Source organism: Phocoena sinus, chromosome 1 (assembly GCF_008692025.1).
Source record: "Phocoena sinus isolate mPhoSin1 chromosome 1, mPhoSin1.pri, whole genome shotgun sequence".
Taxonomy (NCBI): Eukaryota; Metazoa; Chordata; class Mammalia; order Artiodactyla; family Phocoenidae; genus Phocoena; species Phocoena sinus.
Window position 1 is genome coordinate 25,864,203 of NC_045763.1, and position 72,089 is coordinate 25,936,291.

General features: G+C 42.7%; 1 protein-coding gene across 1 annotated transcript; it reads left to right on the forward strand.

Annotated features, from left to right (window-relative positions):
* Positions 1–17,771: 17,771 nt before the first annotated feature.
* Positions 17,772–36,523, forward strand: ZBTB8B (zinc finger and BTB domain containing 8B). Its single transcript, XM_032619989.1, is given in 5 exon segments — positions 17,772–17,797; positions 22,315–23,326; positions 32,158–32,336; positions 35,573–35,845; positions 35,847–36,523. Coding segments are annotated over 4 exon segments (1,470 nt in total). The 5' UTR covers positions 17,772–17,797; positions 22,315–22,353; the 3' UTR covers positions 35,892–36,523.
* Positions 36,524–72,089: the final 35,566 nt, after the last annotated feature.

The window sequence follows — 72,089 nt, forward strand, 5'->3', positions numbered from 1 at the left end:
GCAATCATCCCATAGCTGTGAACATAATGGCCTGGGCCTATTCCAGCAGGTCTGTCCTTGTGCCTCTGTCCCCAATTTTTGTTCCCAAGCCTCTCATCTTGTTTCCTTCAGTAGCCACTTCCCGGGATTCAGTGTCGATCCTGATTTCAGGCCATCTCTCCTTCGAGGCAAAGTGGAAAACCATATGCCCCGCTCCACGTTCTGCCACCAGGACGATTTCCTTCTTCTGCTCTCCTTCAGGGTCATCTTGAGCGGGGTGCTCAAGCCACAGCAGTCTCCATTTCTGGCTGGTACCTGCACATTGTACAGAGCCATGCGTAAAGCAGTTCTACATTTTTTCCTTCCCAATCACCTGGGTCGAACTAGTCGTAACAGTGTTGCAGGAATGGACACACTGGGAGTGAGGACGACCTGCTTATTGCCTCTTCAGGGCTGTTTGGGCCAGGTTTTACATGGACCATTTCCCCTTGAGAACTGCGGGCATAGGGGTCAGAAAACATCCAGTCCGTGATGGGAAGCTCAGATTACAAGGTCATCTGGAGCCCTTTGGTCAGGTGTACAATCTATCAGAGCCCATTAAAACTCCAGGAGTTAGTTCACAAGAGAAAAATACTCTCTTATGAATAAAGCATGGCTTTACCCCTAAACATTAAGGGCCTGTCTACAGAGATCCCTCTATCAGTGTTTGCAATAGGCTTCATAGAGCATTCTAATTTACCTGGCACTCTGAGCCGTGGATCTGTTTGGTCATCAGGGCCAAAAGGCTGAGCTACTTGCACTGCGGCCTGGACAGCTCGAGAAGCCTCTCTTGCCTCTCTTTGTCTGTGCCTTACTCAAAGCGGGTAACTGGCAGACAGGTAGGACTAGTGGACCAATCATACTGTATTGTTTCCTTCCAAATCCAAAGAGATCCACCAAGCATTGGGACTCCTTCTATGAGGAAGGAATTCTAAAGTGCAGCAGCCCTGTCCTTTGCTTTGGAGCTAATGTCCTGACGTGTTTCAGGCCGTATGACTCTAGAATTTTAATGAAGTGTCATGATGCTATATTTTCACTGAATTCATCTTGTACCCTTTGGTACCTGCTATTTTCTACTTTTTGTGTTCTGTCCATATGGGGCCTCCAGTGTGACTGCCTGTGGGATGAAGTGACAGATACTTGGATTGGCTCTTGACCTCTATTCCACCATCCTTCTATTTGAGGCATTGTAAAGCTAAAAACATTTCCCAGACTCCCTTGCAGCTAATGTTCTAGATGAGATTTAGGAAAACAGAAGTGAGGCAGAAGATATCTTTCTGCAGGAGTGGCTACTGGCAAGCAAGATCTGCTTGAAATACCTGGAGTGGTTTCTGTTTCCTACATTGAACTGTCTGATCTAGATGGTGGCAGAATCAAGATTCCTGCAGGCTAAATTAGGGCATGGAGCAGAGGGGTTGGCTTTTCTCTGGAGCAAGATTATAAAGCTAATTGCTTCTTATATTCTCTGTCACAGTGGAAAATATACATTTTTTTTCTAATCAAGTTTTGGGGGTTGTGCTGATACACTCCCCCCCCAAAAGCCACATCTGGAACAGCATTTGCAATTACAGCCACTGTTCGATTAAGTTTACATATGATTCTGTGTTCTTCATGACCATCTGTCTTTTCACTGTCTGAAGAATGGATAATGATGGTACAAATTTCACCATGTCTGCGTATTTACCGTTGTTAATGGTGGCATTAATCTTCGCAATGCTCTCAGGATTTTTAATTTTAATTTACATATTGGTGGGAATAATGAACTTCAGCGACATCTACTTCATTTTTCTTGCAGTAAAAGCTTTTAACCTGTGGTCTGGGAGCCAATGTAGCATTCTGTCAGTGGTTTAAGATATCTATTCCAATTATACAAATGAGCACAAAAACTAGTACATGGATTTGGGACCTAGATCTCTCCGTGAGGGGACTTTGGTCAAAACTCCATTTACGGCCTGACCGCCTATACTTCATATTGTCTCTTGGTACTTAGTCTCTCATCCGTATCTTTGTCATCTTCTCTGTGCATCCAGGGCTAGAAGCCTGCAACTCCATTTCCCAGGCTCCATTGCTAGCTGGGTCCCAGTTAGGTTCTGCCAATGGGAGGCCCTTGGTTATGTTTGAAGGTGGGAGGAAGGGAGAAACTCTTTCTGTTTCAGGAGGTGCCTTGTCTTTGGCAGCAGTGGGTCCTCTGGCATTGTCAGTAGTGAGTGTGGGGTTGCAGGCATCAGCCCAAGGGTGGCAGCAGCTTCCTGGGCTCTGGGGAATGCCACCCTTTACCCCCAGCTCCCAGCATTTCCACTGTCTTTGTGACCAATCCCTGAATTAAATTCCTCTCTTCTTGAAATACGTAGGGTGGTCTCTGTTTTCCTAACTGGGTACTGATTCACACATTTCCATAAGCCCACACTCTTTTGCAGCACAGAGACATTGTGGGTGCCTAGGAATAAGTGTGGCCAGTGTCTGAGCATAAGTTCTTTGGACAAGGGGAAAGACTCACAGTATGGTCTTAGGGTATTTTTGTCGTATCTTTCCTTAAGGATCCTTAACTTTCTTTTTTCTCAGTGGTCAGTGCACTTGTAAATTAATTTGGGTATGGGGATTGGATGAAAGATCAAGTTTGTCTATTATGTCAATAGAAGCCTTTGTTCACTAGACACAGAAGTTTTTTTTTTTTTTTTTTCTGTTAGTGTTATAAAAACTAAATGGGAACTTAGTAGGCTGTTTATGATTAGTTGTCACCACAGACTTCTGGGGATCAAACCACTCTGATTTCATGCCCACTCTGCTCCTTATTGGTAACCCTTCCCACTTTGTATTTGGTGGGTAAGGGTTACCACCTGCGCTCTACCACGCTAGAATCCTCCTATCGTCCTTGAGATGAGAGTCTGTTTCAATTGTAGACCCATCTACCACCATTCCTGGCTTACAGAGGGTGGTTAGGAGAGTGCTTTTTAATGATTTTGGCATTCCCCTCATCAGTTGTCCTTTAGCTTTGGTAAAGGAGGTGAATTTTGGGCCTTTTCACGGAATATAATATTGGCTCGGTCAGCAAGATGCATATATAAATTCAGTAAATCATCCGGCCTCTGGAGGTCTTTGAATTTCTTCCTCTGGTTTATGCCGAGAGTTTTCTACTGTCATACAAATTAATGATGGGTCAGTATTGTATCCACGTTTGCATAAACCACCACTTCAAACTGCTAGAATAACAGGCGCAAGCTGGATGCACATTGAATGCAGACTCTCCAGTAAGTACACTCAGATCAATACACTCATTTCGATCTGAAATTATATTCAGGCTTTCCTTAAGTACCCTCCAAATCCACCTCCATAAATAGTCTCCTGCTTTTTCATTGTATAAAATAGCAAATTGCTGCAATTTTTTCTTTTGGTGGACCTCTTCTTCCCTATTTTTTTTTCCTCCCGCCCCCTCCCTTCTTTCCTCCCTCCTTTCCCCCCTTTCTGTCCCTGCCCCCACCCCCTCCGGGCCTCACCGCCCGGAGCCGTCAGCTCTCCCCACTCCCGCCCAGCGCCCACGACCCCGGCCCGGCCACCCCATGCTTCCTACCGACTCTTCCTCTTCCTTATTTTTTTTGTCTGTTTTTCATCCTATAAGACGTGTTACGTTTGGACTTTGGTTCTGGCCAGAGGGCAAGAAGAGACTTAAGTTTTTTCCAGCAATGAGTGTTCAGTCTTATCAATTAAGGGAGGATAAAAGCCTTCAGGCAAGGGAAGAGAGAACGCTTCCTTGTGGCTCAGTAGATAACCCTCTACACTCCTGCTAAGAAATTTAGTCCAGTCTCACAACTTGGATTAAATGTATTAGAAGAACCTCTCTTTTTTTTTTTTTTAAGATTTTTTGATGCAGACCATTTTTCAAGTTTCTGTTGAATTTGTTACAATATTGCTTCTGTTTTATGTTTTGGTTTTTGGCCCCGAGGCACATGGGATCTTAGCTCCCCTACCAGGGATCGAACCCATTGGAAGGCAAAGTCTTAACCGCTGGACTGCCTGGGAAGTCCCTAGAAGAACCTCTCTCTTTTTTTTTTCAAACAATGTTTTTATAATTTAATTAATTAATTTATTTATTTTTGGCTGCGTTGGGTCTTCGTTGCGGTGCGTGGGCTCCTCATTGCGGTGGCTTCTCGTTGTGGAGCACAGGCTCTAGGCGCGCGGGCTTCAGTAGTTGCAGCTCGTGGGCTCAGTAATTGTGGCTCACGGGCTCTAGAGTTCAGGCTCAGTAGTTGTGGCGCACGGGTTTAGTTGCTCCGCGGCATGTGGGATCTTCCCAGACCGGGGCTCGAACCCGTGTCCCCTGCATTAGCAGGCAGATTCTTAACCACTGTGCCACCAGGGAAGCCTGAAGCCTCTCTTAATTGACCTACACTTAACTGACTTGCTTGCTTAACTTATACTCTCTGTGACCAGTTGTTTTCTCCATGCTTTTAAACAAAATTGAAGTAAAATTCACATAACGGGGCTTCCCTGGTGGCACAGTGGTTGAGAGTCCGCCTGCCGATTCAGGGGACACGGGTTCGTGCCCCGGTCCAGGAGGATCCCACATGCCGCGGAGCGGCTGGGCCCGTGAGCCATGGCCGCTGAGCCTGCGCGTCCGGAGCCTGTGCTCCGCAGCAGGAGAGGCCACAACAGTAAGAGGCCCGCGTAGCGCAAAAAAAAAAAAAAGAAAAAAAATCCACATAACGTACAATTCACCATTTAAAAATATACTATTCAGGGAGTTCCCTGGAGGTCCAGTGGATGGGACTCGGCGCTTTCATTGCCGTGGCCTGGGTTCAATCCCTGGTTGGGGAACTAAGATCCTGCAAGCCCTGCGGCACAGGCAAAAAATAAAAAATTCAGCGGCATTTATTGTTTTCACAATGTTGTACAACTACCACCTCTCTCTAGTTTCAAATTTTTCATTCCCCCAGAAAAACACCTCATATCCTTATTTTCCCCTCCCCTCATTATCTGGTAATTACTAATCTTCTTTCTGTCTCTATGTGTTTGCCTATTTTGGATATATCATATAAAAGGGACTCAAACAAAATATGACCTTTTGTGTCTGGCTTCTTTCACTTGGCATGTTTCTGAGGTTCATGCAACTTGTGACATATATTAGTACTTTGTTCCTTCTTCTGCCTGAATAATATTCCATTGTGTGTATGTACCACATTTTGCTTATCCATGTATCTGCTGATGGATGTTTGTGTTGTTTCTACCTTTCAGCTATTATGAATAATGCTGCTAAAAATATTTGTGTACAAGTTTCTCTGTAGACAAATGTTTTCATTTCTCTGGGTATATTCCTAAGAGTGGAATTTCTGGGTCATATAGTAATCCTATCTATAACTTTTTGAGGAACTCATCAAACTCTTTTCAAATGGTACAGTAGCTATACCATTCTCACCAGCAATGTACAAGTGTTCTATTTCTCCATATACCTGTTATCCTTGTTATTACATTATCTGTCTTTTTCATTAAAGACATATTAGTGGATGCAAAGTGGTATCTCATTGTGGTTTTCCTTTTAATAATAGATCTTTATTGGAGTATAATTGCTTCACAATACTGTGTTAGTTTCTGTTGTACAACAAAGTGCATACATATATCCCTATAACCCCTCCCTCTTGAGCCTGCCTCCCACCCTCCCTATCCCATGTCTCTAGGTCATAGGTCATCGCAAAGCACCAAGCTGATCTCCCTGTGCTATGCTGCTGCTTCCCATCTCATTGTGGTTTTGATTTTGCATTTCCTTAATGACCAATGATGTTGAGCATCTTTTCATGTGTGTGCTGGACATACATGTATATCTTCTTTGAAGAAATATGTATTTAAGTCCTTTGCCCATTTTAAAATTGGGTTGTTTGTCTTTTCGTTGTTGAGTTGTTAAGAGTTCTTTATATATTCTGAAAGCTTATCAGATATGTGATTTGTAAATATTTTCTCCCATTCTGTAGGTTGCTTTCACATTCTTTTTTTTTTTTTTTTTGGCCATGCCGTGCGTCTTGTAGGATCTTAATTCCCTGACCAGGGATTGAACCCAGGCCAAGACAGTGAAGTGCCGAGTCCTAACCATTGGACCACCAGGGAACTCCCCACTTTCACATTCTTAATAAAACAAAAATTTTTAATTTTTTGAAGTGCAAACTATTTTTTCTTTTGTTGTTTCGGCATTTGGTGTCAAATCTAAGAATCCATTGTCAAATTTGAGATCACGAAGATTTTTCCCTATGTCCTTTTCTAAGGGTTTTATAATTTTAGATCTTATATTTAGGTCATTGATCCACTTTAGTTAGTGTTTGTATACAGAGTGAGGTAGGGATCCAACATCATTCTTCTGCACATGGTTGTCGAGTTGTTCCAATTACCAACTATTTGTTGAAAAGACTATTCTTTTCCTATTGGTCTTGGTCCCCTTGCTGAAAGGCAATTGGTCATAGATGTTTGGGTTTATCTCTGGACTCTCAGTTCTATTCCATTGGTCTATATGTCTATCCTTATGCCAGTACCACACTGTTTTGATTATTGTAGCTTTGTAGTAAGTTTTGAAATCACAAAGTCTGTGTTCTCCAACTTTGTTTTTCTTTGTCGATATTGTTTTGACTATTCAGAACCCCTTGAAGTTCTGCATGAATTTGAGAATCAGCTTTTCTATTTCTGTAAAAAAGGTCATTGGAATTTTAGTAGGGATTGTGTTGAATCTGTAGACTGCTGTGGGGAGTATTGTTATCATAATAATATTAAATCTTCTAATCTGTAAACATGGAATGTCTTTTGATTTATTTAGGTCTTCTTTTTAAAAAACATACAGCCACAATATGATTTTTAAAAATTTTTTTATTAGAGTAGAGTTGATTTACAATGTTGTGTTACTTTCTGCTATACTAGGTCTTCTTTAATTTCAGCAATATTTTATAGTTTTCAGGGTACAAGTTTTTCATCTTCTTGATTACATTTATTCTTAGGTATTTTATTCTTTTGAACGCTATTGTAAATGGAATTGTTTTCTTGATTTCCTTTCAGATTGTTCATTGCTGGTATATAGAATCAAAACTGATTTTTGTGGGGTGTCCATGCTTTCTTTAAACGTACTTACCGATGCCCACAGCATGTGGGATGCTTGTAGCTTGTAGGCTACGCTCTAGTATCCCCTGTCAATGCTGATCCCACCAGCTGAGATGTACTTACCAATATTCATTTCCCACTTTCTTTCTTACTAACACCATCCTGAGATAGCAATGTTCCCAGCTAAGAAATTATATTCTCCAGCCTCTCCTGGAGACAGGAGTGGGCATGTGACTATATTCTGGCTAACAAAATCTAAGTAGGAATTATTGGGTAGGGCTTCGAGGAAAACTCCTTTACAAGATGGGCTAGCTCAGTTAGTATATATCTTTTGCCCTTTTACATTCCCCTTCTTCCTTCCTGGAGGTTGGCTTTAATGACTGGAGCTCCAGCAGTTATCCTATGGCCTCCGAGGGAATCTTAAATATGAAAGCTGTGTGCTAGATGACAGACAGAAGAACAGAAGGAACCTGAGCCCCTGATGATTTTATGGAACTACACAGCCCTGGCTGCCTACCTCTGGACTTTTTTCATTAGAAAAATTAAATCCAGAATTTAAGTTATAGATTTTTCAGATCTCTATTACATAACAATTCCTACTTTAATCAGAATTTCATATCTGTTGTTTCAGGAAACAGAACCTAGAGAAGGTGGAATCAGGGAGGAGGTAGGGTCTGGGGCAGTGAAGAAACAGATTCTTGCAGGCTGGAAAATGTGATTTTTTTTTTTTTTTTTTTTGGCAGCGTCATGCGTTTGTGGGATCTTAGTTTCCCCATCAGGAATTGAACCCCGGGCCGTCAGCAGTGAAAGCGTGGAGTCCTAACCACTGGACTGTCAGGGAATTCCCAAGGTGAACTTTTTAATACAGAAGTGAAATATATATATGTATAACTGAGTCATTTTGCTGTACAGAAGAAATTAACACAACATTGTAAATCAACTATACTTCAATAAAATTTTTTAAAAAATAAAGTGACAGAAGTGAAATATTTATTCCCAATGTTGCCTGTCTTATCTTGGAAAGCAGATCATAAACCAACTGAGGCAGTAGCTTTAGGGGCAGTGGTAGGAAAATTCAGATTGTTGGTGTGTTTCTTTGATGGAAAGAGGAACTCACAGTAGAGCCAGCCAGTTTGCAAGAAGAGATGATTGGAGCATAGCTTAACTAAGGAAGGAACTTTGCCTAAAAAGCCTGAAATCTAAATTGACTAGAACCCCATAATTTGGTCCCTTGCACAGCTGAAAAAGCCATCTGCTTCTGTATCCCAAATTGGACAGGCCATTGGTGGTGCCAGCAAAGTGCTTACCTTGGAAGGAGATAAGACTGTGGCTTTAAGGCCTTTTTAAAGCATCTTTCACCTGCCAGCCCTCGCGAATGAGCTCATCTATTTTTTCTATGACAGTGGCCATTAAGTTAAGAGAGGGGCTGATGGGCAGAGCTCAGAGGTCAGCAATAACAAGCCAACGACTCTAGAGGAGAGTTTTGGCTGTAGTTGTTTGTTTACATATGGAAGCAAATTTACCGGAAGCAAAGAGACTAGAAGCTATTAAGTTTTTGAGGGATTGTATTTGAGGCCATTCCTGGGTCCTGGAATCTACATCACCAGGAAGTGGGCTGTGCTGGTCTATCAGTTAGGATCCAATCTGGAGACAGAAAGCATATCAGTTATTTTAAAAGAGAGCATTTCATATAAATAATTTTTAAGCAGATGTTAGAGAACCAAAAAGGCAAAAAGAAACTAAAGTATCATAAAAAGAGTAACTTCAAGAAGCAGTTACCGGGACTTCCCCGCTGGCACAGTGGTTAAGAATCAGCCTGCCAATGCAGGGGACAAGGGTTCGAGCCCTGGTCCAGGAAGATCCCACATGCAGCGGAGCAACTAAGCCCGTGCGCCACAACTACTGAGCGTGCGCTCTAGAGGCTGCGAGCCACAACTACTGAGCCTGTGCGCCACAACTACTGAAGCCCGCCCACCTAGAGCCTGTGCTCTGCAACAAGAGAAGCCACTGCAATGAGAAACCTGCGCACCGCAACGAAGAGTAGCCCCCGCTCGCCGCAACTAGAGAGAGCCCAGCCCGCACGCAGCAACGAAGACCCAACGTAGCCAAAAACAAATAAAATAGATAAACAAATTAAAAAAAAAAAAAAAGAAGGAGTTACCACCCATACCGTTGTGGCATTACAGGGAAGAGTGTGGAATCATTTCAATTTAGAAGCTGGAACTAGGGTGGCCAGATTTTGCAAAGAAAAACACCGAACACCAGTTAAATCTGAATTTCAAATAAACAATGAGTTATTTTATATGTAAATACGTCCCAAATATCACAGGGGACATACATATACTAAAAGTTATTCGTAGTTTATCAGAAATTCAAATTTCTCTGGTGGTCGGTGTTTTCTTTGTGAAGTCTGGCAACCATGGCTGGAACCTAGACCTCTGAGAAGAGGAGCTGCTTGCAATCTCTGGTATCTCTGAGAGGGGCACAATGAAATAGATTCTTGAATGTTAGAAAAGTACAAACCCAAATCAACCGCCGCTACTGGAACAAACTGCAGTTTTCAGAGTGAAAAATCATTGCTGAGGTGATGCTGGAGGGAATAAGAAGTAGACAGGAAGAAGGATACACCCTCACCCTGTTCCAGAACTGCAGTCTACCTCTGGGATCTTCTATTGGCAGCTGGCAAAAAAGAACTGTGTTTTCCAGGAGTCTCAGCTCTGGCCTCATGAAGCAGAGCTTTGAGGGTGGGTTTGAAGCCGAGAGACTTCAAAAATAAAAGCTGGGCAGCTGCCAAGAAGGACATTTTCTCCAGTGCCCACCTCAGATGTGGACACAGAAAACAATGGACTAAGAAGATCCTTCCAGAGAAGAGATCCATGTGCTGGCTGGCTGATGAGCTCATCAAGAATTTACAATATTGACTGTGCAGGGAATCCTCACTATTCCTGCCCCAGAGCTTTCAATAAATACCTTGGACAATTGCCATGACTTCTGGGGGTTCACAGTCTCTTCTTTTTGAATGATAGTTGTTGTTTTTTTAAATTGCAGGTTTCCTGTTTCTTCTCTGTCATTGTATATTGAGAGTGTTGAATGACAGGCAGATCATGTTTTCTGCATCTGGACTTGATAGAGAAGACTGCACATCACACAGAGACTTGCAGTGAGATGCAATAACTGGATGGGACTTTAGGTAGTCTGTCAGGGAGGAGATGAGCATATTTGATGTTTGGGAAGAAGAATGAGTGTAGATGTTGGTATCTAAAGAGGTGGACTGTGCAGAGATGGAGTCATTACCATCCTACATAAGTTCTTCCAGAGAAGAGAAAAAGTGGGAACATTCTCCAAGGCATTTTATGAAGTTGACATTACCATGAAACCAAAACTGAGGATAGGACAAGAATAAAAATTAAAGATCCATCTCAATCATAAATATGAATGCAAAAAATCCTAAACAAGATATTAGCAAGTCAAGGGACTTCCCTGGTGGTCCAGTGGCTAAGACTCCATGCTCCCAATGCAGGGGTTCCAGGTTTCATCCCTGGTCCGGGAACTAGGTCCCACATGCCACAACTGAGAGTTTGCATGCTGCAACTAAAGATTCCGCATGCCGCAGTGAAGATCCCACATGCGGCAGCGAAGATCTTGCATGCCGCAACTAAGACCCGGAGCAGCCAAGTAAGTAAGTAAGTAAGTAAATAAGTAAATAAAGAAATAAATATTTTTTAAGAAAAGATTTAAAAAAAGGATACTAGCAAGTCAAGTCCAGCAATTTATGAAAAAGGAAATAAATCATGACCAAGTTAATTTTATGCTAGGAATGCAAGATGCATTTGGCAATTTAAAAAATCAATTAATATAATTCATTTAATTTGCAAATTAAATGAGAAAAATCATACATTCACCTCAATAAAGGTAGAAGAAGTGTAAAGTTCAACATCTATTCATGATTTAAAAAAACAGACTGGGGGCTTCCCTGGTAGCGCAGTGGTTGAGAGTCCACCTGCCAATGCAGGGGACACGGGTTCGTGCCCCGGTCCGGGAAGATCCCACATGCCGCGGAACGGCTGGGCCCGTGAGCCATGGCCGCTGAGCCTGCGCGTCTGGAGCCTGTGCTCCGCAACAGGAGAGGCCACAACAGTGAGAGGCCCGCGTACCGCAAAAAACAAAACAAAACAAAAAACAAACCTTCTCATAGATAAGGATTCTCTGTTATTTTTCTGCTAGTAAGTACTATTAATGTGTTTACCAAGAGCATGAATTATTAGCATGTTTACAAGATTTGACCAGAGACATTTCTTTCCCCCTAGATCCCAGGAGAAAGAGGTAATGGGTTGCAGGCCCTATTTCCTTCCCATTAGGGAACTTCCTTAATCCCATACAGGATATTTACAATAAATGTACTTTGTATATTAAAATTCTCCAGGAAATTCCCTGGTGGTCCAGTGGTTAGGATTCCATGCTTTAACTGCTCAGGGCCCAGGTTCAATCTCTGGTCAGAGAACTAAGATCCCACAAGCCCACGGTGCGGCCAAAAAAACCCCCCAAACAAAAAAATCTCTGTAATAAAAAGTAACTAGCCTTTTTCCATCTTCCCCAAACAGAAATCAAATATAGTTAATGTATACAGTCTGGTAGTTGGGTATGTCCATATGGACTCCATGGTCTTAAACATGCAGCCATGATTGTCATTCTTTATTCAGTCTCTGAAGAATATATATTGTCCTATTGTGACTCTGTTCAGTGATTTCATTGTACCCAAGCTCTGGGCATCAGTCTATTGGTCCCTATACATCTCTATCCACAATACATATGGCACCAATTTGGGAAACTGAACACCTTGAAGTTGAACATCCATAGAGAAGGCAAGCAACTTAAAGGGACCTGGGGAAGAAGCCTGCTGGGTATCATCATAGAATGCCACCTTCTTAGAAACCTCTTTTTCACAGCCTATGGATTGGGCCACCTAGGGTAGGAAAAGTGTTGTTTTTAGCCAGCTGATAATTCCTAACCAGCATCACCTGAGGAATACTCACAGGTCAGAAAAGGAGGCATCACACATTTCTATCCTACTCTGTTTTCATGCAAAGCATTGACATGCGTTAAAAGGGAGTCTGCTTCTCACCCTACTTGGCACCCATTTGAGTAAAGCACAAGGTCCCTGGCGCTGTGCATGTATTAGTGGGAGGACTGTTGTGGTTTGGTGAGGACCGAACCTGGGTCAATGTCTACAATGTCTGATCTTGGGACATTGGGTCAAGTACTTGCCCCACTGTGTACTTGCAACTGGCTGGCATCGTGACACTGGCCCTCCATCCAGATGGAGCAAGTGCTTCCACAGGGCACCATCAGGCCAGAATATGTCCTGATGTCAGGGGTAGGGGATTTGTTTTTTTCCTTTTTGACAGAGCAAAAGTTACCTTGTGGGTCTTCACAGTTTGTCCATAACCACTAGAGGTTTTCATGAAGCTATCCTTTGCGGCACTCCAGAAAGAGTGCTTCTTGACAGAAGCAGACTTGTAACATCAGACAGTATTCAATAACTTGTTAGCTACCAGAAAGTAGGGGCTATACCCTGATACTTAAATCAACTGCTCTGGTGTGGCAGAAGCTAATAATCAGCAGCTCGAAATATCCTATTATATTTTTAATCAAAATGATTTAAATGGCAAGGGAAACAAATGGTGCCTGTGGCATCAGTTTTTCATGTTTCTTTGGGAAGATAGAGTTGATTTTCTGTAGGAAATAGTTTCTTGGGAGTTTTTCTCTATTTTGCTTTGTAGCTCCCAGGTTTTATAATCAGTGTCACAGTGCTGTGCCATCCATGGTGTTTGGTGTGCTGGATATTGTTGGTCGGCACTCAGCATCCTTTCTTACCTCCCTCCAGTGTCCCTGTGCTGCAGAAACTGGAAAGCTAAAATGCCATGCCAAGATTTGGAAGGCGGAAGTGAGGTGGGGGGCCATCTTCCTGCTGCTTGTTGCTGATGGCAAACATGGCAGTGGAGGTGTGAGGAGTTTCTGCAACCGGGTTCCAGGGTACCAGTCACTAGCCTTGTGGGTTGAGAGGCTGTTTTGGAGGCAGTGGTGGTACCTGGATTGCAGTGATCCCTGAATCCAGTGATCCCTAGATTGCAGTCACAGAGGTGTGTTGTTAAACTCAACAGGTACAGTGGTGGCCTCCTGACTTCTCTCATTCCTGATTTCAGCAAAGGTAGCAGCTACCCTAGTGGGATAGTTTGGAGTCATTCCTGCAGAGTCCACTTTTCTAGCCTTCTCAAGAATTGGTATCACCTAATTTCTTATATGAATCTTTTTGTGTTTAAACTAGCCAGGACGGTTTCTTCTTCCTACAACTGAACACTGAATGATATACTGAGGTTCAGGGTATTTAATTCTGAAGGTTTTATTGGTCTGGAGATAATGAGCTCCACAACAGACTATATCAGATCCAGGGATCATAAGAATATCTCCTATACCTCATTGCCAGAAATATCCCCTTTTCAGGCCACCCTAAAAAGCCCCTTTAAAAAAAGCTTTTTCTGGGCTTCCCTGGTGGCGCAGTGGTTGAGAGTCCGCCTGCCGATGCAGGGGACACGGGTTCGTGCCCCAGTCCGGGAAGATCCCACATGCCGCGGAGCGGCTGGGCCCGTGAGCCATGGCCGCTGAGCCTGAGCGTCCGGAGCCTGTGCTCCGCAACGGGAGAGGCCACAACAGTGAGAGGCCCGTTTACCGCAAAAAAAAAAAAAAAGCTTTTTCTGAAGCATAGTTGATTTACAATGTTTCAGGTATACAGCAATGTGATTCATATATATATATATATTCCCTTTCCGGTTCTTTTCTTTTATAGGCTATTACAAGATATTGAATATAGTTGCCTGTGCTATACAATAGGTCCTTGTTGTTTATCCATTGTATATATAATAGTTTGCATCTGCTAATCCCAAACTCCCATCCCTTCCCTCCCCCACCTCCCCTCCTCTTGGCAACCAGAAGTCTGTTCTTTATGTCTGTGAGTCTGGTTTTTTTTCCGTAGATAAGTTCATTTGTGTCATATTTTAGATTTCACATATAAATGATATCATATGGTATTTGTCTTTTTCCTTCTGACTTACTTCATTTAGTATGATAATCTCTAGGATCATCCATGTTGCTGCAAATGGCATTACTTCATTCTCTTTTATATATGTACCACTTCTTTATCCATTCATCTGTCAATGGACATTTAGTTTGTTTCCATGTCTTGGCTATTGTGAATAGTGCTGCTGTGAACATAGGGGTGCATGTATCTTTTTGAATTATAGTTTTGTCTGGATATATGCCCAGGAGTGGGATCATTGGATCATATGGCAATTCTATTTTTAGTTTTTTTGAGGAAGCTCCATATGGTTTTCCATAGTAGCTGCACCAATTTACATTCCCTCCAAGAATGTAGGAGGGTTCCCTTTTCTCCACACCCTCTCCAGCATTTATTTGTAGATTTTTTAATGATGACTATTCTGACTGGTGTGAGGTGATACCTCATTGCAGTTCTGATTTGCATTTCTCTAATAATTAGAGGTGTTGAGTATCTTTTCATGTGCCTGTTGGCCATCTGTATGTCTTCTTTGGAGAAATATCTATTTAGATCATCTACCCTTTTTTTTTTTTTTGCGGTACACGGGCCTCTCACTGTTGTGGCCTCTCCCGTTGCGGAGCACAGGCTCCGGACGCGCAGGCTCAGCGGCCATGGCTCACGGGTCTAGATGCTCCGCGGCATGTGGGATCTTCCCGGACCGGGGCACGAACCCGTGTGTCCTGCATCGGCAGGCGGACTCTCAACCACTGCACCACCAGGGAAGCCCCCATCTGCCCATTTTTTGACTGGGTTGTTTGTTTTTTTTGTTGTTGAGTTGTATGAGCTGTTTGTATATTTTGGATTAAGCCCTTGTCGGTCACGTAATTTTCAAATATTTTCTCTTAGTTCGTAGGTTGCCTTTTCATTTTGTTTATCATTTCCTTTGCTGTACAAAAGCTTGTAACTTTGATTAGGTCCCATTTAAAAATTTTTACTTTTATTTCTATTAGTAGTATGTATCTGTTAATTCCAAATTCCTAATTTATCCCTCCCCCACTTTCCCCTTTGGTAACTGTAAGTTTGTTTTCTATGTCTGTAAGTCTCTTCCTGTTTTGTAAATAAGTTCATCTGTGTCATTTTTTTAGATTCCACATATAAGTGATGTCATATGATATTTGTCTTTCTCTGTCTGACTTACTTCACTTACTGTGTTAATCTCTAGGTCCATCCATGTTGCTGCAAATGTCATTATTTCGTTCTTTATTATGGCTGAGTAATATTTCATTGTATATATACCACATCTTCTTTATACATTCAACTGCCAATGAACATTTAGGTTGCTTCCATGTCTTAAAAGCCCCTTTATTTTAGTAGCCTGGACTATTATTAAGTTATCTAGCACAGGGCATATGTGTCACAGCCATAAAATTTGATACCTTAAATTTGGATACTGGATGCAGGAAATATAGAATTACTAACACAGGGTGAGTTTCATATATGGTTGTAATTAAGGTTAAGGCACCAATTACATGACTTCCCAGGTTAGAAGATATGAGAGGCTGAGCTTGGAGATGCCTCCCTTCTGATGACTTCTCCACTGCCATGAGGACCAAGCATCCTTGGGTCCTGAGCTGGTCATTGGGAACTGGGTGACAAGGAGAGGCACCCTGAGAGTAAAGATGTAACTGCTGCTGTCCTTCTCTGGGTGTCTGCTTTTGCAAGGGATAAATAAACTGCTTTTCTCTGATAGATTGTACAATGATGTTTGGCTGACATTTTACCTCCTAAATTATCTTTATCTAAATTATCTAAGTTATTTTTAGAGTGAGGTACAGTTTAGTCGTTGACAAGCTCTAAAGTATATTCTAAACCGGCCCTCTCCATCTCTACCACCTCTACCCTAACCCCACCAATTAGCATCTTTTACTGTGACCACTACTATTAGATCATATCTCTCCCTTGCTTAAGTTCCTTCAAAGGTATCTCATCCCATATAAAACGGACCAAAAAATCCAACCCCCTTAACTTGGCCTACAAATCCCTAGGTGATCTGGCCTCTGCTTCTCTATCCATTCACATTTCCTGTCACCTACATAATTCATGGGGCCCCGTACAAACTGAAAATATAGTGGTCCTTGTTCAAAAATCATTAAGAATTGCAAAAGGGCAATTAAGGCAGCAGAACATTAAACCAAGCATGGGGCCTTTCTGAGAGTGGGGCTCTGTAGGATCACACAGGTTGCACGCCCATTAAGCTGGTCTGCCTGTCACTCCAGGGGTCACTCCAGGGGTCATCCTCTTGTTTCTGTTTTAGAGCCTTTCCTAACTCTTCCTCTGCCTGGAATGCACTTCTGTTTCACCTTAGCCTGGCTCACTTCTTCTAGTTAGGGTCTCAGCTGGAATGTTACCAACCGAGAGAGGCCATCCATGACCTTCAACCTAACCTAGCCACCGAATCATTCTTTGTTGCTTTACCACCTGTCTTAACTCTTTGGAATGTACTTTACCTATTTCCTTTTTTAAGTTGTCTATTTATTTATTGGTCATCTGTCCCTGATATTGGTTGAATTGTGTCCCCTTTCACTGCCCTAATTCCTATGTTGAAATCCTAACGACCCAGTACTGCAGCATGTGACCTTATTTGGAAATACGGCTGTTACAGATGTCATTAGTTAAGATGAGGTGGTTCTGGGGTACAGTGAACTCCTAATCCAATGTGGCTGGTGTCCTTATAAAAAGGGGAAGTCTGAACACAGAAGTGTATGAGCATGAAGATGGGCATCTACAAGCCAAGGAAAGAGGCCTGAAACAGATTCTTCCTTCAAAAGGAACCAACCCTGCCTACATCTGGATTTTGGATTTCTAGCCTCCAGATTAGTGAGCCAATAAATTTCTGTTGTTTAAGCCAGTTTGTGGTACTCTGTTATAGCAGCCCTAGCAAACAAATACACCCTTCATTAGAACTAAACTCTCTGAGAGCAGTAACCTGGTTTGTCTATTTCACAACCGTCCCAGAACGTGCCTGTACTGTTACTTGGAACATGTCAGTACTGCTGTTTATCAGTTTCACTTGTATATATAAACCTGAAATCCTTTCAAGGGAAGAGAGTATTGCGGGTGTTGAAGAAAATCCTGTTGAGTACGTTAAACCATTTCACTCGTTTCCAGAATTTTTGCGGAGACCGCTGGCGGTTGTAAAATGTGTGCGGACTGACAGGTCATAACTCTTACTCTCCAGGCTGTATTAATATGCACGACGTGCTTTTAGCTCTTCGGACGAAGAGACCATTACTTCGCAGGTCCCTCAAGTGGGACTCAGAAGACCGAACCGAGCTCCAGCCTTTTACAAGCGCTGATCCTTGCCCCTTTTGGCATCTTGGTACTTGTAGTTTTGTCCACTGTATCTTTGCCCGAAAAATGAACGCTGAGACCACAACTCCCATCACCCCGCGAGAACTGGAGCCTTCAGAGCGCATCCTCTGGAGGGGGCACCAGAGCCATTGACCAACCTTCTGGCCCAAGGGCCCGCCTTCCTCAGCCCAGGAGCACCCATGATTAGTCGGCTGCCCAGCCTCTCACCGGAGGGGGCGACAGGTGAATGAAAGGGGGGCGTGCCGGTGCGCGTAGCTCGGCGGCGGCGGGGCTGCAACCCGCTGGAAGGTGAGAGCTGAGGAGAGGGTTTACGCTGCCGCTTTCATTGGCTTGGGGAGGATTCGGGGCGCGGGGAGGGGCCCGAGGTGGGCAGCGGGCAGGGATGTTCCGCCTCGGTCGGCCTCTCTCGGACCGTCCTGCCCTGGCGAATCCCCGGACCCAGCCGGGCGAACCCTCACTCGATGACCGACCCCCTCCCTCCCCTCCTTCCCTGACATTGGGTTGCCCCCTACCCCGGGCGTCGTCCAGCGGGTGGTATGGGCACGCGCTCATTCTGATGGCGCCAGGTCGCTGGGGCAGTGACCGTCGCAGCGATGGTCACTTTGTCCGGGAGAGGCCACGGGAGGGGCAAGGCCTCGGTTCTCACCCTCGGGGGCCAAAGACCATGTACAGTAACGGGTTCTGGTGATTTCTGCAGGGTCGTCTGGCTCCGGATGGGGAAGGATCCCCTTGTCTTGCGATCAGTTTAGCTGGTGAATCAACGATACAGTTGACCCAGAATTACTTTCTGTGAAAGTGGAAACTCTTCTTCCGAGTAGTTCCCCAGCACTCCGTGCGTTGGGGAAAGGAGTGAGTGAGTTGTCCAGCCCTTCTCGCGGTTTCCTGGAGGGTTTGGGAAATCAATTTGGCAAAGTGGTTAAGGATGTCAACTCTGGGATTGAAACGAATCTCTGTCCCAATCCTAGCTTCAGCGTGTTATCTGTAAATCTGAAACTCAATTTCCTTCTCTGAAAAAGAGGATCTAATGATTTTATCTACTGCGCTGGGTTATTGTGGGATTAAAATTAATTAATGCTTGTGAAGTATTTCTTACAATGCTTCAGGAGGAGTAGCACTCAGTACGCGCTAACAATTGCGGAGCAGGTTTCCATGATTCTCCTGTTGGTGATACTGGAGGAGTGTTGTCAGAAAGAGTGGGTGGAGTTCAAAGCTGCTTCTGGCACTGGAGTGAAGACAGTCTTGCGATCCCCTCGGGGGTATGTCGGAGTTGGTTGCAGGTACTAGTGTTGGCTTCTGCCCTCTCCTGGAGGACATGAGCTGTACTTGGTTCATTTTTCTATTCCTAGCATCTTCCTTGTGTCAGGCATTGCTTGTAGCCAGTAACTGTTGAATTGGAACCGTGGGAAGGTTGGGAGTGTCACTGCCAGAATGTGGGTAAATGTGCTTCTGGGAGCAGTGTGCCCTAAGAGCTTCCTTTCCAGGAGAAGTGATGATCCTCAGCATGTGCCAGGGATGCAGAGCACTGAAGGCAAGTGGGCTTGATGTGAATAAATACTTCCACGTTGTATGCCAAATGCAGGATCGGAGAAAGTTTTGAAGAAAGTATGTGGATAGAGTTTTGCAAAGTCAGGGGGTATTTATACGACCAGGTAGAATCTAGAATGTTTGCAGAGAGGAAGCCAGAGGAAATGGGTTTTGGGTATTATTGCTGGAAAGGAGCATCTTACAGTGAAAAAATGCAAGTACCTGGGAGGAGGCCCTGTAGATAAGACCATTCTACAAGTTAAGAAGTATTGGGCCTACTTAGGTATTTATCTCCCTGATTTACCAACTCCTTATCCCTCTGCACCTTCTCCTTTTTCTTCTTTGCTAAAAAGGAAAGGAAAAAAAAAGCGATATATACACACAGTAAAAGATCCTAACAGTATAGAAAGTTTATAAATGAAAAATGAAGGTCCTTCCACACACCTCTTACCCCTAGTCCCTCTCCTCAAGGATATCTGCTGTTAACTCTTGCTCATAAAACCTTCCAGAAAAAAATTCTTACATATACCGGCAAAAACATGTACATAGATCAGATCATACTGTACATTTTGTTTTGCATCTTGCCTTTTTCCTTAATATATCTTGGTGACTTTTTTATATGAACACAGACAGCTTTAGCTCATTAAATGCATGGTTGCATAGTATTCCACTGTGTGAATGTACCTTGTTGATTTAACTTGTCCCCTATTGGTGGACATTCAGATTTTGTCTACTTTTGCACTTGAACAAAAACCTCGTGCAATGGACATCTCCGTACTTTTGACTTGATGTACTTTTGGGAATACATTCAAAAGGGTAAGTTTTTAGCCATGAAATTTTGGGGACAAAAGATGTGTACATCTTAAGTTTTGATAAATATTGCCAAATTCCCCTCTAAAATGGTGTTCCAAATGACAGTTCCATCAACAGTGGATATTATTACATTGAAAAATGTGATTTTACCAGTCTGATAGGTTTTCTTTCAGTTCTGAGGAAGAACAGAATGTGGTATTTAAATGTAGCATTCTCTTGTGTCTTGTTTTCCCCTTAATATTTTGATTGCCAAAGCCAGGAAGGTTTGGAGTGGCTGGAAGAGGTGAGAATGACAGTGAAATCTTAGTCCTGTGAAAACTTTCAGAGCTGATTTATTTGGGAAGAGTAGAATTTTTCAGATATCTGACAGTTCTCTTCCTTTCTGAATGAAAATGTTAATTATAACTACTTTGGATGAAAAAAACAATTCCCAAAATTATAACTTCCTTGAGTCTAAAATGAATATAAAAAGAATCATCTTGATGACTTAGTCCCACCTATTATATATAGCCCTGGGCTATAATTTAGTGATGTCCTCAGGCCATTTTGAATATGTAAGAGCATTTAATACCCTTAGTCAAGTGGCCTCAGGCTGATATTTTGAAAAAATTTCTAGGTCTGTTTTTTATAACTTTTTTACCTTTTCCTAGCTGTCAGTTCTCACTTTTAAGTTTGTCAGTTTACTTGCTTAGAGAGGCTCCTCTACTTCTTTCCCTAACTGGTTCTCTAGCTTCTAAACTTAATGTATCACTTGTTATAAATATGTGTAAAGTAGGTGTAAATTGGCATTTAACGAGGTTGTTGTTGTTCTTTTATGAGTAAAGTCTGTTCGTTAGCACATAGGCCTTGAGGGATCTATTTGGCCAGTGGAAAGAGTCTTTCTGGGGTGTGGAGGTGCCTCATTTCTGGTGGGTGAGGTAATTGTTGTGTTCCATTTGTAGAAAGAAAGAGTGCTGAAGAGTGGTTAGCTGTGGTTGGCAGCTCTAACTAGGCCTTTTGGGATTCCGATAGAGGGAGAAGATGTAGGAACTTCTCAGAGCTCAGTGGGTCAGTAAATAAAAGGGGTAAGTTGATGGATGGCTGCGTGCTTTGTGTGATGGGAAAAGATGGAGAGGAGAGCTCAGGGTAGGTCAGCTTCCGTCTTCCTCATTAGTAGACGGATTTTAAACTTGATTCTGCTAAGATACTTGTTCTACTTAGCAGGTAAGAAAGGAGTATTCCTTTGTATTTAGCAAACCTACTTTGTCCAAAGCACTCTGCCAGGGGCTGTGGGGGAAATCTATGAAGTAAGACACGGCTCATGCCTTCAAAGGGCTTATAGTCCACTGACAGAGAAGGTCCAGGACATAAAGAATACAGAGGAGAGAACCAAGGGCTGTGGAGTCAATCAATTAGGAGTGTCTCTGTTGTTAGAGATAGAAAATCCAACTCAGACCAGCTAAAGCAAAAAGGGACTCAATTGGCTTCTGGCACAGCATGAGCTGGGGCTCAGATGGTGTCCCTGGGCTCCATCTGTTGCTCCTGCTTGAGCTGGGCTGTCACCTGTGTTAGTCTGGTTCCCCTTGTGGTGTGGCAGTAGCATCCCTCACATCCCACATGCCCACAGAGTAGAGAGTGCTCTTTTCTGGAGACCCCAGCAAACATTTCATTGCTTTTCATTGGCTCTGACCAAGTCACATGGCCATCTCTGAACCAGTCACTGTGGTCAGAGGGTAAGATGTGTTGATGGTTTTAGCGTATGTTACCTCTTACACGTCCGGAGCCTGGGGATGGTGCCAGCGTTATGCAAAGCACGTTGGCTGTGGTTGGGGCCAAGAATGATTCCACCAAAGCCAAAAAGGGCACTAAAACCATAAGAATGGAGAATGCATGCTGGCTAGCCCAAGCATCCACTAAATGTTTCCACAAACTTATGGTAATGGGTGTGAGCTGAGACTGTACTTGCCAGTCTCTAAGTTCTGTATTGGGACACTGGAGACTTCCCTGGAGACTGTAATTCTTAGATTCAGGTATTATCTATATTTTGAGCCTTGAAGAAAGTAGAATGTAATTTATAAGAGCATGAACTCTGGAGGTTTTGAGTCCTGGCTCTGTTGCATCTGGATCATCTCCTATCCTCTCTGAGTCTCAAAAGTACAGTATTAATAAGTACAATATTGTAACGTATAATATTAGTACTTACTCGTAGGGTTTTTATAAAAATTCATTGAAAGAATCCATGTAAAATACTAAGTACTGCACCCATGTACAGTTAGGAATAGTTACTTTTCTTGTTTTCATCAGTTAACCCAGTTAGACAACCTTTGATTTTTGTTAGATCCCAAACAGCCCATATTATAAAGACATTACTCAACCAGGGTTTATGGAAGAATTAAAAGAAAAACAAAACAAAACAAACAAACAAAAAACGAACATCTTATTTATAAGGTTGGGATTTGTGAATTAACTGAAAAAAAAAATCTTGGCAGAGATCCAGGCTACTCCAAGCGGCAGCAGCTGGTGGAGAAATGGAGATGCAATCCTATTACACCAAGCTCTTGAGGGAGTTGAATGAACAGCGGCAGAGGGACTTTTTCTGTGACTGCAGCATCATTGTGGAAGGGCGGATCTTCAAGGCCCACAGGAACATCTTGTTTGCCAACAGCGGCTATTTCCGAGCCCTGCTCATTCACTACATCCAGGATAGCGGGCGGCACAGCACCGCCTCCTTGGACATCGTCACCTCCGACGCCTTCTCCACCATCTTAGACTTCCTCTATTCTGGGAAGTTGGATTTGTGTGGAGAGAACGTGATTGAAGTTATGTCGGCTGCCAGCTACCTGCAGATGAACGACGTGGTGAACTTCTGCAAGACATACATCAGATCATCCCTAGACATCTGCGGAAAGATGGAGAAGGAGGCCGCTGTGGCTGCAGCGGTGGCAGCAGCGGCAGCGGCAGCAGCGCCTCATCGGGTGGACAGTGGAAGCCCCAGTTCAGGCAGGGAAGGGACCTCCTGTGAGACCAAGAGCTTGGTCTCTCCAGCCGAGGGGGAAGAGAGCGTGGATCGGCCCAGAGAGTCCCCCTGTGGTGACTGCAGAGGCTGCCACCCTCTGGCACTGGTGGGGAAAGACAGCCAGGGCAGTGGCTCAGTGGACAGTGACCGCTCCATTCGACCCAAACAGATGGAGCCCAAGGTGGAGTTCGATGCCGAGGAAGTGGAGGTGGAGGTGGGTGGACAGCTGCAGCAGCGTACTGCCCCGCTGAGCCTGGCCCACGGGGAGGAGGGTTTGCCCAGAGGCCAGGCGGTCGACTTGGCTTACAGTAACTACCACGTGAAGCAATTCCTGGAGGCGCTCCTGCGCCACAGTGCTGTCCAGAGCAAAGAGGACGCGGACCAACACTTTTCTCGGAGTTTGGAGGGAAGACCAGGTGGTGCAGAAGTAGCAGCCATGAGTTCCATGATGGATGTGCAGACTGACTGGTATGGGGAGGACTCAGGTGAGCTCCATGAGCCTCCATCGTCTGCCACTCATTTAGCACGCACTTGTGTGCCCTCTGGTCTCCCACTGTCATCCTCATCACTGGCACTGTCACTCTTGTCATCCTCATCACCACCATCACCACTGCCAGTGTTATCACCATGTTATCACTGCCCCCACCGCCAGTAGGTATTAATTGAGCACCTGCTGTGTGCAGGGCATTGCCTCTTCACGTATGTTTGTCTTTTACCTCTGCAACTAGAGTATAAGCATGTTGAGTGCAGTATGGAGACATGGAAAGAACCCATTCTCTTCCACTAACCAGCAGAGAGACTTTGGTTAAATCATGAAATTTCTTTGAACCCTTTTTGTTCAGGAGATAATCACCCCCACCTTGCCTTTCTCACAGGGTTGAGGACCAAATGAAAAGGTTTTCAGAATTTTTTCTCACATATGAGAACATGTTCTATACAGGTAGGAAATGTATCCTTCTTTGTGTCAATCATGGTGCCTGGCCCACGTAGACACTCAGTTAACATGTTGTAGTTGATGGTGTGATTTACTGGAGAATATTTTAGAGTTGAATTTGGTTTCATGTGAGTAAATTTCTTGTATCCTTTGGGAGACTGTTTAAACAGGAGAAAATCAAACAGAAATTTAATAACATGAACACATAGGACAGACCCAGGAAAACTGAGTCTGTCTGGAGACTTTTAATTTCTTTCTTTTTTTTTTCATGTTTACAGTTTTTAATGAAAGATTACTTCATTCCTGCATCTAAATTTCATTTTTTTAAAAATCAAGAATGCTCTGTATGTCTGATTAAAACTTGACTTGAAAAACTTGAAAGTACGGTTTCTGGTCCTCAGAGACAGTGGCTTAACCAGCATGTAAAAGGTAGTGGTTGTTTTCAGTGACTACACTGTGGGAACTTGTTGAAATCTAATTTCCGTGTATATAGTAGCACTTCACAGACTGTGTCCCCCTTTCCCATCCAGCAGCCCCTCATAATGCCACATGAGTTAGGTAGAAGAAGTGTGGAGAAACTGAGACCCAAGAGGGTTTAGCGAGTTTCTTAAGAATGCAGAGCTGGTAAATGTCACAGCTAATACTAGCAACCCTGGCTGGCTTCGTTTCACTCATAAAACAAACTGTGAAGGCAGTACAAGTGGATAGAGGATTTCAGTGCACTGGGTTAGTCTGTCAACCCCTCTGCCTGTAAGCACAAGTATCAAGAAATAGTAATTCAACTGTACGTCACCCTCATTCAAGTCCATCTGTCCATCTGTAGAGGCAGATTTCCAGCTACAGGGATCTGTGGCAAGGCAGCCATCCCAGCCGCTTGCCATGCCTGTTGTCCGCCAGGTGTTGATTCGGTTCACCTGGCTCTGGGCTACATTTATTCCAAGCGCCAAGGCACAGAGTAGGACTGATTTGTTTGGTTATTCCTTTATTTGCTCAAATATCTGAGCACCTTCCTTGTGAAGATACAAAGATAAGTCAGATGTGGCTCCAGCTCTTAAAGAACTGATGGTGTCTTAGAGGAGTTAAGAGGTGTGTAAATGGCACCGTGTGGTCCAGAAGCAGAACTGGCTTCCTACTGGTAGGTCAGAGAGGCTTTATGAGAGTGGCATCTGAGTACTCACTACTATATATAAAAGAGATAAACAACAAGGACTTACCGTATAGCACAGGGAACTATATTCAGTATCTTGTTATACCTATAATGGAAAAGAATCTGAAAAAAATACATGTATATGTATAACAATCACTTTGCTTTACACCTGAAATTAACATAATATGGCAAATCAAACTATATTTCAATTTAAAAAAAAGTGGCATCTGAAGGTAAGAAGAGAAGACGGGGAGAAATTGTAGTCAGATCACGGAAAAACTGAAATGCTAAAATGTGGGTTTCTATCTGCAGGCACAGGAGAATTTTTAGTAGTTTCTGAGCTTGGGAGTGGACAGGAGAGATTAATTTGGCCTCAGCACATGATGGTGCAGAGATGGGAGATGAGGGCAGGGAGACGGTCAGGAGGCTGTTACAGTAGTTCTGTGTTCGCATTGCTCATCTCTGACACTAGCAGACACTGTCAAAGCACATGGTCCTCCTATAATCTTCTCCCCTGGACCTCCCATCCCCAGCTCCAGCACCTGCCATTGCCTCTTGAAAAGTTCATCTATATCGGCCACCTCCACTGTTTTACTTCCCAATCTTTTCTCGGCCCACTGTGCTCTGACACTACCACCAACTCCCCCTTCCCTGAAACCACTGTCATGAGGTCAGCTATATATTTCCAGGGCCGATCCAGGGAGTGATTTTCAGGTGTTATCTTTCTTGACTACTCTTGGTAGTTAACTCTGATCTTTCCTTCTTGAAATTCTTTCCTCCCCTGGCTTCTGACACTACATGTACCCATTGCTCTTACCTCTGCCCATTCCTTTTTTTTTTTTTTTTGCGGTATGCGGGCCTCTCACTGTTGTGGCCTCTCCCGTTGCGGAACACAGGCTCCGGAAGCGCAGGCTCAGCGGCCATGGCTCACGGGCCCAGCCGCTCCACGGCATGTGGGATCTTCCCGGACCGGGGCACGAACCCGTGTCCCCTGCATCGGCAGGTGGACTCTCAACCACTGCACCACCAGGGAAGCCCCTACCCATTCCTTTTCAGCCTCATCATGGGGTCATTTAATGTCCGTGTGTCAGCATTCCACCATTGCCTTGCTTCTTCAACATCTTATTCCTGTTCATTCATTCATTTAACAGAGATTTACTGAGCACTTCCTATATTCCAGGCACTATTCATCGCAGTGAACAGAAGACAGTCTTTGTCCTCATGGAGCTGATATTCTAGCGTAGGGAGCTGGACAATAAACCAATAAGGACATATATAGTATGAAGAAGAACTAAAGCAGGGACAAAGTTGATAGAAAGTGAAGGGGATGCTGTTTTATTTAGTGTTGACCAGGAAGGCCTTTCTAACAGGTTGCCTTTAAGTGAGCAAACTGTAGAGATATCAGGGAGAACATTCCAGGCAGAGGGAAGAGAAAGCTGCAAAGGCCCAGGTGTAGGATCGCACTCAGCAAGTGAATGAAAGGGACAGCAAGGATGCTGGTGTGGCTGGAGTGGAGTGGGCAAGGCAGAGAGTTGTGGGGGATAAGGTCAGAGAGGTTGAGTGAGGGCGGACTGGGTAGGGTTTTGAAGGCCATGAGAAGGCCTTTGAATATTGCTCTTAGAAGGAAATCCACTAGAGGCTCTTGGCAGAGAGTGACTTGAGATGACATATATTAAAAGGATCCCTCTGGGTACTGTGTGCTGTCACCTCCTAAGTGGCCCTCTTCCTTCCGCTCTTGCTCTCCTGTTGACTAGAGGGGAGCATAGGTGGAAGCAGCAGGACCGTTTAGGAGGTGACTGCAATAACCCAGGTGAGAGCTGTGCTCCTTGAATCAGTGTGGTAGCAGTAGAGAGGTGAGATGTGGTTGGATTAGGACTATACTGTCTCTGAAAGGTAGAGCTGACCAGATTTGCTAATGGCTTATATAAGTGGTATGAGAAAAAAGGGGATTAAAGGTGACCTTAAGGTTTTTAGCTTGAGTGATTGATTTAAATGTTATGTTTGTGGTGCCTTTTGGATATCCCATTGAAGACGTGCAGTAAGTAATTACATCTATATGTTCGGAGTTCTGGGGAGAAATCAGAGCTGAGATATAAATTTGGGAGTCATTAATGGGTCCATGGAATTTAAAACCTGTATGTTCCATGAACCTATAGATCTAGAAGGAGAAGACAAGAGATCTAAGGACTGAGTCCTGACCCGACATTTAGAGGTCAGGAAAATAGGGGAACCAGCTAAGGAAACTGAGAAGGGGCAGCCAGTGAGGTAGGAGGGAATCAAAAAGAGTGATAGATGCCAAGAGGAGAAAATGTTTCAAGAAAAAGGAGAAATCAACTATGTCCAGTACTGTGTATAGGCAGATTGAGAACTGATCATTGGGTTTAGTGATGGAGAGGTCATTGATGATCAGTATCAATGAAGTGGTGGACAAAAGACCAAACAGAGTAGCCTTAAAAGAGAACTCAGGGGTTCTGAGTTCTGGCTGAAAGGGCATATGAGGTTAAGGTTTTTATTAAGGTGGAGGATCTAACAGCATTTCTTTACTGATGAGAGTGATCCAGGAGAGAGGAAGATAAATGATAATGGAAGAGTGAGAGACAATGGATAGATCGAGGAGAGATGGGGGTCCCATGTATAAGTGGAGGGATGGTCTCGCCTTGGATGGGAGGGAGAACAATTCATTCATAGTAACAGGAGTGAAAGCGGATGAGATGTGTTCATATTGGAGGTTGGGGGGTGGCTGGGACCATGTAGACATTCTCTTCTACTTGCCCCTCCTTCTCAATGAAATAAGAAGCAAGGACAGCAGCTGACAGTGAGGAAGGGGTAGGAGGGGTGGGAGATTTGAGCAGAGGGAAGGTATGAAATAGTCACTGAGAAGAGTGGGAGAGTGAATGAACCAGGGAAATACTTAGGATTCTTGGGCAGAACCAAGGACTCTTTTTTTTTTTTTTTTTGCGGTACGCGGGCCTCTCACTGTTGTGGCCTCTCCCGTTGCGGAGCACAGGCTCCGGAAGCGCAGGCTCAGCGGCCATGGTTCACGGGTGCAGCCGCTCCGCGGCATGTGGGATCCTCCCGGACCGGGGAATGAACCCGTGTCCCCTGCATCAGCAGGCGGACTCTCAACCACTGCACCACCAGGGAAGCCCCCCAAGGGCTCTTTTGATATTATAGTAGTCAGATGGTGATGGTTGGATTGATTTAAAGTGAGACCGGAACAGAGTTGTGCATTTTTTTCCAGTGATGTGAACTTGCCTTGTTTCACCTACAGAATAGGCAGAGAGTTATATTGAACCAGATGAATACGGATAGAGGGAGACAGTGGACCAAGGCAGCTGAGGGCATATGCAAAGGAGTGATTTCATTGATGGGCTATAGGCACTCAGCTGGGGAAGGAGGCGAGTGAGGACTCGAGGAGGAGAAGGGCAGTAAAATGGAAGTATAGTCCATGGCTTGGACATCCCGGTAGAGAAGGAACACCTACGGGGTGAGCTGGAAAGATATAAAGCGGTGATTGGAAAGTGGAGCGCTTGAAATGTGGGTTATGGAGTGAGTACAGTTATTGGCAATATCTAGGCCTGGGGCCGTGATTCTCATCCCTGTCCGTACATTAGACTGTGAAGGATGCTTTCAAAATATGACGCTTGGGTCCCACCCCACCCATTAGCTTGGGATGGGGATTGGATATCAGTATTTATTTTCATTTTAAGCTTCCCAGATGATTCTAATATGCAGGCAGAGTTGGGAGCTCTTTGTCTAGGATTGGGTGGCTGAGGTGGAGTGGAGGATAAGGACTTTGGAAGAAAGGAGGTCCGGGAACAGAGAGGCCAGGGTATGGCGAGGGTGATTTTCGGTATTCACACCAAGAATTATGCCAGGAGTTGAGCCTGAAGGCAATGTGATCAAATCTCCAAGGAGTGAGGGGATGATCTAGGGGCTCCTGGATGACTGTAACAAGGATGAGTAGCAGTATCATCTGATGGGAGGAACTCCAAAAGATCTTAGGGTTTTTAAGGAAGGAGGGAGGGACAGTGGTCTGGAGATGACAGTGAAGCACAAGGAAGACCACCCTCCCATGATCCAGGGTGTCAAGGCAGTGGGTTAACGGAAGCAGGGTGCTTAGGGGAGAGCCAGACCTCAGTTAAAGCAACCACTCTAATCTGCTGAGGACTCTCAAAACTGTATGCTTCTCTTCTTTCCCTGAGCTCCAGATTTATCTGTCTAACCCAGATATTCCCCCATGGATGCTCTGAGCCTGCCTCAAACATCGTAAAACCCAAACAGACCTCCTCATCCATCCTGCACCTGCTTTTCCTTCTGTGTTCCCTGCCTCGGTTTATTCCACCGTCACCCACCAAGTCAGCTAACCCAGAATCAGTGTCATTTAGAATCTTCTCTTTCCCTGCTCTCTCCTCCCCAATGTGGTCATCGAGTGCTATTAATTTTACTTCTCAAACCTTTCTCCTTCTCTCCACCTCCACAGCCCTGGCTTTAATTCATGTCATCGCTCATCCCCTCCCACCTGGACTTCCTGCCTTTAATCTTGCCTCTCTTAAATCCTTCCCCTGCATTATCCCCAGAGGGATCCTTTAAAGGTCAAGTCTCACCTTGCACCTTCCCAGCTTAAAACCCCACCTGCTTAGAGAATAAATTCCAAGTTCCTTAACATATCAGCTTTGCAGAGACAGGGATTTTTGTCTTTTCTGATCACTGCTGTATCCCCAGGTCTTAGAACACAGCCTGGCACATCATAGGTGCTCAGTATAAATTTGTTGAATAAATGCATGAATGTGACCTTCTTGACCTTTCCTTGGCTTCATTCCTCATCCCTCTCCACCCCACTTAATATTTTATATTCTCATTTACCTCTGTGCCTAAGCATGTGTTGTTCCCCTCCCTGAGATACCTTTCTCTTTCTCAAACTCCTAGTGAACTCCTATTCATCCTTTAAAACCTTGCTCAAAGGTCATCTCTCCTGTGAAATCTTCTCTGAACTCCAGGAGAGAATTCATTACTTTCTTTTCTACATTTCTTCATCACTTTGAACTTTCCCTGTGTTATATTATATTGTATGAATTTGTTTCCATGTCTTTCTCTCCTGCTAGACTTAACTTCTTGAGGGAAGAAACAGGTATCTTGGTAAAGATGCACCTTGACACAGTGCCTCGAATGCAATAGGCATTCAGGTGAACTGTTTTTTTTTTTTTTTGGAGCAATCAGATCATAAGAGAGGAAGGAAAGTGTTGCGATAATTCATACTTTTCTGATGGAAAAATAGTTAACAGTTGTTTTTTTCCAAGGATTAACACTAGACCCATTTTACTCAATGTTTTTATAGTCGGGAAGAAGGTGATAGTACAATGCCAGCCTGATGGGGGTAAATGACGGGAGGAGTCCACAGTACCAGAGGAGTGAGCAGGAAACTGACATCTCAGCACCAGTGTGATCAGTGACAAATAAATAATCCAACATATATATGCAGTGTTGAGCCATGAGCTGCTGCTTTTATTCTGGGAAACAGATTTTGGAGTCACTATAGATTACGCAAAATGTTAAGCATTATCAGGATGGGAACTAGAAACTAAAGAGAATAATCTTCATCTGTACATAGAATGATGTTGGGTTCTCACTTGACATTCAGTTTGCCATACTTTTGGCAGCACCTCAGGAAAGGTAAATCCCTATTAGGTGTCCTGAGAAGGTCCCAAAGAAAAGGAGTTACTCCCGTGTTGAGAGAGACCACAAGAGCCTGGCCAGCTTAATCAGAAAAGAAACACCGAGGTGTTGATGATGTGACAAAAATGGTTAACATTTATGAGAGCTTACTATATGCCAGCTGCTGTGCTTTAGGCATTACCTCATTTCATTCTTACCACAATCTTATGAGGTGGGAACAATTATCATCCCTATGTTACAGATGAGTAAAGCACAGAGAAGTTAAGTGAGATGTGCAAGGTCACACAGCTGGTAAGTGGTAGAGCCAGGACTTGAACTCAGGTTTCTGTGCCTGGAAAGGTTGAGTTACTAGTGCCTCCACATATAATATGATGTGATCAAAGTCTGTAAAATTCTGAAGGGCATGGATAGAGGAGACAAATCTTGGAATACTACAATAAGGGTAACTCAGGAAACTTGAAAGGAACAGTTTTTATACATGTGGGTGATAGTCATGTTGTCACCTTAACGGGTGTATGAGCAAGGTGGAAAAAAAAGAGTTCTAAAAAATTTAAGTGAATTTTTAAGATATTTGATGATTTCAGATATATAGAGTTAATATGAACTCCAAACAATGTAGGGTCTGCATCATAGCAAACCACTTCTACACATGTCTGGAAGCTATTATTAGGAGCTGCTGTCAAAGAAAGCATGAATACTGACCCAGTGGTCTGTTCCATCGTAATAGTTTTTTCAAACTTTTGAGGATCATTAAATCAACTCAGGAGGTTTGTATTAGCCAGCTCAGGCAACCATAACAGAATACCACAGACTGAGCAGTTTAAACAACAGAAATTTATTGTCTCACAGTTTTGGAGGTGCAGAGTCCAAGATCAGGTGCCAGCAGGGTTGGTGTCTGGTGAGAGCTCTCTTTCTGGCTTGCAGACGACTGCCTTCTTGCTGGTCCTCACATGACCTTTCCTCTGTACAAGAGTAGGGAGAGAAAGCCATCTCTGGCATAGTTTCCTCTTCTTATAAGGACACCAGTCCTACCAGATTCGAGCTCTACCCTTACGACCTCATTTAACCTTAATTACCTCCTTAAAGGCCCTGTCTTCACATATAGTCACATTGGAGGTTATGGCTTCAATGTATGAATTTGAGGGGGATGAAATTCAGTCTAGAACAGGGTCTCAATCATTATTGTCCTAAAATGAAATCAAAGAGAATAGACATTATCAGAGTGAGTATTATTTTGGGAAGCTTTTCAAGTTGTCCACATGAAGATATATGTGTTCTAAGGTTGTAATATGAGCTGTGTTTTCTAACTGTGAGCCACAGAGAAGTTTCAAAGCTGAGGCCTTACAGCATTCCTTGCAATCTTATATCAGAAGCCCACCTTCTCCTCTGGCTGACTGGGAGCCAGAGTGGCAATTTGCAGACACTGTTTCGCTGTTAGCTGCTGGTGGAGTTGGGGTCCTTCTTCTCGACCTGGGCTGGTCGAACTCCCCTGCTCTGGATCCCATCCATCGGAGGGCGGCCAGTGTTGTTGCTGCTTACGGTACCATTTGGTTCCCCAGGTGGTGTGCTGGTGGTGCCCATCAAGCTACACAAGTGTCCTTTCTGCCCCTACACTGCCAAACAGAAGGGCATCCTTAAGCGGCACATCCGCTCACACACGGGGGAGCGGCCCTACCCCTGTGAGACCTGCGGCAAGAGGTTCACCCGCCAGGAGCATCTGCGGGGCCACGCGCTCAGCGTAAGTGGAGGAGCTGGCGGTTCTCTCGGGACGGTGGGGTGGGAGTGGCGGTGGGTTCATGACGTTCGTCTAATGTGAGGGCAAGGCCAGTCTGTATTTCTCTTCTCTGTCCACTGGGGTATTTCCAGAGAATTTTAAAACATGTATTTCTGCTACTAAATTACACCTGGGTGGTGGTGCTTAGAGAAAGTTAAAACTTATATGGTAACAGACTAGTTTGCTTAGGAGGAAAGTTAAGAAAGTTTAGACCCTAGTCAGGGATGGTTTTCAAAAGGCAGAGAACACTGAGGCTTAGGACAGGGGATTGTGGGTCCGTTCCCTGTGTGTGATGCCAGAGGTAAGTTGCATTCTCGGTTTCCCCCCAACCTCAGCACCCCGGGATGGGGAAGAGATATACTGCCATTTATAGGGCTACCTGTGAGCAGCAAAGATGACCCAGCCCAAGCGGACCTCCCCTCCCACTGGCTGCCGCCTAGGATTCTGTCTCCCATGTGAGTGGGTGATTCCTACCTGCTAAAAAGCATTCAGGCCATTTAGAAAGGCATTGCATTTAAGATCGTCTTTGAGCAAGGCAATCAGTCTTTGGAAATCCAACATAAAAATGGTTTTGGATTTCAAAAGACACTATCAAGAATGTGAAAAGACAACCCACAGAATGGGAGAAGAATCTTTGTGAATCATTTATCTGCTAAGGATCTAATAACCAGAATATATAAAGAACTCTTGGGCTTCCCTGGTGGCACAGTGGTTGAGAGTCCGCCTGCCGATGCAGGGCACACGGGTTCGTGCCCGGCCCGGGAAGATCCCACATGCGGCGGAGCGGCTGGGCCCGTGAGCCATGGCCGCTGAGCCTGCGCGTCCGGAGCCTGTGCTCCGCAACGGGAGGGGCCGCAGCAGTGACAGGCCCGCGTACCGTAAAAAAAAAAAAAAAAAAAATGAATTTTTATAATTCAACAATAAAAAGACAACCCAATTAAACAATGGATGTGAATAGACGTTTCTCCAAAGAAGATAAACAAATGGCCAATAAGCACATGAAAAGATGCTCAACATTAGTCACAGGAAAATATAAATCACAGCCACGATGAGATGCCACTTCACACAAACCAGGATTGCTATCATAATAATAAAAAAACCAAAAACAGATAGTAACAAAGTGTTGGCAAGGATGTGGAGACACTAGAACCCTCATATACTGCTAGTGGGCACATAAAATGGTGCAGCCACTGTAGAAGAGAGTTTGGCGGTTCCTCAAAAGGTTAAGCATAAAGGAGGACCCAGCAATTCTACACAAGAGAACTAAAACAGACATTCACACAAAAACTTGCATAAAGATGTTCGTAGCAGCATTATTCATAATAGCCAAAAAGTAGAAACAACCCAAATGTCCACCAACTGATGAATGAATAAACAAAACGGGGCATATCTATACGATGGACACATTCTATTCAGCCATAAAATGAAATGAGTTCCTGATACATGCTACAACATGGAACGACCTTGAAAGCATCATGCTATGTGAAAGAAGCCAGTCACAACAGGCCACCTATTATGTGACCTCATTTATATGAAATATAAAAAGTGGGCAGACCTATGGAGATGGAGAGTAGATTAGTGGTTGGGGCATGGGGGATGGAAGAGGCATGACTGTTAATTCGCACAGGATTTCTTTATGGAGTGATGAAAATTTCCGGGATTAGATGGTGGTGATGGTTGTACAACCTCATGAGTATACTTAAAACCACTGAATTGTACACTTTAAAAATGGTGAATTTTCTGGTATGTGAATTATGGTTTTGAAAGAATCCAGATTTAAGACAAGTACAAGGTTACTGACCGCCTCTGCTCTCAGTGCTGGCCCTAGCACACTTGTCTGAGAGTAGCCTTACCCGCTCTCAGTGCTGGCCCTAGCATACTTGTCTGAGAGTGGCCTTACCCCAAGGCCTTAAGTTTTTGTTTGTCTTTTTTTTTTTTTCTTCAAATTATATCTCCAGTCCATCTTGACAACAATAGGTCCCTGGGTACCTTTAAGATGTTTCATTGGTTGGAATCCTCATTCCCTCTATTTTTCCACTTTGTACGAGGTCCAGTCTACTGCAGCCCAAAGAGGTAGTCTTCAAAGGCTCCATCAGGTTGCAAGGGTCACATACACACTCGGGTTGGCTCAGGCATTGGGGGTTTAGTATAGGAAACCCAGGAAACCTCAGGGGAAGCAGGGACATAGGTCAGGATGTAACGGCAACTCCAGCAACCTGCGTATCGTTGTTGACCCTTCTTCTGCATCAGCCTCTCTCTGTCACTGCCTCTTGTGTGTATCCTGCATCCAGAGCTCTCTAAAAGAGAGGTTCTGATTGATTCACAGATCCCCTATTGGCTGGAGTTCCTGAAAAGTGCATGCATTAGAAAGATAGCTCCTTATACAGAGGGGACCCCTGGGACTGCTGCCCTCATAAGGAGCTGCACGGAGTAGGAGATCAGGTTCTCTTTTCTAGTATGCAAAGCTCTTTTCATAAGTAAGGAATGCATTTATCAATGAAAAAGTCAAGGGTGAAGCATCTGCTGACACTTTTAGAGAATACACTGTCTGGCAAATCTGCCTTCCTAATAGCTAAACAATCCAAGGTACGTAAGAGGCCATGCCTAAAATCCTAATCGGTTCACTGAGTGCCTTTTATGTGCCAGGCACTAGGGATATAGTAACAAATGTGACAGAGGACAGAGAACATGAATGAGGATAGTCCGTGACCTCTTGGAGCTTAGAATCTAGTGAATTTTACCAATGATTTGTTAGAAATAAAACAAAGGGAGAAGTATAGGTGAGACTATATAGCTGGGGGACCTAATCTGGCCTGGAGCATCAGAGAAGACTTCCTTGAAAGTCATTAGTGGGAATTCCCTGGCGGTCCAGTGATTAGGACTCTGAGCTTTCACTGCCGAGGACGCGGGTTCTAAGGGGAACTAAGATCCCCGTAAGCTGCGCGGCACAGCTTGGGGGGGATAAAAAAGGCATTAGTAAGGAGGGAGGGGTGATAGTGGGGAGGAGGGCACACTCCACGCATGTCCGATGGCCCTGGGGTGGAAAGGACCTTGGTGAGGCTGAGACTGTGGCAGAGAGAGCAAGAGGGAGAGTGGTGAGAAATGAGACTGGAGGGTCAGCCAGGGGCCATGTCTCATGGGGCCCTGAAGGCCATGACTCAACCCTTTTTCTGTGACATTTACTGTGCTGGTGATTTTAGGTCCATAGGTCCAACCGTCCAATTATCTGCAAGGGCTGCAGAAGAACCTTCACAAGTCACCTGTCGCAGGGGCTGCGGCGCTTCGGGCTGTGTGACAGCTGCACCTGCGTTACAGACACACCTGATGATGATGACGAATTGATGCCCATCAACCTCAGCCTGGTGGAGCCTTCGTCCGAGAGCCAAGAAAAGAGTGACACAGACAATGACTGGCCAATCTACGTGGAGTCTGGTGAGGAAAACGACCCCGGCGGAGAGGATTCGGATGATAGACCCCCAAATTCAGCCCAGCTTATCAGATGGAGAGATGCTTATGTAGCAATAAATTAGTGGAGAAGAAGGTTTAGAATTTGTTCTTGCCAGTTTCTGTGGTTGAAAGCCACCCTTTTTCCAATTTTGTGGAACCCTGAGAAGAACATTTTTTCACTGTTATTTGCATTTCTGTTAGACTACATGGTGGAGGTTGGATTCTGTGACTCAAAGGACTTTTTAGTGCCGCCCTTGATTTCTGAAAGCTTTCTGAGTGAATCAAGGTTGGCTCTGAGGCGTCCCGCTTTTCCTGCCGTGCATCCAAACTCCTGTTTGAAGGAAGATAACAGAGTCTCCATACTTTTTTCATAGTGTCTCAATCTTTCTGCATTCCTGTGTCGTCATCCTCTTGCTCTGAAAAGGTGGGCAAGAATATATTAAGTTTTGAGATCAATCTTACTTCTGCCAAGCCTCTTCTAATGAATTCCGTACTTTAATTTTCTGGTGGTGTATTAAGGAGAAAGTTTCCTTGATATAAGGCAGGACACAGTCGTCTGGCTATATGACTGTAAAATTACTTTCTAAATCTAAGATTGCAGTTTTAAAGGCTGGGGGTGTTTATGTGCAGACAAGCATGGAAATGAGCTGCAAGTTTCCTTATGGCACTGTGACTTGCCCCATTGAATTAAATTTTAAAGTTAGCCCCGGGAAGGAGCCTGAGAGCCCAGGTCTGGGTGGTTTCCCTGTCTGGCTTGGGATTTAAACAATTCTGTGCACACAAATAACCTGTTTTATGATCATAAAACAGGCATTTGGGCAAAACTCAAAATGCTCCTATGCGTTTTCCAGCCATTTCCAAGAAGCCACTGCTGTGTAACCTGGAAATGCAGCCACACTGACATTCCTTTACTTCGTTTATGAATAGAAACTTTAATTGGGTGAGAAAGGGTAAGCCAATATAAGCCAAGTTATATGTCTAAATTGTTTACCTTTTAAAAGATCCTTTGGAGGGAAAGGGAAGGTTACTAGAAGAACAGGTTTTTAAAACGAGTCTGCTTTTCACCCACTTTGCAGCCATGCAATTATTCTAACAGAAGAGACTGTATTTCTTTAAAAGTCTAAAGAGCAGGAAATATTAGGGATTTAAGGCACTTTCATAATTTTGTCTTATGTTAAAGTATCCAAAATGAATTTTCTTCCTTTAATTTTACTATAGTTGTATGTCAAAAGATGGTAAAAAAAACACAAAACACTTTCCTTTCTGCCTCTTGAACAAAAAGAGATAATCAAAAAATTGTAAACTGGCTTGTAAATAAACGTTAGCATTGAAGGGTTCAGAAGGTGTTTAAACTGTACTTCTCAATAGAAGTTAGAACCCTAGGATGGTGCTAGCCCCAGACAGCAGCTGAATTCTTGGATCCCAGTCCACACAGTAGGACCACACATTGGCCTGAAGTAGACTGGAAGTTTAAAAACCGGTCTATTAACAGAGATAGTCGGGAAAATTGTTGTTTTAGATCAAGAATTACACATTGAAAATTTTCAAGGACCAGAAACACTTCTTACCAGAAATGAAAATATTAGCGTTGTTTTAAAAGCAGGACCTTAGCAAAAGGGAAACCTAAAAGGAGGTGTAGAAGATATACTTTGCAGGGAGTTATGTTTGATATTTTCATTCTCTCTGTTCAAAGCATTTCTGATGTTTTCATATGACTTTTCTACCTCACAGTTCAACGCTCTGCCTGCTTTCTCTGGCAGAGCAGTGATCCTCTCTGGTGACCCCATAACCTATTCACATCACTGGGTGCAAAATAAAAAATTTTACATTAGAGATTACACTCTAAGACAGTGATTTTCAACTGGGGGTGATTTTGCCCCCCAGAGTACATATATCTGGCAATGTCTGGAGACATTGGCTGTTTGGAGTTTGCATGTCGGCATTGGGAATAACTGAATTCGGTCACTGAATTCTACCACTTTTAAAGGAGATACTTCCTCTGTGTGAACTATCAGATAATAAACTGTCCTCAGTTTTAAATTTATGTTCCCATTTGGTGGTCAGTATTTATAATCTGCACAGTGTCTCTGAGGTTTAATTTGTGGAGTTGGTGATATTTTTATAAGTAAATTCACAATTGGGCCCAACGCAGACCATTAGTGATTTAGTTTATATTTGGCATCTTTCTGGCATATTCAGTTCCAGTGTGCAAAGGGATTTTATTTCCTAATATTACATATACTGCATGGATGGGAACAGGATTTTACTTGTAATGGGATTGAAAAGTGGCACCCTTGCGAAGTTGCTTCTTTTGGGAGAAGGGAACAGGCTTTCACAGGGGTTGGAAAGGGATATAAATAAGGCCTGGATCTGTAATACCTTTAGAAATGACATAGAGCATCATGGCTTCTGGTCATTTGGCAGAAAGATGCCAGTCTGATGTAAATATTTTGGTGGTCACTATACTTTGAATATTCCTTAAGAAAGCTATTGACCCAGTGGTCTGCAGAATGTTGTGAAATAGAGTATCCTGGAGGTTCAGAATATTATGAAGGGTTTTTTAATTTTGTTGTTGTTGTTAATTGATGTTGTAATAAACCCCACGTAGAGAAAGGCAACAGGCAGGGCTGCATGCACTGATTCTGAGGGCGGTGGGGAGACTGGAGTGGCCTTTGGTCACTTGAATTCTTACTGTTTCATTTGGACGTCTAGGTTTTTCTTGTGTGTCCTTTGTGCATTGACAATAGAATTATCTCTGTGAAGTGTAATGTAATAGGGTAGAGAGGGGCAAGGGGATGGGGTGGGTGAGAAGTTACTGTTACGCTCTGTTTTGAGCATTACCACTGTACTTCCTGTCATTGTTGGTCCTTTGTAACTTGCTTTGTGCTTTCATGTGTTCGCGCTGTCTTTTAACCCCAAAAGGGGGGTGCTTTATTCAGTTGCTTATGATAGGCAATGTTTTCATTGATTTTTGCTCAATATTTCCACCAAATATTGCTGTGTTCCTCAAACGTTTCATTAAAGCTATGAAAATTTGAATTCTTTTCTTCAAATAATGCTTCTATAGAGTTAAATGAAAAGTTGTTTGTTTGGCAAGGGTAGTTTGGTTGGTTTCTAATACGTCCTAGTTTTCAAAGGTGACACTAACTCACACCATTGAGATCAGATGATATGGAAGCTTCATAACTTGAGGAGGACATTTAGCATCTGTTCTGACCCTCCAGATGGATAATTTTACTACTGCCAATGCTTCATTGACAGCTGTGGCTTGGGGAAACAATTTTTATATCCATCATTTGATATTTGGGCCCTCTGTCAGTAGCATAGTAAAAATTATTGGGGGTTAGGATTGGGATTATGTGTTCAGATGAAGAAGGTTTAGCAGTAACAAGCTTGGGGATTTAAAGGGAAGGCATCAATTTGAGATATATGTCTTGATCATGTGTAATGGATATGGATTATCTGTCATGCAGACTGTGAAGGGTATGATTAGGATTTTGGGGAAGCAGAAGAATATGCCAGACAGTTTTCACTTCTTTCTATTATCCATAGTCTCTGAGGAGCTTCTCCTGCCACCAGAAAAAGCAAGCAAATAGTAATATAGTGCCCTCCAGGGGTCTACTTAGGCACAATAGAATGTTTAGAAACATTCAAACTCATAAACTACCACAGCAGATTCGCTTAGAAGGACACAGGATGGGGAAGCACGGGTCACCAGCAGGGCGGAGCCAGTTGTTGTTCCTCCGTCGGAGTCCCTGCATCTGTCCCTGTGTTCAGGTGCAAGGAGACAGACCCACGTCGGGCAAGTATGGAAGCTATTCTGGCTTAAAAGCCTCTTGTCCCATGGGGGCAAGTATCTTTTATAACAACTCCATAGAAATAACTTCCAGGGTCCCCACAAGAGACAGGTCTCTTCCAAGAGTCACTGTGGTTCGGAAGCCCAGAGGTGTGGCTTCCTATCACGCATTTGTAGTTCTCCCAGTCTGGACACAGTTCACCAGTTCGGGGTCATTTCTACCATATGTCATGTTGCCTGGCAACATGGTTGATATACTACTGTTTATTAGGTTGCCAGGGGAACAGAGCTAGAAGTCAACCCCAGGTTAAATTCTCACACAGAAGGGGAAAAGGTTTTGTTAATCCTTTACCAAACGGTATGCTGAGCGATTACACAAGAGTTACTTGCACCTAGTTCCTATGAAATATAGCCAGAGGAATTTCCTGTTAAAATGTAGCCCACACCAACTCGCTTTTCCTTGAAGAGTATTCATTCTTGTGCTTAGCTACTCATGATTGATACACTGCAAATTTTGCTGAGGTATGTGTAAGAGTTGGATAAATGGTCCCCGTCAAAAATTATCCCATCAAAATGTCTTGTATCCTTTGGTGCTACTCAGAGTAGGCAGGTATAGTATAACATACTATAGGGACATCATTGAATGGAAGTTTCTGGGGATCCTATCAATCACACTTTGATAGGAACCTATGTCCACCTGGTAACCACCAAACACTAGGCTCTTGATAACTGTGCCTCTTATTACTGTATCATGTGTTGCTACCCTTGCCTGCTTCTGTTGCTCCTGGAAGAGCAATAAGTGAGGACAGCCAGTTATTTATTCAACAGTTATTCAATAATTATTTATAGAGTCCTTATTATGTGTCAGGCACTGTACCCCTGATGTACTGTCAAGGGTACATCAATGAACAATTCCTGTCCTCGCAGAACTTGCACTGTGTAATCAGGGGGGCCAACAAACAACACAGTTTGGGGTGTGACAATAGGGGCAAGGACAGGGTGCCCTGAAAGTGCTTGGGTAGAGAAACCAGCCCAGTCTTAGAGCCTCAGAGAAGCCTTTCTTGTCTAAGCTACTGTTGTTGTGGTCCTTCCCATCCAGTAAACTTCTTGCTTTGGGATACAATTTATAAGCAACTTAAATAGTTTCTGACATTTCCTGCCTTTTCCAAACATGGTGGCTTTTTGGACATTAACAGTGTTTTAAATTACATGCTTTATTCAGGTATATAAAATTACAAAAATTCAGAATATCCTAGTCGTTAGAAAATATGCATCAGATGCTATGGGTTTTTGTGTGTGTGTGTGTGGTATGCGGACACCTCACTGTTGTGGCCTCTCCCATTGCAGAGCACAGGCTCTGGATGCGCAGGCCCAGTGGTCATGACTCACGGACCCAGCTGCTCCGTGGCATGTGGGATCCTCCCAGACCGGCACGAACCCGTGTCCCCCTCCATCGGCAGGCGGGACCCTCAACCACTGCACCACCAGGGAAGTCCAGATGCTGTGGTTTTCTTATTCAAGAAACAACAACAGGGACTTCCCTGGTGATCCAGTGGTTGAGACTTCGCCTTCCAATGCAGGGGGTTCGGGTTCGATATGTGGTCGGGGAGCTAGATCGCACATGCCTCACATCCAAAAAAACCAAAACATAAAAAAAACCCCATAAAACCCCCCAAAAACAGAAGCAATATTGTAACAAATTCAAAAAAGACTTTAAAAATGGTCCACATCAAAAAAAAAAAACCTTAAAAAAAAGAAAAGAAACAGCAACAAATAATCCTACTAACAAATAACTTCTCCACCCCCTGTAATAAGTTAGAAGAAAGGTATTGTTACTGTGACAGATGTGGAGGAGCCCTATTGCATATGAATTGGGTCTATGGTTGACCATGTAAACTAGTTAATTCCCAGACCATATAGATATGGAACAGAACCATTAAATCAAAGGATTTGAGAAATAGAAAGGACTTTGAGGATAGTCTCCTCCAGAGAGATTTTACAGAGAGATGAAATGACTAGTTTTTAGTTCCCACACAGCTAGTTAGCATCAGAAACCAGATCCTGTCAGGCCAACGCTGATAACAAACAAACATGTTTGGGCAGGCAGCAAAGACCATCTGTAGACAGCATTTGTTTCCTCGGGTACCCATCAGACTAAAACTACAGAAGAGGAAATGGCTATTTTAGCCTCATGTGGCTTTGTGTGATCCTGGCCTGAATTCTTGTAATGCTTAGACAGGGAGGGGGGAAATCACATGTTGAACATGAGGGAGTTAATTTAATTTCTTTTCCTATAATACCCACACACATATATATATTTTTTTTTTGATTAATTAATTAATTAATTAATTTTTGGCTGTGTTGGGTCTTCGTTCCTGTGTGAGGGCTTTCTCTAGTTGCGACAAGCGGGGGCCACTCTTCATCGCGGTGCGCGGGCCTCTCACTGTTGCGGCCTCTCTTGTTGCGGAGCACAGCCTCCAGACGCACAGGCTCAGTAGTTGTGACTCACGGGCCTAGTTGCTCTGCAGCATGTGGGATCTTCCCAGACTAGGGCTCGAACCCATGTCCCCTGCATTGGCAGGCGGATTCTCAACCACTGTGCCACCAGGGAAGCCCCCACACACATATTTGAAACAGCATAACCACCATCAACACACACACACACACACACACACACACACACACACACACACACACGGCAAATCGAAATTTTATTGTCCGCTTATCTAATATGTATCAGGTACTTGATATTAATGTATTCACTTTGTAAAAACTTTCAAATTAAAAAATTTACATTATCTTGAAATTACTTTTGCCAACTTCTCTAGCAGATTTTTTGAAATATAAATTGGGTATGATTCCGGGAAGGTGACAAGGGCAATCATATTTGAAACAAAAACCCACATATTTTTAAGACAGCAACCCATATAATATTATGGTATTGAGTGAAAATGTATTTTAGGTATTTCTTGACTCAGTGGATTTTTACAAATCTACTGCAAAAGCTATTTTTACTTAAAGTTCTGTGATAATATATAAAAGTTAAAAGTAAAAAGATTAGTGACTTGACAATCTAAAAATATGTAGAAGCAGTGATCCTGGTTGTTAATGATCTCAAGATTGGGATTAAAATTAATGTAAATCATCTTTAGTTTGGTTAAATAAACCTGGGGGTAAACAGGGAATAATCTCAAACTAATTTTTGTTTTGATTTATAAAAAGTCAGATTAAGACACCTAGTGACAAGTTTAGAATAGGAACAGCCTCCTCTGGGTTCAAGGAAAAGTCTTTCGTTCCTTTATTGCTCATTTTGTCTTCAGAAACAAATGTAATTTAACTATTTTCTGTACCTCCCAGATTTAAAATTGACCCAAATTAGATAACTGCAAGTTTTACAACGGCTAAGGTCAAAATGGTCAAAACAGTTTCTTTAGAATGAATGAAATATATTGAGGGTTGAGCTTCTCACATGAACGAATTAATAATCCTTCATCATTTAAACTTAGTTAACTGGTTTTCTCAGGGCAATTATTTTACATGAAATTTTATGACTATAATATTAGTTAGAAAAACTTCCCACAAAACAATGAGAGCTATTAAATAGAGCTCTAAACAGAAGCTTCCATCAGCATCCTTTCCCACCTCTGTCCCCTGGTATTGGGACCAATTACTTCCTTATATTAAACAGTTTCCGGGCAGAGTATTCCAAGCCAGGACGTTTTAGATTCTGTGAAAGAAGACTGACCACCCCTTGATGAGTGGGTGATGTGGGATGCAATATAAGCAAAAGCAATGTTAGATAACACAAAAAATCAGAAAAGGTGCAGCCTTTCTAAGTGCTTAGGTCTACAGGCATACACTTTCCAACAACTCTTAGAAGAAAAATAGAAACTGACTTTATCTCTGGCTGCCAAGTTACCAAGTGGATTAGTTCCTCTAACAAAGGCATTTGTCAAAACTATCAGGAAAAAAAAAAAAGACAAAGTTGGAGGTGAATCCTGACCATTAAAACAATAGCAACTGATACCTTTTTAAGGAGTGGGAAATTTTCTGCTTTTTAGAACTGAATTGGTCTTGATGTTATAGTGGTTATGTACCACTATATATGATTTATATGATTCAGTGTTGTCCCCAAGTGTGTTGCTTTGCCATTTTTACTCTTTATATATAAAGACCTACAATAAGACAGAATGAAGTAATAAATTGGTGGATATAATCTATATAATTTAGATGTAACTTCTCATTTCTTTTGTTTTGGCATTCCATTTTTAACAAATCTTTAAGTCATGTTTTAAATATTATTTCTGCTTAAACCGTTCAAATATTTATCTTCTGAAGACAGGAAGTTGGTTCAGTTTTAGCAATGTAACTGATATAATTTTACATTTTAAAAAATGTTGAGGCAGGTTATTTAAGATTGCTGGCTCACTGCCAGCTCTTGAGAAAGCATTACAGCCTATAGATTTAAAAGATTCCCTCATAACAATATAGAACTGCTAACACTATATACAACTTTCCATCTGTTGAAGACTCATTTTCATTTAGTAATAAGCAAAAAAGTTACTGTCTAGAGCAGAGATTGGGTCAGATCTGCTTGCTGCCTGTTTTGGCAATAAAGGTTTTCTTAGACACAAGCTCACCCATTCCTTTCCGTATTGTATATGCCAGCTTTTGCGCTACAGGGGCAAAGTTGAGTGGTTGCAACAGACACCTTTCGTCTACAAAGCTCAAATATTTACTATCAGAACTTTATAGCTTGCCCAACTTGTGATCTAGAATGTTGGATGGGACGTGAGATCTGTTATTCCTTATGTGGAGATGATGGAGATGAGGTAGGTTCCACCAATATGGTGAGCATCACAGCATTTAAACCAATCTGGGTATGTATGAACCAATCTGTGAACATCACTAGGATTTAAACATGTCTCGTATGTATGAGAGTCAGTGAAAGGGCACAGCTGATGTGTATGAAGTTTTGGGGGAAGTCGCTGGAAGGATCTGACCAGGAGAAAAGAGAGTCATTTTTGTCTCAGCTCCAATGAAGTACGCCTGAGCCTTTCAGTGTGAGAGCTACAGGCAGAAACTCAGTGAGTATGATCCAAGATCTTGGTGAGATGCTGGGAGCTCAACTTCACTGCTTTGAACACCTGATGCCAAAGCTTGAGATGGAGTGGGAGGGCAAGAGCACTGACTGCTCTGCACTTCTGTAACTCTGCACTTCCTTGATGTATTCTTAGCACAGTTGTGGCTCACAGGCAGTAGCAAGAGAGGTAAATCCAGATGGACAGGGAATTCCCTGGCAGTCCAGTGGTCAGGACTCCGCGCTTCCACTGCAGGGGGCACGGGCACTAAGATCCTGCAAGCTGCGTGTGTGGCCAAATAAATAAATAAATAAATCCAGCTGGACAGCCTCTAATGGTGAGCACTGGAGGCAGCTGGGATGTCAGGCTTTCCCAGGCACCCCTGAATTCAGCAGCAGCAGACATCCAAGTGCCCCTCTTTGTCAGGGCACTTTTGGTTTCAAGGAAAAGGCACTCAAGCAAGCTTAAGACAATGGTCCTCAAAGTATGGTTCTAGGACCAGCATCATCCCTAGAAGCATTCTGCTTCAAGCTAAAGTTTGAGAACAGTTTTAAGAGGATTTATTTCAAGAGTAAAATGAGCGACATTATGAGTGTTCTAGGAGAGGAAGTCAGCAGATCACCCAGAATTAGAAAGTCAGGACTGAGGCTGTTATGGTCCTTGTCCGCCTTGCTGTGCCTGTGTGAGGCTCCCCAGCCATTCTCAGACCAGCTTTTTTTCTGCCCATTTATCAATTCTAAATGACTGCCCCAGCCCCTACCTGTCCTTCAGTTAAAATCCTCCAAAGGAAAACACCTCAGTTTCTGCCCAGCAAAGGATGGGTTCCCTTGGGTCACATGGTAACTTGGGCAGAGGAGGGCTCTGGCTGGAGATGAGGGTTGGGGGTCAAGGGGTCAGGGGATATTATTTGGATGTTACTTGGGTGGGTGATGACAGTATGAGAGGCAGAGCCCCTGAGAAGGGGCCTTAGAGAGGGCAGCTATATTGACATATGTGTCTCCTATACCAAGAAAGTTAAGGCAGACAGGAAATTTTTTGGGAGCGTGCCTCATACAGCTCCAAGAATTCCGAGAATCAATGGGAAGAAAGCTGCAGATGGCTGTTGTGTTTTCCATTAGAAGGGGAGCAAAGTCTATTTAGTTATATACCCAAAGAATTGAATTTGAAAACAGGTGTTCGAACAAAAACTTGTACGCAAACATTTTTAGCAGTTCTATTCATAACAGCCAAAAGGTGGAAACACCTAAATATCCATCAACTGATGAAAGGATAAAAACAAAATGTGTTGTATGCATACAGCAGAATATTATTCATCCATTAAAAGGAATGAAGTTCTGATACATGCTACAACATGGACAAACCTTGAAAACGTTATGCTAACTGAGAGAAGCCAGTCACAAAGGATATCGTACTGTATTATTCCATTTATAGAAAATACTCAGAATAGGCAAACCCGTAGAGACAAAAAGCAGAGTAGTGGTTGCCAGCAGCTGGTTGGTGAGGGATATAACCACTCAGATGTAATGGATGGTTTCCTTTTGAGATGATGAAAAAGTTCCGGAACTAGATAGTGATGATTGTACAACACTGTGCATATATTGATGCCACTGAATTGTACTTTAAATGATAAATTTTATATGCATTTTACCAAAAAAAAAGTCTATTTAGTAGGACTCCCGTTAGGTATTCCCGGGAGGGCGTCGGGGCAGCCCCGGGACTGGCCCGCGAGCCTCTCTGCTGGCCCAGGCGCAGGCGGAGGCGCCGCGGGCTCTGGCCCCGGGCGGCTGCGGCGGCGGTGGCGGCGGGATGCGGCCCGGGTCCGGCGCCCCTCAGAAGTCCCCGGGGCCCGAGAGCGGCGGGAGGCGCAGAGGCGAGCGGTCACAAAGGAGACGCGGCCGTCCGGCCTCGGGGCGGCGGCAGGGCGGGTTGGTGGCTGGGCGCACCGGCTCCCGGACTGCGCGGGCCGCCACGCCCTCCCGAGCCCGGCCGCGCTTCAGAGGGTGTGCGGGACAATGGCCGCGCCCTCCGGGCCGCCCCCGCCGAGCGCCACGCCCCCCTGGCCGCTCGGCCCAGCTCGGCCGCAGCCTTGGGAAAGGCGGGAAGGTGCGCGGAGCCTCCTGGCGGCGGCGGCGGGAAGGCGGCGCGGAGCCGGTGCCGAGGACTGTAGCCGTCGGGCGCCGAGGACTCCCGGAGGGTCGGCGTCTGGCCGGGCTCAGGCTGCGTGGCGAGTGACGAGCGGCCCGTCGGATGGAGCAGCGGAGGTGGTGGCGGGTGGGAGGACAGGCCAGCTAATCTGTAGCATCTCCCTCTCTTGGTTTTGTGTGTCTCATCTCGACTAGATTCAGGCTATGCGTTTAGGCAGGACTCTCACAGGACTCTCAATGCGTTCTTCTCAAAGCATCACATCAGTGGACCACTTTGTCCATTTGTTTCATTACTGATGACGTTCATTTTGATCCTTGATTAAAATTATGTCTGCTGAGCTTCTCCACTGTAAAGGTGCACTTTTCCCATTTGTAGCGAGATACTTTGAAACTATACATCACGCATTTCTCATCAAACCGCTAAAATTTTATTCATTAATTTTTCCTTCCAGTTTTTTTTTTTTTTTTTTTTGCGGTACGCGAGCCTCTCACTGTTGTGGCCTCTCCCGTTGCGGAGCACAGGCTCCGGACGCGCAGGCTCAGCGGCAATGGCTCACGGGCCTAGCCGCTCCGCGGCATGTGGGATCTTCCCAGACCGGGGCACGAACCCGTGTCCCCTGCATCGGCAGGCGGACTCGCAACCACTGCACCACCAGGGAAGCCCTCCTTCCAGTTTTATTCAGATATAATTGACATACAGCACTGCATAAATTTAAGGTGTACAGCATAATGATTTGAGTAATATACATCATGAAATGGTTATCACAATAAGTTTAATGAACATCCATCACCTCATATAGATATAAAATTAAAGAAATAGAAAAAATATTTTTCTTTGTGATGAGAACTCAGGATTTACTCTCAACAACTTTCATATATAACATACAGCAGTGTTAATTATATTTATCATGTTGTACATTACATCCCTAGCACTTATAACTGGAAGTTTGTCTGTTTTGACTGCCTTCATCCAATGCCCACCTCCCCCCCACCCCCTCAAACTCCCTCTCCCCTTCCGAAAACCGCAAATCTGATCACTTTTTCTGTGAGTTTGTTTGTTTTTGACGTATAATTGACCTACAGCACTATGTTAGCTCCTGTTACACAACACAGTGATTAGATATTTCCATACATTTCAAAAATGACCACCAGGATAGGTCTGGTTATGATCTCTCACCACACAAAGGCATTACGTAATTATTGACTGTATTCCCCACACTGTACCTTTCATACCCGTGACTCATTTATTTTGCAACTGGAAGTTTGTACTTCTTAATCTCCCTCAACTATTTATTTTATTAAGTCATACGGACTCGTGGCTTCCTGCTTATTCATTGGGCTGTAATCTGTTGCAATCATTTATTTTAATACTCAAAGTATCCCAGATTTGGCCAGTGGAAGCCCATTGAAGCCAACTTTTGTGTCCATTTGATGTGTCCTTATAGTTATTTGAACACTTTATTCCTTTCTTACACAAGATGTTCCAGGCTCATCGTGTCCTTTTTTTCTGCCCCAGCCCTAGAATCAGATACTTCTCCAAGGAGCTTTGGTTCTTTTTAGTGGAGAACAGTTATTTAGAAACCAAAATCTGGATGCATGGTGTGCTCCTTGCTTATGAAGAGTTGCTGTTTTCAGGCCCTCTCAGTGGATATTTCCATAGATACACAGATAAACAGAGAGATAGATTGACATACAGGTAAATCCAACTCCAGCCCAACAGCACAGAATTCATTCTAATTTTCTCCCTCGTACTGATTTTTGGTGTATGTGCTGTCAAGGGGAATACTAGTACATTTATCCTTTCAAAAACTTTTATTTCCATCATTAAAGTATTCCTATCAATAAAATCTGAAACTACAAAAAACTGCATGGAGGAAAATCAACCATCTTAGCATTAAAATGAAAAACAAAACCCACATTCTGTATATTTACTTTCAGCTTTTTCTCTATGTGTAAGTCTCCTCTTTAAAGTTATAGGAAATCATACCGTGAATACAATTCTGTACCTGCTTTTTCATTTAAGTTTGCAGGGATAGGCAAATTACAGCCCACAGGCCAAACCTGACTCACTGCCTGTATTTTTCCATGAACTAAAATTGGTTTTTAAATTTAAAGTGATTGAAACAAAATCAAAAGAGGAATACTATTTTGTGACATGTGAAAATTGGATGAAATTCAAATGTAAGTGTCTATAAATTGTTTCATTGGAGCAGAGTCATGCATATTTATTTATAAATTGTCCATGGCTGCTTTTCCCTATGACAGCAGAGCTGAATCATTGTAGAAGAGCTGTGTTGCCCGCAATGTATAAAATACTATTTGGCCCTTTACAGAAAAGTTTGCTAACCCCTGAAATGTTGTATTTTAATCACATTATTAAATTAGCTGCTAAATCTGTGCTTTGAAGCATTATTTGAGTGACAAAAATAATACTTAGCACATTTTAGGTGCTTAATAAAGGAATTTCTTCCAAATAATTCAGGAAGAGAAGGGAATAGGAGGAAGAAAAGGACGAGGAATAATGGCTGTTAGACTTGTCTCTTTGCAGGTGTTTGCTGAACTTATTATTCCCAACTAGAGGAAAAGATGTCTTTTCATTGGTCATTAAAAGGAAAGATGTCTGTCATCAGTCTTTCATGACTGAAATAAGCTTCTTAAAGTCCTTTGAAAAAATTATTTGGGCCCCAGATAATCTTGTTGTTACCAAGTTAGTAATATGTCTAATTTTAGCTAGCTTTTCCCCTTAGTTTTGCAGCTTTGGTGAGTTGTCTCTATAAGACTCACAGATGTAGAGACGAAACTAGTGGTTACCAGCGGGGAGAGGGAAGGGAGGAGGGGCAAGATAGGGGTAGGGGGAAAAAAAGGTGATTATGGGATTATATGAAATCATGTGTGTAAAACTTTTGAAAATGGTAAAGCACTGTAGAGTCTTTTGTCTTGGTTTTTGGTTTTTTTTTTGCAATACGCAGGCCTCTCACTGTTGTGGCCTCTCCCGTTGCGGAGCACAGGCTCCGGACGCGCAGGCTCAGCGGCCGTGGCTCACGGGCCCAGCCGCTCCGCAGCATGTGGGATCTTCCCGGACCGGGGCACGAACCCGTGTCCCCTGCATCGGCAGGCGGACTCTGAACCACTGTGCTACCAGGGAAGCCCAGCACTGTAGAATTTAAAGAATCTTTCATTCAATAAAAAAAATTAATTAATTCGGGAGATTGGGATTGACATATACACACTACTATATATAAAAATAGATAACTAATAAGGACCTACTGTATACCACAGAAACTCTTCTCAATACCCTGTAATGACTTATATGGAAAAAGAATCTAAAAAAGAGTGGATATATGTATATGCATAACTGATTCACTTTGCTGTACAGCAGAAACTAACACAACACTGTAAATCAACTCTACTCCAATAAAAAAAATTTTTTTAAGTCAAAAAAAGAAAATGGCTCTATAACAAACGTGGGAAGATGGTAGGGAGCTGAAGAGGCCTCTCCTACCTTGTATCTCCCCCACCTCTAGCCATGTGGTCTGAGCAGGGATAAATGCTGAGACACCTTCTACTTAGATCTCTTTAACTGAAGATCAGCCATGAGTTTATTATTTGTATTATTTATGTCTGTAGTTTTGAAAGTGACATTTAATTTTTTCAATACTTATATCATTGAGAGGTGGGGTTTTTATACTCTCCTCTTGAATCTGGGTGGGCTTATGACGGCTCTACCATGTCATGTATGGCAGAAGTGATGCTCGGAGGCTAGGAAAGGCCATGTGCCTTCCACCTAGCTCTCTTGGAATGCTGGCTCTTGGGACGCTCCCTCTGGGTTTGCTGCCCCATGGAAGCCAGCCACCGTGCAGTGAAAAACCAAGCCATGTGGAGAGGCTATGTACATAGCCTCTCCAGCCCAGGCTCAGCCATGTGAGTGAAGAAGCCGTTTTGGAGTGACTCCTGCAACTAACATTCTAACTCCTAGCTGTCAGCTACCAGTTGAGGCCCGGGACGGGGTGGAGCAGAGAAGAGCAGCCCCCACTGTACCCTTTCAGAATTCATAACCCACAGAATCAATATGCCCAATAAAATGGTTCTTTTGCAATTATAATTATTATTATTAGCCATACCACGTGGCTTTTGGGATCTTAGTTCCCAGATCAGGGATTGAACCTGGCCCACGGCAGTGAAAGTGCTGAGTCCTAACACTGGACTGCCAGGGAAGTCCCAAGTGGTTGTTGTTTTATACCACCAAGTTTGGGATGGATGCTGTACGGCAAAAGTAACTGGAACAATACTGTCTCAATACAGGACCAGTGAAAAGCCATGGAGAGCAAAAGGATAATTAAAGCTAAAGGTCGTTAGTATAACTGAATATTAAATATAGTTCTGAGTTTTATAGCAGCCAAAAATATAAGCAGAAAGATGGCTAAATGTAATAGTTCTCGTTGTATAATAATAGGAAAATGGCTATTTGTCAGGAGAAAGGAAGTTTTTCTGTCACTAAACTCTAAAAGGAATTTATTAAACAGTTCCCTCTAAAAGGGATATTGAGGGATTTCCCTGGTGACACAATGGTTAAGAATCCGCCTGCCAATGCAGAGGACACAGGTTTAAGCCCTGGTCTGGGAAGATCCCACATGCCGTGGAGCAACAAAGTCTGTGCGCCACAACTACTGCCTGCGCTGTAGAACCCGCGAGCTACAACTACTGAGCCCGCGCACCTACAGCTCGTGCTCTGCAGCAAAAGAAGACACCGCAGTGAAAAGCCTGCACACTGCAACAAAGAGTAGCCCCCCATCACCGCAACTAGAAAAACCCTGCGAGCAGCAATGAAGACCCAACGCAGCCAGAAATAAATAAATAAATAATAAAATAAAAATAAAAGGGATATTGAAAAAATATTATGGGCAAATTCTTTATCAGCAGTTTTATAGAATTCACAAGGGCTATTTCTAATATGGACCATCAATAAACCCCAAGTACACAACACTAAATAATAAACTCATATTGTCTAAGTGTGTAGCTTGATGCAGAGATAGAGCTCATAAAATCTAGAGAAACAAAAAGCACATTCCTTTGACCCTCTGAGCAACCATACACACCAGGCTTTTGGCAAGGGCTTGTCAGCAGCCAATCATTAAAAGATAACTTTTCGGGTGGATGTCTGGATTGCAGGAATTCTGTGATGTTGACTGAAGGTCCCTTACATGTTTACAACACAAGAAGACAAAGTGGCAAGGTCTACAACACCTCAACATGAAGGCGGGACTACAGACTGGAGGCAGGGCTGAAGCTTTCTTTAAAAAATAATCTTGAAACACATCGAAACAACTCAATTTTTAAAAAATGAGCAAAAGATTTGAACTACACCAAAGAAGATATATGGATGGCAAATAAGCACATGGAAAGATGGTCAATGGCGTTAGTCATTGGGGAAATACAAATTAAAACCACAATGTGAAGCAAAACCACCATACACACCTATTAGAGGCTAAAAACAAAAACAAAACCTGACAATACCAAGCACTGGCGAGGATGTAGAGCACAGGAACTCTCATATGTTGCTTGTGGGAATGAAAAAAGAATACAGCTACTTTGGAAAGCAGTGTGGCAGTTTTTAATCAAGTTAAATGCACACCTAGTGTATGCCCTGTAAACCCTCCTAAGTATTTACTCCTAAGAAGTAAATACTTTTAAGTATTTACCCAAGAGAAATGAAAACTGAGGTTCACACAAAAAAATCCAATGTGAATGTTTATAGCAGCTTTTTGTTTTTCATGAATGCCCCAAGCTGGAAACAATCCAAAAGTTCTTCAACTAGTGAATAGATAAATGGGTGTTACATCTGTACAATGGAATATTACTTAGCAATAAAGAAGGGAGGAACTAGTGTTACATGCAACAACATGGATGAATCTCAAATAAATTATGTGAACGGGGAGAAATCAGACTCAAAAAACTACCACTTGGGGCTTCCCTGGTGGCGCAGTGGTTGGGGGTCCGCCTGCCAATGCAGGGGACGCGGGTTCATGCCCTGGTCCGGGAGGATCCCGCATGCCGCGGAGCAGCTGGGCCCGTGAGCCATGGCCGCTGAGCCTGCGCGTCCGGAGCCTGTGCTCTGCAGCGGGAGAGGCCACGGCAGTGAGAGGTCCACGTACCGCAAAAAAAACAAAAAAACAAAAAAACAAAAAACAAACTATCACTTAATGTTTAAAATGGCAAATATTAACCATATATATCTCTATATATGGATAGATATCTATCTATCTATCTATATATATAGATAGATATCTATATATCTATCTCACAACTTACAAAAAGACTATATGCTGTAAGATTTCATTTATATGCCATTCTGGAAAATGCAAAGCTATAGGGACAGAGAACAGATCAGTGGTTGCCAGGAGATGGGGGGGATGGAGGGGTGTTAACTACTAAGGTTCAGCATAAGGGAGGTTTATTGGGGGGTGACAGAGAATTGTTCTGCATCCTGATTGTGGTACTAGTGACGTGACTCTATGCCTTTGTCAAAACTCAGAACTGTGCACCAAAAAGGGTGAATTTTACTGTATGTTAATTAAAAAATAAAAAATTTAAATTTCTAGTGGCCACATTTAAAAAGAAAAGAGATTACATAGCATTAATGTTAAAATTATTTGTTTAATAATATATTTTGTTTAACTCATACTCAAAATATTATCATTTCAGCATGTAATCAATGTAAGAAATTATTAATGAGATATTTTACATTCTTCATACTAAGTCTCAGGAATTTGTAGCTTCCACTTACAGGACAACTTAATTTGTAAGGGCCACAGTTCTAGCGCTCAGTAGCCACCTGTGGCTAGAGACTACCATATCAGACAGTACAGGCCTAGATCATGATCTGAAGAAAAGGTAAGCGTAAGAAAGGAGGATATTTCCACCGAGTAGAATAGGGACTTCGCTGGACAGCGGTTAAGAATCTGCCTTCCAAGGCAGGGGATGCAGGTTCGATCCCTGGTCAGGGAATTAAGATCCCACAGGCCACAGAGCAACTAAGCCCACGATTACTGAGCACACGGGCCCCAGTGAGGAGCCAGTGCAGCACAGCCTGCATGCCGCAGCAAAGATCCCACCTACGGAAACTAAGACCCGACGCAGCCAAAAATAAATAAATAAATAAGTATTTTAAAAAACTGATCAGACTTGAAAAAAACCTTAAAACAATCATAGTGAAAAATTATAAAAATATGAACTCAAGGGAGTCATATTTTTGCTAATGCAGCCAAACTGGCATCATCTTCAAAGATGACATCACTCTCCCGCTTACATCATCTGCAGTACTCCTTGAAAACATCACTCCCTTTCATGCTGCTTTTGCTCTTGTTTTCTTCTGCTCTCTTATCTCTTCCTCACTCCACACACCCATATACACTTCACCCTGGTGAAAACTTACTTCTCCTTTTAGACCTAGTCCCAGTGGGCTTCCTTTTCTCCCAAATTCCTGCTATGGGAGGGCAGGAACCATGCCTTGTTCTTTGCAATTCTGATACCAATTCGGATGTGTGAGGTTTCCAGCCCCATCAAGCAATTCTCCACCACCAGCTGGGTGTCCTACAATTCAACTCAAAAGAGAGAAACCGGGCTATTAGGACCCAGCATCGAGGGACATGATGGACACTGGGGCAGGCAAGCAGCCACCCTAGCTTCAAGGGACCTAATATTTGATCACCTAATGCTTTCTATCGAAATATTAATGATCAACAGGGGGAAATTGTGAAATAAAATTCATATTTTATGACAAGACAATAAAAACTTAATCTCGGAGGACTGATCTGATTCTATCTCCAGGTAGTGTCAGAATTGAGTTGAATTGATGTATGCCCATTATTTTACAGAGAACGATAGAGGTGATCTGTAGTTTCAAGTTTAGACATCATTATCCTAGTACCAGCTGATGACACACAGTGTGAAAAGCAAGAAACTATCACCTTATAAGTTCCACAAACTGTAATTTAAATTGGTAGTAGGAGCAACAATGCCATTAGCACGGATTTAAACCCAAATCCTCCTGAATCAAATCATTTCCCTAGATTTCCCCTAAACTGGGAAGAGGATTGTTCAGAGCAGAAATTTGACACCTTACGGGTCATAAGATGAATTAATAAATATTGTGACCAAATGGGCATACCATTGGAAAACTGATAGAAACCAGCATGCCTGCACTAAAGACAGATTGGCAGGGGCTGTTTCCAAAGCTGCTTGTAAGTGAGTGACTTTGAGCGCAAGGGAAACCAACTGTGCCTCTCCCTAACCGACCTGGGGAGAGCCAAGGTCATAAACTTGTTCCATAAATAATTGGGTCCTGTTAGGAGCTACCCAACATTCAATATCTTATAAAAAGGACTATTTATGGCCAGAACCAACATCATTAACTGGCCGGGTAAAGGGGTCTCACTTAGTAATATTGGCAATAACATTATCTTGCAGGGTGCTAGACTTTCATTCCCTTAAAATAAAATTTCTCAAGACCATTCAGTTAGAGTCTTGGAGAGGTGAAATCCACCAAGGCAACCCGGGTGTACTGGACATAGGTAATTGGCCATAAACCCAGCAATTGGATTGATTTTTTTTAAGACTTTATTATTTAATTTAATTTATTATTATTATTATTTTGGCTGCATCAGGTCTTAGTTGTGGCACGCGGGATCTTCGTTGAGGCGTGCAGGATCGTTCTCATTGTGGTGCATGGGCTCTTCCTTGCAGCACGCAGGCTTCTCTCTAGTTGTGGCACGCGGGCTCCAGGGTGCATGGGCTATGTGGATGTGGCACGTGGGTTCCAGAGCGCGTGGGCTCTGTAGTTTGCAGCATGTGGCTCTCTAATTGAGGCGCGGGAGCTCAGTAGTTGTGGTGTACGGGCTTAGTTGCTCCGCAGCATGTGGGATCTTAGTTCCCCAACCAGAGAAGTTTTTAGGATCATCACCCAAACAATGAGATCTGAATATCAGAACTCACTGGCACACCTGAGGAGTACTGAGAAGCCGGTGGGACACAATGCACCCATGCTGGTACCAAGCACCAGTTCTGGGTAGACTCCAGGTGTCCTCTGGTGGGTGTCTCTGATATCCTGCCTTGACTATGCCAAGTACATATCAATGAAAAATTAATCGGTCGATCTAAGAAAGAATTGGGAAATTTTATTCAAGCCAAATTTGAGGATTATAACACAGAAAGAGCATCTCAGGAAGCTCTGAGAACTGTTCCACCCATTAGAAGTCAAGACATAGTTTATATAAGTTTTTTGAGACAGAGGGCTATATATTAAATGACGTATTATTGACAGTTTACATAATACAGATTTAAGCGCCATGTGGGTCCTGGTGGGTCACGTGTCCCTTTATAAGATCAAGAAGGAATGGTATCTTTTAAGGAGCTGTCTTGTTGATCCTGGAAGAATGTTGCTATTTATAGTTGAACAGGTATTCCTGCTGATGGAGGAGGTTTGGTCAATGCATAATGCAGATACACAATGCACAGTGAGGGGAGAGGGGAGGCCAAAGGGCAAACAAGAATTTTTATGTTTAAATTTTTCTTGTCTTGCCATAAATTTGAATTTTATTTCACACCTGGAAGGTCTCCAAACCCCATTCTTTTGGGTTTTTATGGAGGCTTCATCATATAGGTATGATCGATTAGATCGTTGGTCTTTGTCAAATGAGTCAACCTCCAGCCTCTCTTCCCTCTCCTGAGGTCAGGGTGGGGTGGGACTAAAAGTTCCAACCCTCTAATCACATGGTTATTTCCTCTGGTAACCAGCCCCCACCTTTAGGTGCTTTCCAACAGTCACCTCATTAAGATAAACTCAGGTGCAGTTGAAAAGGTTTGTTATAAATATCAAGACACTTTTTAGGTCTTATCACTTAGGAAATTCCAATGGTTTTAGGGGCTCTGTGCCAGAAAGAATCACAATATAGCACACACAATATAATGGCCCTCACCATTGTCCTTTCTTCTAATGTTTATTGAGTACCTCTAGGTGCTGGGGATACTGAAGCTGAATCTGGCCTCTGTACTGTGAAACTGTATTAAATCTCAGAGACAGAGTTTTGGGTGAAGTAGAAAAGAATAGCTTTATTGCTTTGCCAGGCAAAGGGGGGCACAGCCAGCTAATGCCTTCAAAACTGTGTGTCCCAACCCCAGGTTGGGGGGTGGGAGGGTGTTATGAGGAGTTTTATAGTCAAGGGCTGCTGATAAGGATCAGGGTGCCCGCAGGGCCCACCATCCTTCAATTCAGAGATCATCTGGCGCAGGTGATAATGGGTGAACTGTGACCTTCTCTGGAATGAAAAGTGCTTCATCAAATAGTTAACATCTTCCATTTGGTGGGGGTTTTAGTTCTGCAGAAGAGCTCAAAGATATTATTATGTGTATCCTTTGAGGTGGAACCAGGACCCTGCCCCCAAGTCTGCACTATTGTTTCTTGACTGCTCCTCCCTTGTCTCTGCATCCCCTCCCTTCCCTAATTAGCAACTGTTCTAATCTGCCCTTTGGAACTCAGGGAAAGGGGACACAAAAAGGCTTTTGTGCCCTGGAGCCCCACAGGGTCCTGCTTGGTTTCAATACCTGGGTGAATGAGACACAGCCCTGTCCCCAAATATCTTGTGGTTGGTGGGGATGACCAACAAATTAAAGCACTTTTGGATAGCCTCATCCACCAGAGGGCAGACAGCAGAAGCAAGAAGAACTATAATCCTGCAGCCTGTGGAACAAAAACCACATTCACAGAAAGACAGACAAAATGAAAAGGCAGAGGACTATGTACCAGATGAAGGAACAAGATAAAACCTCAGAAAAACAACTAAATGAAGTGGAGATAAGCAACCTTCCAGAAAAAGAATTCAGAATAATGATAGTGAAGATGTCCAGGACCAGGACCTCGGAAAAAGAATGGAAGCAAAGACTGAGAAGATGCAAGAAATGTTTAACAAAGACCTAGAAGAAAGAAAGAAGAAACACCTAGAAGAATTAAAGAACAAATAAACAGAGATGAACAATACAATAACTGAAATGAAAAATGCACTAGAAGGAATCAGTAGCAGAACGACTGAGGCAGAAAAATGGATAAGCGACCTGGAAGACAGAATGGTGGAATTCACTGCCACAGAACAGAATAAAGAAAAAAGAATGAAAAGAAATGAAGACAGCCTAAGAGACCTCCGGGACAACATTAAATGCACCAACATTCACGTTATAGGGGCCCCAGAAGGAGAAGAGAGATAAAGGACCCAAGAAAATATTTGAAGAGATTATAGCTCAAAACTTCCCTAACATGGGAAAGGAAATAGCCACCCAAGTCCAGGAAGCACAGAGAGTCCCAGGCAGGATAAACCCAAGGAGAAACATGCTGAGACACATAGTAATCAAATTGACAAAGATTAAAGACAAAGAAAAATTATTAAAAGCAACAAGGGAAAAACAACAAATAACATACAAGGGAACTCCCATAAGGCTAACAGCTGATTTCTCAGCAGAAATTCTACAAGCCAGAAGGGAGTGGCATGATATGTTTAAAGTGATGAAAGGGAAGAACCTACAACCAAGATTACTCTACCCAGCAAGGATCTCATTCAGATTCGATGGAGAAATCAAAAGCTTTACAGACAAGCAAAAGCTACGAGAATTCAGCACCACCAGACCAGCTCTACAACAAATGCTAAAGGAACTTCTCTAAGTGGGAAACACAAGAGAAGAAAAGGACCTACAAAAACAAACCAAAAACAGTTAAGAAAATGGTCATAGGAACATACATATTGATAATTACCTTAAATGTGAATGGATTAAATGCTCCAACCAAAAGACACAGGCTTGCTGAATGGATACAAAAACAAGATCCATATATATGCTGTCTACAAGAGACCCATTTCAGACCTAGGGACACATACAGACTGAAAGTGAGGGGATGGAAAAAGAATTGCATGCAAATGGAAATCAAAAGAAAGCTGGAGTAGCAATACTCATATCAGGTAAAATAGACTTTAAAATAAAAAATGTGGGCTTCCCTGGTGGTACAGTGGTTGAGAGTCCGCCTGCTGATGCAGGGGATGCGGGTTTGTGCCCCGGTCTGGGAGGATCCCATATGCCGTGGAGCGGCTGGGCCCGTGGGCCATGGCCGCTGAGCCTGCACATCCGGAGCCTGTGCTCTGCAGCAGGAGAGGCCACAGCAGTGAGAGGCCCGCATACAGCAAAAAAATAAAATAAAATAAAATAAAGAATGTTACAAGAGACAAAGAAGGACACTACATAATGATCAAGGGATCAATCCAAGAAGAAGATATAACAATTATAAATATATATGCACCCAACATAGGAGCACCTCAATACATAAGGCAACTGCTAACAGCTATAAAAGAAGAAATTGATAGTAACACAATAATAGTGGGGCACTTTAACACCTCACTTACACCAATGGACAGGTCATCCAAACAGAAAATTAATAAGGAAACACAAGCTTTAAATGACACAATAGACCAGATAGATTTAATTGACATTTATAGGACATCCCATCCAAAAACAGCAGATTACACTTTCTTCTCAAGTGCACACAGAACATTCTCCAGGATAGATCACATCTTGGGTCACAAATCAAGCCTCGGTAAATTTAAGAAAACTGAAATCATATCAAGCATCTTTTCTGACCACAATGTTATGAAATCAGAAATAAATTACAGGGAGAAAAACGTAAAAAACACAAACACGTGGAGGCTTAACAATATGTTACTAAATAACCAAGAGATCACTGAAGAAATCAGAGAGGAAATCAAAAAATACCTAGAGATAAATGACAATGAAAACACAACGATCCAAAACCTATGGGATGCTGCAGAAGCAGTTCTAAGAGGGAAGTTTATAGCAATATAAACCTACCTCAAGAAACAAGAAAAATCTTAAATAAATAATCTAACCTTACACCTAAAAGAACTAGAAGGAAAGAAATCATAAAGATCAGAGCAGAAATAAATGAAATAGAAACAAAGAAAACAATAATAAAGATCAATAAAACTAAAAGCTGGTTCTTTGAGAAGATAAACAAAATTGATAAACCTTTAGCCAGAACTCATCAAGGAAAAAAAAAACACTTTTTTTTTTTGGCTGCACTGTGCAGCTTGTGGGATCTCAGTTCCCTGACTGGGGACAGAACCTCCATCCCCTGCATTGGAAGCCTGGATTCCCTGTGTCCACTCAACCTCAGCCAGCCATTGGCCGAGCTGTATTTGGGTGGGGGACACTTAAGTGGAGGTCCCTGGGAGAGTGACCACAGATGTTAGACACCCTTCTCTATTTTCCCCTATACCAATATTATAACGTGAGTGCCTCCACAGCAGGGAAAACTCCCCAGTAGTCTCCTCCCCTGGAAACCCCTGCCTGCACCAAACTAAAGAAACAATTCTCCCACAGTAGCAATCCCGGGGCCAGGTCCAAGGGTGAACAGCCTCCTCTTGAGGCCTGAGCCATCAAATGACAATGACATACACCGAAGTCAGCTGTCACAAACCCCAGGGAGCCCCAGATTTGTCACTTATAATATCTTCTGAATTTTGCTTTCAAAGTGGGGAGGAGCAAAGAGGTGAGGCTTCAAGGCTAACTGCCCATACTTTATTTCTAACATCTAAGGAAGAAAGGATGGTTCTAAAGAAGGGAGGAAGTGGTGTTGGTGACAGCACTGGTGGTTGGAAACAGTTTTGATCCCACTTCTCTGCCACAGAATGATTGTGTTTAAACACCTCCTCTTTCTAAATGCAAGTATATTTGTGAAATTTAAACATCATTCTTAAATTGTCGTGAGGCATGATAGTAAAATAACCAAATTGACACACAACAGAGTTAGGGGATGAAAGTTTTAATTATGATTGGGAGGAAGAAAAGACAATTATGGTTGGGAGAAGGGCTCGAAGGAGGCAGGAGGATGGGAGAACTATAAAGACAAACTTTGTCTACTTTGTGAGTTTTGTTTGAATTCTGCATCAGCTGAATAGATTGTAACTGATTTTTTAAAAAAAATTTTACTGTTGACTGATTGGTAGGTGACAAATCTTCTCCTCAGAACAAAATAATTCTTCTCTCCTCCAATTCTCATAGCCTCTCGGTCAACAATGCTTATTCAATGCCTACTATTTGCCAAATCCTGCGCTAGGTTCTAGAGCTTTTGAATCTTTTGCATTTAGCATATTTCATCTTGTATTATGGATAAGGAAAAGTTCATGCATTTAAAAACTACCCCGCAAATAGTGCTGGCTTTTCTCCCCCTGGGTGGTGAGTTCCTATCCTACCTCTGCAAGGACTGAGACTTATTTGAGAAAAGGAGCTTGCTGAAAATATTCTAGTCATCTTTGTAGCACGAGTATCTAGCTCAATAACTGATATATAAGAACTGCTTAATAAGTGTTTGTTGAATGACTAAAAGACCTCCCTGTGCTCACCAGCACAGAGCTAAGAAGAGTGATGTGGCAGACCTGGAGAGATGTGCCTCTGAGACCTCCCTTAATGAAAGAACTTGCTGAAAGCCTCCAGCTGTTAGTGCCTTTGACTGTTTCAGCTTTCCAGAAGCCCAGCCAAAATTTTGGAGTCTTCCATCCAGCAAAGTTCGCTCTGGAGATTCCCAATGGGCTGGCAGAGACTGTCACTACTGAAGTCTTTTTTCAGTCCTGCTTCTGCTCCCTTTCCTTCACAGGTGTTACTCCCCATTAATCCTTTTATACTCCCAACTCTAACTCAACATCTACTTCCCAGAAAACCCAACCTGTGACAAGGGACTTTGGTCTTAAACCCACTCACTCTAGACTAGTATGAAAAGCCCACACAATTGTAGCAATAAGCCAAAGTTGATTGACTGCATAGGAAGTAATGACAATAGTAAACATTTTCTTAGTGCTTTTGTACAAGGTTACTTGCTGAAATTATACACTTTAAAATGTTTTAATTTTATATTGGAGTATAGTTGATTTACAATGTTGTATTAGTTTTAGGTGTACAGCAAAGTGATTTAGTTATACGTATACAAATATCTATTCTTATTCAGATTCTTTTCCCAATAGGTTATTACAGAGTATTGAGTAGAGTTCCCTGTGCTATACAGTAGGTCCTTATTGATTATCTATTATATATAGTTGTGTGTAGATGTTAATTTTATTTTTAGTGTAAAAATGAATACTAAAATGGTCAGAAAAGTAAATTTACCTCATTAAACCTTAATAAAAAGTTATTCCACTTAAAATTAATGTTGTAAAATATAATACAAAGCTACAGTAATCAAACCAGTATGGTATTAGTACATCAAGGATAATAGATGAATGAAACAGAATAACACATCCAGAAAAAGACTCTTGAATATATGTAAACTTAATATCTGATAAAAGTGACTTTTTAAACCCATAAGAAAAGGATGACTTATTATATAAATACCACTGGGACAATTGGATAAGTATATTGGAAAAAAAATTAGATCCTATACATCAAAATAAAATTTAGATGGATCAGAGTTCTAAACATAAAAAGACAAAGTTATAAAAGCATTAAAGGAAAGTAAAGGACAATATTTTATAATCTTTATGTGAGAAAATCGTTCCTAAGGAAGACTAGAAAACCCAAAGACAATATAAGAAAAGGATGAACAGGTTTTACTACATCAAAATATTTTGTAGAGTGAAAGATATTACAAGCAAGATTAAAAGATAAGAAATATTGGAGTCATATATTTGCCAAACATGTAACAGAAAAAGGATTAATAACAATAATACATAAAGAACTCCTTAAGAAAAAGCCCAAATATCTCAATAGAAAAAAGACAAGAATTTACAGAAGAAGAAAGATAATACCCAATATCATATGAAAAGATGTTCAGCCTCACTGATCAGCAGGGATGAAAATTAAAACAGTAATTATTCTTAAATTATTTATTTATTTATTGGCTGCACTGCGTGGCTTGTGGGATCTTAGTTCCCCAATCAGGGATTGAACCCGGGCCCTCGGCAGTGAAACCTGTAGTCCTAACCACTGGACCACTAGGGAATTTTCCATAGTTATTATTTTTAACCAATCAAATTGTCAACAATTAAAGTGATTCGTAATAATCCAGTTTGATGAAGTTGCAGGAGAATGAGCACCCTGATACCCCATTTGTGAGAGTGCAAATTGGTAGCATCTTTTGAAGGGCAATTTTTCAGTATGTCAAAATTTTAAATAGGCATACCCTTTGACCTAGCGATTCTAATTCTAGGGAAACTCTTTTGCAGAAACTCAGGCAGGAGATGTGTAAGGGAAGATGGAGGTAAATGGGGAGATCAGAAGCAGACTGGACCCACAAGCAAGAGCTAGCACACCACAGGGATGGAATGGAACCCATGTTAGTTTTCACTGCTTCCATTCTTGCTGATGTGGGCATCCTGCAGAAGCCAGAGCCCTTTGTCACAGAGCAAAATATGTGCAACTGGCTCAGGAGTTGGAGAAGCTGAAGGAGGATCCAGGGGAAGGTAGAGAAGTTGCACGTCCATCTGTTGCTTTACTTCTAAGGAGGTTAGTCAGCAGATCACCAACAAGGTGTATGAACTATACAATGCCTGCTGCTTTCCTTCTGTCCTCCAAATCTCCCTTGTGGCCCACACTAAATGAAATATACAAGAGAGGAAATTCTGGGAAATGTAGTTTAGCCCAACCAAGTTGACACATTACAAATCAGACACATGAGTGGATACATGTCTGTTTGTAAGGCATATCTCATTTTATTGCACTTGGCTTTATTGTGCTTCACAGATATTGAGTTTTTAACAAATTGAAGGTCCGTGGCAACCCTGTGTCGAACAAGTCTATTGGTACCATTTTTCCAACAGCATTTGCTCACTTCATGTCTCTGTGTCACATTTTGGCGATTCTCCTAATATTTCAAACTTTTCAATATTACTATATTTGTTAGGGGGATCTTTGATCAGTGATCTTCGATGTTACTACTATGACTTGTTGAAGGCTCAGATGATCGTTAGCAATTTTTAGCAATAAAGTATTTTTAAATTAAAGTATTTCAATTAAGGTATGTACATTTTTTAGACATAATGCCATCACACACTTAGTAAACTATAGTATCGTGTAAATATAACTTTTATATGCACTGGGAAACTTCAAAAATGCATGTGACTCACTTTATTGCAATATTTGCTTTATTGTGGTGGTCTAGAACTGAACCCAAAATATCTCCAAGGTATGCCTGTAATAGGAAAAGTTGAAAATAACTCTAATGTCCATTGATAGGGAATAGTCAAGAAAGTTAGGATATATATATACCATGCAATACTATGCAGCCCTTAAAGATAATATCATCACAATGCTATTTCACTACACACCCACCAGAATGTCTAACATGAATAAAACTGACACCACCAAATGTTGGCATGGGTGTGCAGTAACTGGTTCTCACATACTTTGTTTTTGGAGGTGTAAAATGCTATAGCCACTTTGGAAAAAAGATGGCAGTTTTTTATGAAGCTAAACAAATACCTACCCTATAAATCAGCAATTCCACTCCTCGTTTTTTTCTCAAGAGAAATGAAAACTTTTGTGCATAGAAAGACTTGTACAAGAATGTGCATAGCAGCTCTATTCATAATGGCCCAAAACCTGGAAACAGACCGGGATCCATAAGTAGGGGAATAGATACATAAACACCTATAAGTTCATACAGTGGAGCACTACTCAATTATGCAAGGAACAACAGTGAATCTCAAAAACATTATGCTGAGTGACATAACTCTTACACAAAAGAGCACATATTTTGTAATTCCATTTATATGAAGTTCTAGAACAGTTAAAACTAAACTTTGATGAAATAAAATTGGAACAATTGTTGACAATGGGGGATTAAGGGCAGAAATTGACCTAAGGGAATTTACTGGGGGTGATGATAATGTTCTATGTATTCATATGGGTTTTGATTACACAGGTGTACGAATTTTTTATAACTCAGCAAAAGCAGCCTTAAGTTTGTGCATTCCATTGTATATACATTTTACCTGGAACAAAAAATATATATAAACATTATACTCTAATTAATGATATTCATACTGATTTTTTAAGGGAGAGGTGTACTGATGCCTGCAATTTACTTAGGAATGCATCAAAAGGGAAAATGAATGGATGAATGGAGGGATGGATAGATACAAGTCTAGTAAAATGTTAATGGAAGGGTCTAGGTGGTGAGTATATGGGTATTCATTGTAAAATTCTTTCAACTTTGCTGTATAATTGAAATTTTTCAAAACAAAATATTGGGAAAAAAGAATGAGATCAATTTTGTGTGTACTGACATGGGAAGATATCCAAAACATATTGTTAAAAACAAACCTCAGGGGAAAAGTATAGTTTGATATCATGGACATAAAACAACTACACAATACTTAATACAAGTAAACCTCATTTATGTGAGTCAATTAATAGAGGATCCATATTAAACTGTTAATAATGGTAACCTTTGGGGGAAGAAAGTAGAATGAGAACACTGGTGTCTTAGCCTAGTTCCCTAGAAAGCAAAGCCTGAGGCAAAAGCTTACGTGCTAACACTCTGGGGAATAGTGCAGTCCCAGGGGAGCAGGAGTGAGGGAGAAAGGGGAGTAAAGCAGGGAAGGAATTCAATAAAAATATACATGCCTTACTGAGCTGGCCACAGCTTCATAACAGGTACAGGTGATTGGTCTCCGGGGATGTCATCAGCAAGGCCGTATGAAATTACTGCATCCCCTAACTGTCCATGGTGGGGAAGAAGGGAGAAGAAGGTATCTGCTGCTTCCTGTGTCTCACCAAAGTGTACGCCAAAAGGCATCAACTCCCTCACACTTCTGGAACCAGCCTAGCCAGCCAGTCTGGAAGCATGCGTGCTGAGTGGGTCTTGCAGAACATTTTGTCTCAGCAGCAACAGATAAGCCCCAGAGGTAGTTCTGAGGCTTAAGAGTGGGTTGTGCCTGTGAGCAACTTGGGGGGCCAAGAGTAGTCCCCACAATAGGTCCTCCTGGACAAGGTTGGGGAGCACCAAGACAGTATCACTTCTGCCTTAGGAACTTGGCAAGCCTCCCTCCTGCCGCCTAGAGGAATGTGCTTACTACCAGGCAATCCTTCTGGGGGAGTCTTCAACAGCAGTGAGAGAAAAGGGGTCTGAGCAAATCTGGGTCCAGCACAATTGATCTTGATAAACAAGGACTTTCCCTCTTTGGGGTAACATTTTGTAGCCAACAGAGTAGGGAGATAAACAGAATGAATTATGGAAATGCTAGCCTAGTATTACGTTAACGAATAACTTTAAATAAGATATTATTTTGGATAAAGCAATACATTTTTTTGTTTGTTTTTGGCTACACTGCGCCGCTTATGGGATCTTAGTTCCCCGACCAAGGATTGAACCCGGGCCCTAGGCATTGAGAGCACAGAGTCCTAACCACTGGACTTAAAGGAAAACATTAAATGAAATGAAGTGAGATTTAATTTTTATTCCCTTTGTAAATGTTTTCATGAAAATAAATTCAAAAATTGGAAAATAGTTTATTCTGATAATGTGTTTTGAACTGTGGCATGGGAATGAATTTATGGGCACTGGAATAACAAGCATACAAAGTACAAAGGTTTCTAATTCTGGGATAAGGGTAAGATAATTACATTTGTTAAAGAGCTGGTACAGCTTCACAGGTATCTGGCCCACCTTGTTGTCCTCATAGTGCTTTATTATTCTCTGTCTCCCTGGTCACCATGATCCTGTCTTATAGCCTATTTCCCCCTTTCCTTCCTATGAAGAGCCCCACTCCCTTCATTAAATTTAAAAATTTTCTCATTTGAAAAAAAAAAAAAAAAAAAAAATTTTCTCATTTGACTATCTCAGACAACACATGACCTTCCTAATTAGTTACAGTTTTTGGTGATGAAGACATTTACTTATTTATTTATTGTTTATTATTTATTTATTCCTCAACTGTAGCAAGTTACCAATTTATTGTCACTTAGCTCTAAATCTACCCTTCTTTTTTTTTAATTAATTAATTTATTTTTTATTTTTGGCTGCGTTGGTTCTTTGTTGCTGCACGCAGGCTTTTCTGTAGTTGCTGCGAGCAGGGGTTACTCTTCATTGCAGTGTGCGGGCTTCTCATTGGGTGGCTTCTCTTGTTGCAGAGCATGGGCTCTAGGCACACGGGCTTCAGTAGTTGTGGCTCGCGGGCTCTAGAGCGCAGGCTCAGTAATTGTGGTGCACGAGCTTAGTTGCTCTGTGGCATGAGGGATCTGCCTGGAGCAGGGCTCGAACCCGTGTCCCCTGCATTGGCAGGTAGATTCTTAACCAGTGCACCACTAGGGAAGCCCAATCTACCCTTCTTTGCCCTGCTTCATGAAATGAGCTGGACCCTATAGACAAGTCTTCTTTGTCAGCTGGGGCAATCCTAAGCCTAGTTAATAGAGGACACTGGAGGGATATTACAAAAGCAGAGGCAGGGGTTTCTTGTCCTGGACCTAGTGGGCCTGTCTTCTTGATCCTTCATGGCAGCTACCAATGTAGTAGTGTTCACTTTCTAGCAAGATATACTGGCATCCTTGTGGTTGTCCTCTGATCCTCCAGTCCAGGCCTGTGGCACTTCAGTGAACTTTACCATCCAGTGGGCTGCAAGTACATTCTCCACAGTTGTCTGAATCTCAGTCTTGTCAAGAGCTGAAGAAGGTTGGGGAGTCTTGCAAATCTGTTCCCTCCTTCAGTACTTTCCTTCAACCCTAGAGGTGTTAGCTTCTCCTGTTTTCTTTGCCATTTGCTACATTTGCTATTCCCGTTTTCTTTTACCCTTTTAGTAGATAACCACCTGTGATGATCAATTTTATGTGTCAACTTAGAGGGTGTTTTTGGATGAGATTAACATTTAAATTGATGAACTTTGGGTAAAGCAGATTGCCCTCCATAATGTGGGTGGGCCTTGTCCAATCAGTTGAAGGACTGAATAGAACAAAAAGACTGGCCTCCATGAGAAACAGGGAACTCACCAGCAGACTGCCTTTGGACTGAACTGGAACATTGGCTCTTCTAGGTCTTGAGCCCTCTGGCCCACACTGCAGCTTTGGACTTGCCTGGCTCCATAATTGTATAATCTTTATAATCTATCTATCTATCTGTCTATCTCGTTTACTAGTTAATAATTTTTTATACTAAATTCGTGGTGTGGTTTCTATCTCCTGACCAGGCACTGATTGATATCAGCAGTATATCTGATACAGGGCACATACATGGAGATTACACAGTGAAATAAGATAAAATGCCTGCCCTCAGTAGTTGAAAGAAATGGACCAAGGAAAAGTTATGAAAACTTTTCATAAGGACAGTAATGGAGATGTTTGTTTAGGGCCACAGGGAAGCAGAGAAGAGGGAGCACTTACCTCTAGGGATTTCACAGGGTGATGTCTGAACTGAATCTTGAAGGAAATTAAGAGTTTTAAAGGCAAGTGGGGGTGGAGCGTAATAAAATCCAGATGGAGGGAAGAAAGTATATGCAGAGGCAAGAGGAAGCACATTACATTTTGGGGATTGTAAGTGAGGTTGCTCCACAGGCTGGGTGAGAGGAGGCTGGAGGGGATGGTAAGGAATGTGAAAGATCCTGTGAACCACTGTAAGTAGTTTGGATTTGGGGCTCTAGGACAGGACAGCTAACGTTCATATTCATAACAGTTCCATACCTGTGCCAGGTTTTTGCTGAAACAACCCTCCGTTAATTTGAGAGTGTAACACAACGTCTATAATTCAAAGTTGCTTCAACTATCAGTGGAGCATCAGTAATGGTTGCTCATTACCATCTGTAGCATAGATAAGATAGGCTGTGTGCTACACAAAATTGCTGCCTCTAACTATCTCCTTCTCTTCCATTTAAGAAAACAAATCAGAATGCGTACATTCTCCTCCACCTTCTCCAACTCTCTGCTGGGACAGCTGAACCACTCGATAACTGACCCTGTTGGAATCTGGGGGAGATCTCAGGTACATCCAAGACCCTGAGTTCTTGCGAAGAAGGCATAGACCATCAGCATTTGCAAAATGGAGCACAGCTTGGGGAGAGGTCAAAGGATGCAATGTTGGAAGACAGTGTTTCCTCCCAGGAGGTAGCCAGGGCAAAGATACTGATGCTTGCTTTCTGCATGCAGCTCTGGGAGAAGCTTGTATTTCTCAGATGCAGGTGGCATGGAGGAAGCTGCCATGCTGGGCTGAACTCAATGCTTCCTGCTGGCCTCCAGCAAACAGAACGGACACTTCCACGTACCTCAACACAAAGATCCCAGCTTGCGAACTGTTTGCTCTAAGCCCACGGGAGAAAAAAACACTTCTTATATTCCACTGTCACTCATTCATTCAACAAACACTTCCTAAGACTTGTCCTGAATGTTAAGGACACAGCAGTAATCAAGATAGACAAGGCATGAATCATATATTTTAGTTGGGGAGGATAGACAATAACAAAACATACGCAACATAATTTTCAGATGGTGATAAGGTTATAGAGTATTGGAATAGAGACTTACTGGATTGGGGAGTGCTGCTTTGGTGAGGTGATCAAGGAAGGCTTCTCTTGAGGTGGTGACAATGGAACTGAGATCTGAAAATGAAGAAACCAGTCAGAGGGAATAGGAATAAAAGGTCCTGATGAGGTACCTAGAATAGGCAAATTCATAGATTAGAGAGAACTAGGGGCTGGGGGCAGGGGAAATGGGGAGTTACTGTTTGTTTGTTTTTTGTTTTGTTTTGTTTTTGGGGTATGCGGGCCTCTCACTGTTGTGGCCTCTCCCGTTGTGAAGCACAGGCTCCAGACGCGCAGGCTCAGCGGCCATGGCTCACGGGCCTAGCCGCAGCATGTGGGATCTTCCTGGACTGGGGCACGAACCCGTGTCCCCTGTATCGGCAGGCGGACTCTCAACAACAGCGCCACCAGGGAAGCCCGGGAGTTGCTGTTTAATTGCTACAGAGTGTCTGTTTGGGTTGATGAAAAAGTTCTGGAAATGAATACCGGTGATGGTTGTACAAACACTGTGGATGTTCTTAGCGCCACTGAATTGTATACTAAAAAATGGTTAAAATGGTAAATTTTATGTTATGTATATTTCACCACAATTTTAAAAAGAGACAGTAAAAGGCCCTGAGGCAGGAACTGGCTTGTCAGACTGAGGTGGTTGTAGTCAAATGAATGAGGGAGAGGGTAGAAAGAGGCAAATGAAAAAGGATACACACCTAGACTAGTCCTGGTGAAATTTCAGAAGTCCAAAGGTCAAAGAAAATTTTTACAAGCTTCCAGATAGAGAAAATAGTTTTCTTATCAAGGAAAGGGAATTGAACTGGCATCAGACAACTCATTAGCAAAACTGGAATCTAGAAGACAATGGAACATTCCAGGCCTTGGAGAAAAGAGGACTGATCTGAGAATCCTACAGTCAACGAAGATACTATTCATATGTGAGGGCTCGTGCCTTACCTTGCTCCTACTCTGTTCCAGCCGTATTTATCCTATTTCCACAATTTGAACTTGGTTTCCCTGGCTTAACCTGGGGTTTCCTCCAAGGATTTGGTTCGGAAGTCATCTTTGACTCTCTGCAGCTCCCTTGGCTGGAATGAGCTATCACAGCTCTGGGTCCTGGAGCCCAACCACAGGCATCACCATTCCAGGCTGGTGGTCTGGCTAGCCCTCCACTGAGATTTCCATACAACTTGTTATACTGGGTAACGTGGTCATATAAGATGCCTGCCATGTCAGTGATGACATTGTAGCAATAGAACCTGGTGAAGAGAACAAGTATCTAGATGCATTGGTCGGACACATACAGGCCAGAGGATGCAAGGGAAGCTCCATGATAATTCAAGGGGCTCCCACCTCGGTGAACTTTCTAGGTTCCAGTGGCCTAAGGCGTGTAAGGATAGTTTCTTTAAGTAAAAAGCAAGTTGCCACACTTTCCAATACCTACCATTATGAAGCACACTTGTAATATTGTATGTCATGTCTACTTCAATGAAGAAGAAGGAGAAGAAGTAAAAGAAGAAGGAGAAGGTGAAGAAGGAGAAGCGGCGCACTTGTATGAATATGAATTTTGGAGGCCACATATAGCACATCTGGGTGTTGCTCTGATCCATTTGCCAAGTAACCCAAAGGACTACCAATTTTGAGTGGGGCCCAGAGAAATAAAGATATTTTCAACAGGTTCAGGTTGCAGTGCAAAGAGCAAAACCCCAGGCTACCAGTACGGACAGACTAATATTGAGTCAGTGCCAAGTCCTGCTGGGGGATTAGAGATGGGAGTGGACTGACTACAGCATGTGGGCATTCTCTCTGCCAGCCTCTCTTCCAAATACACAAAGCTAAGGAATTATACGCTAAGAGACCACCTCATCCCAATGCTACTTCTCTGGAAGAGCTTCAAGGTAAGAGTTCAGAAGGGCTGCGTGTCCACAGTGAGAGCAAATGGGAATGATCCAGAATAGATCTGTGGTGCCTGGCACTCCCTTCTCTGGGGCTACTCCCCTATCTCTCCTTAAACTCATCTTGACTATATTAGTCATTTTTGCTGAGGTACCAACCAACCTCATAATCTCTGTAGCTTACAACAGAGGCTGGCAAACTTCTGTGAAGGGATGGATAGTAAATATTTTGGTCTTTGTGGGATATAGGGTCCCTGCTGCTGCTCTTCAGCTCTGCCCTTGTGGCATGAAAGCAGCCAGAGACATACATAAAGGAATGAGTATGACTGTGTTCTGACAAAATTTTATGAACACTAAAGTTTGAACTTCATGTAGCTTTCACATGTCACAAAATATTATTCTTCTTTTGATTATCTTTTTTTGAGATATAATTGACATATAACATTATATTAGTTGCAGGTATACAACATAATGATTCAGTATTTATATATATTGTGAAATGATCACCACAAAAAGTCTAGTTAATATCCGGCACCACACATAGTTACAAATTTTTTTCCCGCTGATGAGAATGTTTGAGATCTACTCTCTTAGCAACTTTCAAATGTACAATATTGTTAACTATAGTCACCATGCTGTACATTACGTCCTCATGACTTATTTATTTTACAACTGGAAGTTTGTACCTTTGGGGGTCACCTATTTTGCCCATCCCCCACCTCCCTGCCTCTGGCAACCACCAATCTCTTCTCTGTATCTATGAGCTCATTTGTTTTGTTTTGTTTAGATTTCACATATAAGTGAGATCATATGGTATTT